Here is a 69,008-nt window from a genome sequence, read left to right as displayed (position 1 = left end):
GAGGTTTGTTTTGTTCTTCTCTCTGTCTCTCTCTCTGTCTCTCTCTCCCTTCCATCTCTCTTTTTCTTTACCTCTCTCTACCTCTACCCGTCCCCTCTCTCTCTACCTCTCTCCCTTTCTCCCCCCTCTCTCTCTCTCCATCTTCCCCCTCTCCCTCTACCCGTCCCCTCTCTCTCTCTCTCTCTGATCACAGAGTTCTTTCAGAGGAACGTACAGGTGTCTGTGGCCTAGCTGTGGCAAGGTGCTCACGTCTTCAGTTGGGATGAAGAGACATGTCCGTGTGCTGCACCTGGGGTGAGATCCCCTCTCAACCATGTGGTTTAGAGAAACACATGCATGTAGCCCAATTATATTGTTAACTTACTCTGTCTCCCTCTCTTTGTCTCTCCCTTCCAAATTAACACGCATACACCCTGGCACACACACACACACCACACCCCGGCACACACACACCACACCCTGGCACACACACACACCACACCCCGGCACACACACACCACACCCTGGCACACACACACACCACACACCGGCACACACACACACCACACCCCACCCCGGCACACACACACACACACCACACCCCACCCCGGCACACACCTACAGCAGTGGATCGGAGCAGTCCCCAAGAGAGGAGGACTTCTACTACACAAAGATCTCCTGCGAAGCTCCTGCAGACCCCTCTCCCGTCTCCCCTCTTCCCCCAGACCCCTCTCCCATCTCCCCTCTTCCCCCAGACTCCTCTCCCGTCTCCCCTCTTCCCCCAGCCCCCCTCCCGGTTTCGTCCCCTCATGTCCCCTGGGCGTCCTTTGGCTCCCCTCTAAGCCCTGATCCAGATTCCGGTCTCCAGATCTCCTCCTCAGGGTCAGGGAGCTCCAGGCCCAGCTCAGGCCCAGAGTCAGCCCCAGGCCAACACAGACCTCTCAGCCAGTCTGCCCCCAGCTCCTCCTGGCAGATACAGACAGATCATCTCTATCAGGTAGGTGACCCTGGTCTGGCCCTGGTCTCTTTTTCATTTCATATATATTCCACTCAGTAACAATCGCCACTGTTTTCTAGGGCGTACTGGGTCTGCCCTGACCTGCAGAGGGTCAGTGCTTTGGATGTTGAGATCATTTGCAGTTCATGATTGTTTATTCATTTTTATGGTTTTAGGCTGGTTTTTCTGTTTCGTATTTCAACCAACTTGTCTTGTATGGCAAGGCAGTGATGTTGCATTGTTGAATTGTTTTACGCGTTGTGTTTAGAAACAACAGCTAGCCGTCTTGAAAAGAGTTTGTCTAGAATTGCAGTAAAATAAATGTATGGGAGTTTGAGAGATGTCTGGTCTGTTGTTGTCTTCCTGTCCTCCAGGCGTCTACTCCCCTCCAGGTAACCATGACCTCCTGCAGCCCCGCCCCCTGTTGTTGGACCCCTCCCACCGTCTCTAACCAGCACAGCCATCACAACGCCCAGGTATGTCTGCTCTCCTCTTCTCTTCCTGGTTAGGCTCAACCTCAGCCGTTCCTTCCCAGGTCTCTCCAGAACGACATTATCTTGTGATATCTGGCTGACGTCTATGTCCTGGTTAACGTCAGAGCATCAGTAGGATAACAGGCGGATGTGATATTAATAGTGACTCTTTAATGATTTCTTATTACAAGACATGCCTTGCTTTTCTCTTCCCCCTCTGCTCCTTCTCTCCTGCCCCCTACAGGTGGTGACGGGTCGCTGCAGGTCTGTGAGTGTGGGAGAGCAGTGGCTTCAACAGAACAGCGTCACCAACAGGCTAACCACCTTGAGAGCAGCATCCCCGTCACTCACTCACTGCTCCTTCAGGTTAGAATTACTAATGACTACCTTTCTTCTCTCTCTCCTCCCCGTCACTCACTCACTGCTCCTTCAGGTTAGAATTACTAATGACTACCTTTCTTCTCTCTCTCCTCCCCGTCACTCACTCACTGCTCCTTCAGGTTAGAATTACTAATGACTACCTTTCTTCTCTCTCTCCTCCCCGTCACTCACTCACTGCTCCTTCAGGTTAGAATTACTAATGACTACCTTTCTTCTCTCTCTCCTCCCCGTCACTCACTCACTGCTCCTTCAGGTTAGAATTACTAATGACTACCTTTCTTCTCTCTCTCCTCCCCGTCACTCACTCACTGCTCCTTCAGGTTAGAATTACTAATGACTACCTTTCTTCTCTCTCTCCTCCCCGTCACTCACTCACTGCTCCTTCAGGTTAGAATTACTAATGACTACCTTTCTTCTCTCTCTCCTCCCCGTCACTCACTCACTGCTCCTTCAGGTTACAATTACTAATGACTACCTTTCTTCTCTCTCTCCTCCCCGTCACTCACTCACTGCTCCTTCAGGTTAGAATTACTAATGACTACCTTTCCTCTCTCCTCTCCCCTCTGTCTCAACTATCTCTCCTCTCCCCTCTGTCTCAACGATCTCTCCTCTCCCCTGTGTCTCAACTATCTCTCCTCTCCCCTCTGTCTCAACTATCTCTCCTCTCCATTCTGCCTCAGCTATCTCTCCATTCTGTCTCAACTATCTCTCCTCTCCATTCTGCCTCAACTATCTCTCCTCTCCATTCTGTCTCAACTATCTCTCCTCTCCATTCTGCCTCAACTATCTCTCCTCTCCATTCTGCCTCAACTATATCTCCTCTCCCCTCTGTCTCAACTATCTCTCCTCTCCATTCTGCCTCAGCTATCTCTCCATTCTGTCTCAACTATCTCTCCTCTCCATTCTGCCTCAACTATCTCTCCATTCTGCCTCAACTATCTCTCCATTCTGTCTCAACTATATCTCCTCTCCATTCTGTCTCAACTATCTCTCCTCTCCATTCTGTCTCAACTATCTCTTCTCTCCCCTTATGTCTCAACTTGCTCTCCTCTCCCCTCTGTCTCAACTATCTCTCCACTCCATTCTGTCTCAACTATCTCTCCTCTCCATTATGCCTCAACTATCTCTCCATTCTCTCTCAACTATCTCTCTTTTCTGTCTCAACTATCTCTCCTCTCCATTCTGTCTCAACTATCTCTCCATTCTCTCTCAACTCTCTCCTCTCCATTCTGTCTCAACTATTTCTCATTTCCCCTCTGTCTCAACTATCTCTCCTCGCCATTCTGTCTCACCTTTCTCTCTATTCTGTCTCAACTATCTCTCCATTCTCTCTCAACTATCTCTCCTCTCCATTCTGTCTCAACGATCTCTCCTCTCCATTCTGTCTCAACTATCTCTCATTTCCCCTTTGTCTCAACTATCTCTTCTTTCCCCTCCATCTCAACTATCTCTCCTCTCCATTATGTCTCAACTATCTCTTCTTTCCCCTCCATTATGTCTCAACTATCTCTCTGCTCCATTCCTGATAGCTCCTCTATCTTTCTCTTCTATCTTTGTCTCTGCACAGACTCCACACCTCTTCCAATGGGACGAGAGGGCATGATTAGATGGCTAGATAAGAAACATGATGGAGAATGTGTAACTTATTCTCTCTAGCACAGCGTTTTCTCTATATTAGGTATACTGTTAGTCTGCCACTCGTCCCCATATTGGTTTTTTGTCTATCATCCCTGTAGGAAGGGACGAGGGGTGGCTAAAACATTTATTGTGTATCATCTCTGTAGGAAGGGGCGAGGGGAGGCTAAAATGTTTCTTGTCTATCATCCCTGTAGGAAGGGACGAGGGGTGGCTAAAACATTTATTGTGTATCATCTCTGTAGGAAGGGGCGAGGGGAGGCTAAAATGTTTCTTGTCTATCATCCCTGTAGGAAGGGACGAGGGGTGGCTAAAACATTTATTGTGTATCATCCCTGTAGGAAGGGGCGAGGGGAGGCTAAAACATTTATTGTGTATCATCTCTGTAGGAAGGGGCGAGGGGAGGCTAAAACATTTATTGTGTATCATCCCTGTAGGAAGGGGCGAGGGGTGGCTAAAACATTTATTGTGTATCATCCCTGTAGGAAGGGGCGAGGGGAGGCTAAAACATTTATTGTGTATCATCCCTGTAGGAAGGGACGAGGGGAGGCTAAAAAGTGTCGTAAGGTGTACGGAGTGGAGCGCAAGGACCAATGGTGCACGGCCTGCCGCTGGAAGAAAGCGTGCCAGCGCTTCCCAGACTAAACGAGTGTGTGAACGAAGGATGATGAACGAAAGAGACTCTAAAAAGAGAGGTCAGGATCAGGGCCTGTAAGCCATCAAGAACAGCAACTTCCTTTTTTTCTACCTTGTTTATTTTCCCCTCAAGGAATAAAGTGATTTCAGTTTTTTTATACGTTGACCTGAGAAGTAAGTCAGTGTGCGATGCTGGTGCTAGTAGCTAGTGGGTTAGACTGTGTTATGTGGTAGGCCAACAATGCTCTTCCGTCCCAGACCTGTTTGTGCTGTGTAGCATGGCAACAACCATAGGAATTAGCTATACACAGGGATGGAACTTTTTGGGCACTGGCTTGTTGCCCTGGGTAACATTTGGGTCCAAAGTATGCGCCATGCAATATTTCTAAGAACAAACTTTGACTGGCCTGGTGTGATCTGAACAGTACTAGTGGGCTAGCTTCATATCCTACTAGCCTGGTCTGAACAGTACTAGTGGGCTAGCTTCATATCCTACTAGCCTGGTCTGAACAGTACTGGTGGGCTAGCTTCATATCCTACTAGCCTGGTCTGAACAGTACTAGTGGGCTAGCTTCATATCCTACTAGCCTGGTCTGAACAGTACTGGTGGGCTAGCTTCATATCCTACTAGCCTGGTCTGAACAGTACTAGTGGGCTAGCTTCATATCCTACTAGCCTGGTCTGAACAGTACTAGTGGGCTAGCTTCATATCCTACTAGCCTGGTCTGAACAGTACTAGTGGGCTAGCTTCATATCCTACTAGCCTGGTCTGAACAGTACTAGTGGGCTAGCTTCATATCCTACTAGCCTGGTCTGTACAGTACTAGTGGGCTAGCTTCATATCCTACTAGCCTGGTCTGAACAGTACTAGTGGGCTAGCTTCATATCCTACTAGCCTGGTCTGAACAGTACTAGTGGGCTAGCTTCATATCCTACTAGCCTGGTCTGAACAGTACTAGTGGGCTAGCTTCATATCCTACTAGCCTGGTCTGTACAGTGCTAGTGGGCTAGCTTCATATCCTACTAGCCTGGTCTGAACAGTACTAGTGGGCTAGCTTCATATCCTACTAGCCTGGTCTGAACAGTACTAGTGGGCTAGCTTCATATCCTACTAGCCTGGTCTGTACAGTGCTAGTGGGCTAGCTTCATATCCTACTAGCCTGGTCTGAACAGTACTAGTGGGCTAGCTTCATATCCTACTAGCCTGGTCTGAACAGTACTAGTGGGCTAGCTTCATATCCTACTAGCCTGGTCTGAACAGTACTAGTGGGCTAGCTTCATATCCTACTAGCCTGGTCTGAACAGTACTAGTGGGCTAGCTTCATATCCTACTAGCCTGGTCTGAACAGTACTAGTGGGCTAGCTTCATATCCTACTAGCCTGGTCTGTACAGTACTAGTGGGCTAGCTTCATATCCTACTAGCCTGGTCTGAACAGTACTAGTGGGCTAGCTTCATATCCTACTAGCCTGGTCTGTACAGTACTAGTGGGCTAGCTTCATATCCTACTAGCCTGGTACAGGATTCTTCTTCTTCTATACAGCAAACAGATCTGTCCCCAGGCTCCTTCCACTGAGACCATTTCTCCTCACCTTCCACTGAAAGCATTTCTCCTTCCACTGAGAGCATCTCTCCTTCCACCTTCCACTGAGAGCATTTCTCCTTCCACCTTCCACTGGGAGCATTTTTCCTTCCACCTTCCACTGGGAGCATTTCTCCTTCCACCTTCCACTGAGAGCATTTCTCCTTCCACCTTCCACTGAGAGCATCTCTCCTTCCACCTTCCACTGAGAGCATTTCTCCTTCCACCTTCCACTGAGAGCATCTCCTCACCTTCCACTGAGAGCATCTCTCCTTCCACCTTCCACTGAGAGCATCTCTCCTTCCACCTTCCACTGAGAGCATCTCTCCTTCCACCTTCCACTGAGAGCATTTCTCCTTCCACCTTCCACTGAGAGCATTTCTCCTTCCACCTTCCACTGAGAGCATTTCTCCTTCCACCTTCCACTGAGAGCATCTCTCCTTCCACCTTCCACTGAGAGCATTTCTCCTTCCACCTTCCACTGAGAGCATTTCTCCTTCCACCTTCCACTGAGAGCATCTCCTCACCTTCCACTGAGAGCATCTCTCCTTCCACCTTCCACTGAGAGCATTTCTCCTCACCTTCCACTGAGAGCATTTCTCCTTCCACCTTCCACTGAGAGCATTTCTCCTCACCTTCCACTGAGAGCATCTCTCCTTCCACCTTCCACTGAGAGCATTTCTCCTTCCACCTTCCACTGAGAGCATCTCCTCACCTTCCACTGAGAGCATCTCTCCTTCCACCTTCCACTGAGAGCATTTCTCCTCACCTTCCACTGAGAGCATTTCTCCTTCCACTGAGAGCATTTCTCCTTCCACCTTCCACTGAGAGCATTTCTCCTTCCACCTTCCACTGAGAGCATTTCTCCTTCCACTGAGAGCATCTCTCCTTCCACCTTCCACTGAGAGCATTTCTCCTTCCACCTTCCACTGGGAGCATTTTTCCTTCCACCTTCCACTGGGAGCATTTCTCCTTCCACCTTCCACTGAGAGCATTTCTCCTTCCACCTTCCACTGAGAGCATCTCTCCTTCCACCTTCCACTGAGAGCATTTCTCCTTCCACCTTCCACTGAGAGCATCTCCTCACCTTCCACTGAGAGCATCTCTCCTTCCACCTTCCACTGAGAGCATCTCTCCTTCCACCTTCCACTGAGAGCATCTCTCCTTCCACCTTCCACTGAGAGCATTTCTCCTTCCACCTTCCACTGAGAGCATTTCTCCTTCCACCTTCCACTGAGAGCATTTCTCCTTCCACCTTCCACTGAGAGCATCTCTCCTTCCACCTTCCACTGAGAGCATTTCTCCTTCCACCTTCCACTGAGAGCATTTCTCCTTCCACCTTCCACTGAGAGCATCTCTCCTTCCACCTTCCACTGAGAGCATTTCTCCTCACCTTCCACTGAGAGCATTTCTCCTTCCACCTTCCACTGAGAGCATTTCTCCTCACCTTCCACTGAGAGCATCTCTCCTTCCACCTTCCACTGAGAGCATTTCTCCTTCCACCTTCCACTGAGAGCATCTCCTCACCTTCCACTGAGAGCATCTCTCCTTCCACCTTCCACTGAGAGCATTTCTCCTCACCTTCCACTGAGAGCATTTCTCCTTCCACTGAGAGCATTTCTCCTTCCACCTTCCACTGAGAGCATTTCTCCTTCCACCTTCCACTGAGAGCATTTCTCCTTCCACTGAGAGCATTTCTCCTTCCACCTTCCACTGAGAGCATTTCTCCTCACCTTCCACTGAGAGCATTTCTCCTCACCTTCCACTGAGAGCATCTCTCCTTCCACCTTCCACTGTATGTTTTTTCTCTTCTTCAACATTTCATTCTTCCCTGTGGTCTCTACGGTGGTAATGGAAACCTGTTACTTCTATATGGTGTGCTATCTATGAGTTCTTCCTTTGGACTATTTTGTGTTTGTGTCTCTTTTTTAAATGATTGTCTTTCTGATCCGCCTGAGAGGTAGGCAGAGGTTTATGTTATGTTTTGGCACATTTTATTGAAATGTATTTTACAAGGATAATGATAAATAAGCTACATTTGGTTTGACTCGTTGTGGTTTGAATCGAGTCAGTTCCTTCCATAACAGTATTTTACTTTTCCCCGTCTTGGTAAGCATTGTTATGGTCCTGTCTGTATAAGCTTCTGCACAGGATTGGGGTCAATTTGAATTGGGCAGTCAATTCAGGAATTAAACTTTGCGTTTGTTCTCAATGATTTCTCAATAAATGGAAGAGGAGAAGCTAATTATTTCAAAAGCTTGTCAAGTTTAGAATTTTTATTCAAATCACTTCCTGTATTGATTGACTTCAATTGGAATTGAACCCAATCCTACTATTGGACCACTACCAAGGGATAAGGCAATTAGACAACTGAATTTGTATTAGCCTTCTAATGAAACAACAAAAACGTGTTGTCTTACACTATTAACACATTCAAATAAAGTACCACCAAAAATAACCACTGAGAATATTGGGCACCGACAATTTTCTGTAACGACAATCCACAAGAGAAATAACAAACTAATTTATTATATTTTTCTCTATACAGGTTTCATGAAGACTTTTAAACAATAATACACATTAGAAATGTACACTGTATTCACAAAATTCTTAGTGTATGAACGAGAGACATGTACTCACAAACACATGCACACACACACACTCTCTCTTTAACGTACCCCAGTACAGTACTGGATAAATACTGCCTAAAGGTATGCGTGGCAAAACAATATCACCCTCTAACAGGTGAAATTCTAACCTATAACCATAACATAGTGTTGTGTTATTGAGTATTTTCAGACAAACTGTGTTTCATACAATAACAAGAAGATAACATGCACATATCCCTCGTCTTGCCTTTTTTTGGGGGTCAAAATCAGATAGGTGGTAAATTCAGTTTGATATGTATCCTAGAAGACAAATACAGGACATGATCTACTCTACCAACACCAGTGTTAACCTGCTGTCTGGGATGCTGATCTACTCTACCAACACCAGGGGGCAGTGTTACCCTACTGTCTGGGATGCTGATTCTACTCTAGCAACACCAGGGGGCAGTGTTACCCTACTGTCTGGGATGCTGATCTACTCTACCAACACCAGGGGGCAGTGTTACCCTACTGTCTGGGATGCTGATCTACTCTACCAACACCAGGGGGCAGTGTTACCCTACTGTCTGGGATGCTGATTCTACTCTACCAACACCAGGGGGCAGTGTTACCCTGCTGTCTGGGATGCTGATCTACTCTACCAACACCAGGGGGCAGTGTTACCCTACTGTCTGGGATGCTGATTCTACCAACACCAGGGGGCAGTGTTACCCTACTGTCTGGGATGCTGATCTACTCTACCAACACCAGGGGGCAGTGTTACCCTACTGTCTGGGATGCTGATTCTACTCTACCAACACCAGGGGGCAGTGTTACCCTACTGTCTGGGATGCTGATCTACTCTACCAACACCAGGGGGCAGTGTTACCCTACTGTCTGGGATGCTGATTCTACTCTACCAACACCAGGGGGCAGTGTTACCCTACTGTCTGGGATGCTGATTCTACCAACACCAGGGGGCAGTGTTACCCTACTGTCTGGGATGCTGATCTACTCTACCAACACCAGGGGGCAGTGTTACCCTACTGTCTGGGATGCTGATCTACTCTACCAACACCAGGGGGCAGTGTTACCCTGCTGTCTGGGATGCTGATCTACTCTACCAACACCAGGGGGCAGTGTTACCCTACTGTCTGGGATGCTGATTCTACTCTACCAACACCAGGGGGCAGTGTTACCCTACTGTCTGGGATGCTGATCTACTCTACCAACACCAGGGGGCAGTGTTACCCTACTGTCTGGGATGCTGATCTACTCTACCAACACCAGGGGGCAGTGTTACCCTACTGTCTGGGATGCTGATCTACTCTACCAACACCAGGGGGCAGTGTTACCCTACTGTCTGGGATGCTGATTCTACTCTACCAACACCAGGGGGCAGTGTTACCCTACTGTCTGGGATGCTGATTCTACTCTACCAACACCAGGGGGCAGTGTTACCCTACTGTCTGGGATGCTGATTCTACCAACACCAGGGGGCAGTGTTACCCTACTGTCTGGGATGCTGATCTACTCTACCAACACCAGGGGGCAGTGTTACCCTACTGTCTGGGATGCTGATCTACTCTACCAACACCAGGGGGCAGTGTTACCCTGCTGTCTGGGATGCTGATCTACTCTACCAACACCAGGGGGCAGTGTTACCCTACTGTCTGGGATGCTGATCTACTCTCCAACACAAGGGGGCAGTGTTACCCTACTGTCTGGGATGCTGATTCTACTCTACCAACACCAGGGGGCAGTGTTACCCTACTGTCTGGGATGCTGATCTACTCTACCAACACCAGGGGGCAGTGTTACCCTACTGTCTGGGATGCTGATCTACTCTACCAACACCAGGGGGCAGTGTTACCCTACTGTCTGGGATGCTGATCTACTCTACCAACACCAGGGGGCAGTGTTACCCTACTGTCTGGTAGCTGATCCACTCTGCGGTTCCCACTAAATGGCCAAGCTGCAAAATCTAAATTGACTATATAGTAAACATTTCTGAAAACTAAAATTAGGTTTAAAATCAGATTTTAAGAAGAGAAATTGTAGAATAGGCAGGGCTTCCAACTTTGCAATTTGGCCAGATAGTGACGACTGTTCTCTGCCCAGTAACATACAGTATATTCTCGGAATAGAGAAGATGCAGACCACCAGTTCTTTAATGACCCAGAGACCGTGAACAGTGCAAATAACAAATGCAACCCTTCACTCGCTCAAGCTTTAAATAAAATAAAAAATGAAAGTGCATACATACATCATAAACATCCATCCAGTCATCATCCTAACATGGGTGGTATTATATCCAGGATCTAGTATCATGTCGTGTAGATTTTAAGATACTGAAACAATATTACATTGCACTTTTATTTTTCATTAACTGGGGCAGTAGGGTGGGAGAAACATGGATGGTTGGAAGGAAACATTCCTTCTCTTCACAACACCGGATGGGTTTCAGAATGATGATATCATTAATCTTCTTCGTTAGGCTGATGAGGTATGAGGGAGTTTACGGTCCCTGTGGACATAGTTGGTAACTATATGAATAGAACACCAAAATAATAGCAGACAAATGATATACTATAGTCATTATTATTTCTATGGAGGTACTTGGGAGGGTGGAGTCACGGGAGAAGAGAAGACCCAGAGGGTGTGGAGGGAAGGGAAGGTTACAGCCGGCTGGGTAGCCTCCTGAATCCTTGGGCTGGGTTATTGAACCTACCAACACCGCGGCCAGGGATGCTGCTGCTGGTCATCCCCAGGTACTGCCGGAGGAGCTGGCTCACCCTCTTCTGCTTGTTCCACTTCCTGGCCGACTTCCTGATCCCGATGAAACCTCCTAGGCGTTTCTGCATTGGCCGCCCCACCGGCTCGCCAATCAACTTCCTATAACCGTGGTGACCTTTCAGGAAGCCCCCGAAACGCTTGGTCAGCTGGACCGCGGCCTCCTCCTCGTCTCCTCCCTCCCCCTGACTGCTCCTTCTCCTGTCCACTTCCTCCTCCTTCTCTTCCTCCCTGTTTTCCAGAGCCAGGGAGTCTTCCTCCTCGGTCGAGCCCAGCGGGGAGGAGTCGTACTGGGCATCATGTTGCTCCAAGGCCCTGTCTTCCTGGTCTTCTCTGTCCTGCTGGTAGTGCTCCATGGCTGCAGAGTAGAGGAGTTGTCCATCAGACTCCAGGTGTACAGGGCCCAGGTTCAGCTCCTCTGCTGCTCTCTTAGACACAGCGCCGCCATCTGGTGGGAGGAGGTAGTGTGGTAGGATGGCTCGCTGACACAGCTCCCAGGTGAGGGCAGGGGAGACGTGACCCTCACACTCCAACAGACACACCTGTGGACAGACAGAGAAGGACAGGGAGAGATGTTAGTAGAGTCTAGACTATATGTCCTCTGAGTCAAGTAGCCCTGTACGTTTGTATGGGTAAAAGGGAGTAATTTGAGACTCATGCACAAACCTGACAGGCCCATGATAGCTGTAATTGTCAGTTTTGATGAAGTAAACAGTAAATCCTGTTAACTAATCCCCTTCAGATTGGAGATGAATTAAAGATAGTTGTATGAAAGGCGGGTCACATCAAAAGAGAATGGGTAGCTATTGACGGAAATGAATTATCCGTATCAAATGGAATGGGATCACCGGGGGATTCTCCTCACATCCGATCTTTGCAGCAATTTGTGTGTGTGTGTGTGTGTGTGTGTGTGTGCGTGCGTGCGTGTGAGTGTGTGTGTGTGTGTGTGTGAGTGCATACCATGTAATGACCTCATGATCTCTCAGTGAGTGGTGGGGAAACTATGTAACAATAAAACAACAAAACCAGGAACTTTCCATCTAGAAGTTTCTGATACAATGTGTCAATCATCCATCTCTGTCTGCATCCCCCTCATAAACAGCTAATACAGAGCACCACAGAGCTCCATCCTATCTGCACCAGCCAATTAGCTGCTATATTACCACAGAGCTCAATCCCCAGCTGCACCAGCCAATTAGCTGCTATATTACCACAGAGCTCCATCCTCAGCTGCACCAGCCAATTAGCTGCTATATTACCACAGAGCTCAATCCCCAGCTGCACCAGCCAATTAGCTGCTATATTACCACAGAGCTCCATCCTCAGCTGCACCAGCCAATTAGCTGCTATATTACCACAGAGCTCAATCCCCAGCTGCACCAGCCAATTAGCTGCTATATTACCACAGAGCTCCATCCTCAGCTGCACCAGCCAATTAGCTGCTATATTACCACAGAGCTCAATCCCCAGCTGCACCAGCCAATTAGCTGCTATATTACCACAGAGCTCCATCCCCAGCTGCACCAGCCAATTAGCTGCTATATTACCACAGAGCTCCATCCTCAGCTGCACCAGCCAATTAGCTGCTATATTACCACAGAGCTCTATCCCCAGCTGCACCAGCCAATTAGCTGCTATATTACCACAGAGCTCCATCCTCAGCTGCACCAGCCAATTAGCTGCTATATTACCACAGAGCTCAATCCCCAGCTGCACCAGCCAATTAGCTGCTATATTACCACAGAGCTCCATCCTCAGCTGCACCAGCCAATTAGCTGCTATATTACCACAGAGCTCCATCCCCAGCTGCACCAGCCAATTAGCTGCTATATTACCACAGAGCTCCATCCTCAGCTGCACCAGCCAATTAGCTGCTATATTACCACAGAGCTCTATCCCCAGCTGCACCAGCCAATTAGCTGCTATATTACCACAGAGTTCCATCCTCAGCTGCACCAGCCAATTAGCTGCTATATTACCACTGAGCTCCATCCCCAGCTGCACCAGCCAATTAGCTGCTATATTACCACTGAGCTCCATCCCCAGCTGCACCAGCCAATTAGCTGCTATATTACCACTGAGATCCATCCTCAGCTGCACCAGCCAATTAGCTGCTATATTACCACAGAGCTCCATCCCCAGCTGCACCAGCCAATTAGCTGCTATATTACCACAGAGCTCCATCCCCAGCTGCACCAGCCAATTAGCTGCTATATTACCACAGAGCTCCATCCTCAGCTGCACCAGCCAATTAGCTGCTATATTACCACAGAGCTCCATCCCCAGCTGCACCAGCCCACAGAATCATTACCAGCACTGCTATGTCTCAGAACTACTTGGGTTCAAAGAGTATTTGAAATCATGTCAAATACTTGAGCTGGGCTTGATTAAGCTTGACTGGCTTAATGGAACCTATAGAATAGTCCCAGCACTGAAAAACTCATCGCCCCATCTGGCACTCCAGGCAAGCTAGAGCAAACACTGAAAAACTCATCGCCCCATCTGGCACTCCAGGCAAGCTAGAGCAAACACTGAAAATATTTCCAATAGTTGTTTAAACCCAGGTGTGCTGTTTTCTTCGTTAACCTGCCTCAGTCAGAAGCATTATTGGAATGATTATCTACATTAGCACTGCTACCGCTACATCCCATGAGTCACCCTAATGGCAGAATACTCCATTACTGTTTTAACTTGTAAATGCTGTGTCGTAAAACTTTTTGGGAGAAAGTGTTTTTCAAATAAACAATGATGATCACACTACAACTATCATCCATACAACCATCATCCATACAACCATCATCCACACAACCATCATCTATCATCCACACAACCATCATCTATCATCCACACATCCATCATCCACACAACCATCATCCACACATCCATCATCCACACAACCATCATCCACACAACCATCATCCACACAACCATCATCCATACATCCATCATCCATACAACCATACAACCATCATCCACCATCCACGCAACCATACATCCATCATCCACACAACCATACATCCATCATCCATACAACCATACAACCATCATCCATACAACCATCATCCATACAACCATACAACCATACAACCATCATCCATACAACCATCATCCATCATCCATACAACCATACAACCATACAACCATCATCCATACAACCATCATCCATACAACCATACAACCATCATCCACACAACCATCATCCATCATTCATACAACCATCATCCCCATTCTGCATGCAGGACATACACACACACACACATAGTCACTCACCAGTGTGTTGAATGTTTGCTGCTGGGTCTGGGGGTTGGGTAGGGGTAGTAGGAGGCCACAGGCCAGGCAGTCACCCTGGCAGTCACTCCATCCTGGGGAACACAGACGCACCACCACCAGCAGCAGGCTCCACAGGGACCACTTCATGACTCACTACTGAGGGAGGGAGGGAGGGACGGATGGGCAATAGGGACGGGAGGAGGGTGGAGGCCCGAGTGTGTAGGGTATATGGTGTAGGGCACAGCCTGTTGAGAAGACACAGAGGTGAGGAAAGAGGGAGGTTAGTCGCTCATTTCAAAAATGTTAATTTAAAAGGGGTGAGCAGGGGCACAACAACAATAACAATAACAACAACAACAGCATAATACAACTGAGAAAGTTAAAATGGTCAGGTGTGTCCACTTTCCAGATAGGATAGATAGACCTCGAGGGCCTGTTCTGTAAAGTCGATGAAGAAAGAGTTCTCAATCGGCCGACAGCAATGCAGGACTAGCTTGTTTCATACACAGTGCAATACGTTCATTAAAGAGTCACAAAGGGAAGTTCATTATCAGCCTCAGTAATTGTACTATGCATTAGCTGCCTCGTGGTTTTAATAGGGAGGAAATGAATGAGAGCGAGGAAACAAGAAAAAAGGAGAGTGGGGGAACGCGAAGAATGAACGCGCTGCGCTCGCTCACGATCCGACCAACCAACAAAGTTTTGCGCCTCTGACTCACATTGCCACCATACTCCTGTATTAGACACCAACATAAGGCCCTGGTACTTTACTCCTGTATTAGACACCAACATAAGGCCCTGGTACTTTACTCCTGTATTAGACACCAACATAAGGCCCTGGTACTTTACTCCTGTATTAGACACCAACATAAGGCCCTGGTACTTTACTCCTGTATTAGTCACCAACATAAGGCCCTGGTACTTCACTCCTGTATTAGACACCAACATAAGGCCCTGGTACTTTACTCCTGTATTAGTCACCAACATAAGGCCCTGGTACTTTACTCCTGTATTAGTCACCAACATAAGGCCCTGGTACTTTACTCCTGTATTAGACACCAACATAAGGCCCTGGTACTTTACTCCTGTATTAGTCACCAACATAAGGCCCTGGTACTTTACTCCTGTATTAGACACCAACATAAGGCCCTGGTACTTTACTCCTGTATTAGTCACCAACATAAGGCCCTGGTACTTCACTCCTGTATTAGACACCAACATAAGGCCCTGGTACTTCACTCCTGTATTAGTCACCAACATAAGGCCCTGGTACTTTACTCCTGTATTAGTCACCAACATAAGGCCCTGGTACTTTACTCCTGTATTAGTCACCAACATAAGGCCCTGGTACTTTACTCCTGTATTAGACACCAACATATGGCCCTGGTACTTTACTCCTGTATTAGACACCAACATAAGGTCCTGGTACTTTACTCCTGTATTAGACACCAACATAAGGCCCTGGTACTTTACTCCTGTATTAGACACCAACATAAGGCCCTGGTACTTTACTCCTGTATTAGTCACCAACATAAGGCCCTGGTACTTTACTCCTGTATTAGACACCAACATAAGGCCCTGGTACTTTACTCCTGTATTAGTCACCAACTGGCACCCTATTCCCATGGGGCTCTGGTCCAACGTAGTGCACTATATAGGGACTAGGGTACCATTTGGTGCCATTATATGATCATGAGGATAATAAGGCATTATGATGTCATATATATGGTGTCACATATGTCTTTCCAGCGTTCATAAAGACGTGCAGAGTGAATATTGAAAGGGCTATTCTATGTCAGACTAGGTAAGGCGATTTTCGAGGAGAAAATGATTTAAAATGATTAAAATTCTCTCTCATACCTATTAAATCTCACACATCATTAATGTTTCTTGATACGTTTTGAGAAGTGACTTGATGGAGAGTTTTTTTTAATGATCTTCTGTTTGATAATAACTGTTTCATGTGTTTGTTTGAAATGACGGGGATATAAAGAGCAGGCAGTGTTTCGGAGGCCAAGACAGGGGAGAGGACAGTTCTTCAAGAAATGGCTACACTCTTAGAAAAAAAGGTAAGAACCTAAAATGGTTCTTCCACTGTTCCCATATAGGAGAACCCTTTGAAGAACCCTTTTTTGGTTCCAGGTAGAACCCTTTTGGGTTCCATTTAGAAACCTTTCCACAGAGGGTTCTACATGGAACCCAAAAGGGTTCTTCTACCTGACACCAAAAATGGTTCTACCCGGAACTAAAAATGGTTCTCCTATGGTGAGCAGCCAAAGAACCCTTTTTTCTCAGAGTGTAAATTCCAATGTCTATACTAACTAGTAGAGGTGAAGTTGTAGTGCCTCAGAACAAATTATTTATATATACATTAGATGACTGACAGGGGGCGCTGTTTAGAAGCCATCACACCTCCCTCCCCCACCACTTATTCACGTCAACATTTCTTTTTTGTCACGTTTATTCTATTACAGACACCTTAATACATACTTTTACATTATATTATGTGAGCTAAACATAACATTTTTAATAAAGAAATATATAAAAACATTTTCCTTAAAATTAAAGTATAATTCTTTTTAAGTTCTAATGTTACTGTACCCAATACATTACAACAACAAAAATACTTAAATACTTGTAATTTTGTCCTTGAAATGTTTAAAGGATTTATATACATCATTGCTCAGAGCACTTTTGTTCTATTATTCAGCTCACTTGGCTTGGATTTACAACAAGGTGTGCCAACATCACTTTTATGAATGGGCTTCAATATATTTGACAATATAAACTATGTAGAAGAGCTCCCCTGAGTGAGCGCGATAGTCTGTCAGAGTGTCTGTTAGCAGTCATCCTGGAGGAGGAAATGTGAAATGACTGATCTATATCTGAGCCAGAGAGAATGTGCTAATCCTCCCAGGGTAGGACTACCTGATTATACCAGCCGCTGTTAAACAGCAGTGCACTCCTGTCTCCAGACCTGGGCTCAAATATTATTTGAAATCATTTCAAATACTTTAGCTGGGAGTGATTAAGGATTTCTGGTGCAATAAACCAATATAAATGTCTCAAAACTGCAAACACTGCCCTCTTGGAACTCCACGCACACTAAAGCAAACTCTCAAGGTATCTGAAAGATTTCAAATAGCGTTTGAAACCAGGTCTGCAACAGCCCTGTACATATCCTAATCCTGCAGTATGGATCCACACACCTATGGTATCACACAGGAGCAGGTGGAATCACTGTCAAACAGCAGCGGCTGGGGATACGGGATAGGTATAGTATGTACAGGATGTACAGGGATTAATGTCAAGGTGAAGGAAGACATGAGATTGTGCAGGTACTGATTATAACCCAGTTGTCAAAATGGATTAAAAGGTGAAGATAACCTTTTTTTTTTGCCCACTGATAAGTCTCTCCGGATAAAAGCTTCTGTCAAATGAATAAAATGTAAATAGATGATGTAAATGTAATGCCTGGAGGGAGAGAGCTAAACCGACATCTGTATAGAGAAATAACTATGGGAGGAGTGTTCAGTTCAGGGACACTTGTTCAGGTCCCACTGGGCAAAAAAAACTGCTTCAATCAACGTTGTTTCCACGTCATTTCAACAAAACAAAAAAAATGCAATGTGATGATGTTGAATCAATGTGGAATACTGATTGGATTTACAAAAAAAGTCAACAAAGTAAAGATTTTGTTGTTGTTGATTTGGATTTCACGTTGAATTCACGTTAGTTGACAACTCAACCAAATGTAAATCAAAACTAGACGTTGAACTGACATCTGTGCCCAGTGTGGTGTTGCCTTTAGAGGTAGTTTCATCATGAGTACCTCGGATGTTGAATTAGCACTGTATCCAGGTCTGTTGAATTAATTAGCACTGTATCCAGGTCTGTTGAATTAATTAGCACTGTGTCCAGGTCTGTTGAATTAATTAGCACTGTATCCAGGTCTGTTGAATTAATTAGCACTGTATCCAGGTCTGTTGAATTAATTAGCACTGTATCCAGGTCTGTTGAATTAATTAGCACTGTATCCAGGTCTGTTGAATTAATTAGCACTGTGTCCAGGTCTGTTGGATTAATTAGCACTGTGTCCAGGTCTGTTGAATTAATTAGCACTGTGTCCAGGTCTGTTGAATTAATTAGCACTGTATCCAGGTCTGTTGAATTAATTAGCACTGTGTCCAGGTCTGTTGAATTAATTAGCACTGTGTCCAGGTCTGTTGAATTAATTAGCACTGTGTCCAGGTCTGTTGAATTAATTAGCACTGTGTCCAGGTCTGTTGAATTAATTAGCACTGTGTCCAGGTCTGTTGAATTAATTAGCACTGTATCCAGGTCTGTTGAATTAATTAGCACTGTGTCTAGGTCTGTTGAATTAATTAGCACTGTGTCCAGGTCTGTTGAATTAATTAGCACTGTGTCCAGGTCTGTTGAATTAATTAGCACTGTGTCCAGGTCTGTTGAATTAATTAGCACTGTGTCCAGGTCTGTTGAATTAATTAGCACTGTGTCCAGGTCTGTTGAATTAATTAGCACTGTATCCAGGTCTGTTGAATTAATTAGCACTGTGTCCAGGTCTGTTGAATTAATTAGCACTGTGTCCAGGTCTGTTGAATTAATTAGCACTGTGTCCAGGTCTGTTGAATTAATTAGCACTGTGTCTAGGTCTGTTGAATTAATTAGCACTGTGTCCAGGTCTGTTGAATTAATTAGCAGTGTCTAGGTCTGTTGAATTAATTAGCACTGTGTCCAGGTCTGTTGAATTAATTAGCACTGTGTCCAGGTCTGTTGAAATAATTAGCACTGTGTCCAGGTCTGTTGAATTAATTAGCACTGTGTCTAGGTCTGTTGAATTAAAGGCCTACTAGCTTGGCCATGACTGAGAGCTTAGAGCTAGTTACCTTCATAAACCATGCTGTTTGAACTAGCTACTTTAATAAACCATCCTGTTAGAGCTTGCTACCTTAATAAACCATCCTGTTTGAGCTAGCTACTTTAATAAACCATCCTGTTAGAGCTAGCTACCTTAATAAACCATCCTGTTGGAGCTGGCTACCTTTATAAACCATCTTGTTAGAACTAGCTACCTTAATAAACCATCCTGTTGGAGCTGGCTGCCTTAATAAACCATCCTGTTAGAGCTAGCTACCTTAATAAACCATCCTGTTGGAGCTGGCTACCTTAATAAACCATCCTGTTGGAGCTGGCTACCTTAATAAACCATCCTGATAGAGCTGGCTACCTTAATAAACCATCCTGTTAGAGCTAGCTACCTTAATAAACCATCCAGTTGGAGCTAGCTACCTTAATAAACCATCCTGTTGGAGCTAGGTACCTTAATAAACCATCCTGTTGCAGCTAGCTACCTTAATAAACCATCCTGTTGGAGCTGGCTACCTTAATTAGCCATCCTGTTAGAGCTAGCTACCTTAATAAACCATCCTGTTAGAGCTGGCTACCTTAATAAACCATCCTGTTAGAGCTTGCTACCTTAATAAACCATCCTGTTTGAGCTAGCTACCTTAATAAACCATCCGGTTAGAGCTAGCTACCTTAATAAACCATCCTGTTTGAGCTAGCTACCTTAATAAACCATCCTGTTAGAGCTTGCTACCTTAATAAACCATCCTGTTTGAGCTAGCTACCTTAATAAACCATCCTGTTAGAGCTAGCTACCTTAATAAACCATCCCGTTAGAGCTAGCTACCTTAATAAACTATCCTGTTAGAGCTAGCTACCTTAATAAACCATCCTGTTGGAGCTGGCTACCTTTATAAACCATCTTGTTAGAACTAGCTACCTTAATAAACCATCCTGTTGGAGCTGGCTGCCTTAATAAACCATCCTGTTAGAGCTAGCTACCTTAATAAACCATCCTGTTGGAGCTGGCTACCTTAATAAACCATCCTGTTGGAGCTGGCTACCTTAATAAACCATCCTGATAGAGCTGGCTACCTTAATAAACCATCCTGTTAGAGCTAGCTACCTTAATAAACCATCCAGTTGGAGCTAGCTACCTTAATAAACCATCCTGTTGGAGCTAGGTACCTTAATAAACCATCCTGTTGCAGCTAGCTACCTTAATAAACCATCCTGTTGGAGCTGGCTACCTTAATTAGCCATCCTGTTAGAGCTAGCTACCTTAATAAACCATCCTGTTAGAGCTGGCTACCTTAATAAACCATCCTGTTAGAGCTAGCTACCTTAATAAACCATCCAGTTGGAGCTAGCTACCTTAATAAACCATCCTGTTGGAGCTAGGTACCTTAATAAACCATCCTGTTGGAGCTAGCTACCTTAATAAACCATCCTGTTGGAGCTGGCTACCTTAATTAGCCATCCTGTTAGAGCTAGCTACCTTAATAAACCATCCTGTTAGAGCTGGCTACCTTAATAAACCATCCTGTTAGAGCTTGCTACCTTAATAAACCATCCTGTTTGAGCTAGCTACCTTAATAAACCATCCGGTTAGAGCTAGCTACCTTAATAAACCATCCTGTTTGAGCTAGCTACCTTAATAAACCATCCTGTTAGAGCTTGCTACCTTAATAAACCATCCTGTTTGAGCTAGCTACCTTAATAAACCATCCTGTTAGAGCTAGCTACCTTAATAAACCATCCCGTTAGAGCTAGCTACCTTAATAAACTATCCTGTTAGAGCTAGCTACCTTAATAAACCATCCTGTTGGAGCTGGCTACCTTTATAAACCATCTTGTTAGAACTAGCTACCTTAATAAACCATCCTGTTGGAGCTGGCTGCCTTAATAAACCATCCTGTTAGAGCTAGCTACCTTAATAAACCATCCTGTTGGAGCTGGCTACCTTAATAAACCATCCTGTTGGAGCTGGCTACCTTAATAAACCATCCTGATAGAGCTGGCTACCTTAATAAACCATCCTGTTAGAGCTAGCTACCTTAATAAACCATCCAGTTGGAGCTAGCTACCTTAATAAACCATCCTGTTGGAGCTAGGTACCTTAATAAACCATCCTGTTGCAGCTAGCTACCTTAATAAACCATCCTGTTGGAGCTGGCTACCTTAATTAGCCATCCTGTTAGAGCTAGCTACCTTAATAAACCATCCTGTTAGAGCTGGCTACCTTAATAAACCATCCTGTTAGAGCTAGCTACCTTAATAAACCATCCAGTTGGAGCTAGCTACCTTAATAAACCATCCTGTTGGAGCTAGGTACCTTAATAAACCATCCTGTTGGAGCTAGCTACCTTAATAAACCATCCTGTTGGAGCTGGCTACCTTAATTAGCCATCCTGTTAGAGCTAGCTACCTTAATAAACCATCCTGTTAGAGCTGGCTACCTTAATAAACCATCCTGTTAGAGCTAGCTACCTTAATTAGCCATCCTGTTAGAGCTGGCTACCTTAATAAACCATCCTGGTGGAGCTAGCTACCTTAATAAACCATCTTGTTAGAGCTAGCTACCTTAATAAACCATCCTGGTGGAGCTAGCTACCTTAATAAACCATCCTGTTAGAGCTGGCTACCTTAATAAACCATCCTGTTGGAGCTGGCTACCTTAATAAACCATCCTGTTGGAGCTAGCTACCTTAATAAACCATCCTGTTAGAGCTGTCTACCTTAATAAACCATCCTGTTAGAGCTAGCTACCTTAATAAACCATCCTGTTAGAGCTAGCTACCTTAATAAACCATCCTGTTAGAGATAGCTACCTTAATAAACCATCCTGTTAGAGATAGCTACCTTAATAAACCATCCTGTTGGAGCTGGCTACCTTAATTAACCATTCTGTTGGAGCTAGCTACCTTAATAAACCATCCTTTTGGAGCTAGCTACCTTAACAAACCATCCTGTTAGAGCTAGCTACCTTAATAAACCATCCTGTTAGAGCTAGATACCTTAATAAACCATCCTGTTAGAGCTAGCTACCTTAATAAACCATCCTGTTAGAGCTAGCTACCTTAATAAACTATCCTGTTGGAGCTGGCTACCTTAATGAACCATCCTGTTAGAGCTAGATACCTTAATAAACCATCCTGTTAGAGCTAGCTACCTTAATAAACCATCCTGTTGGAGCTAGCTACCTTAATAAACCATCCTGTTGGAGCTGGCTACCTTAATAAACCATCCTGTTAGAGCTAGCTACCTTAATAAACCATCCTGTTGAAGCTAGCTACCTTAATAAACCATCCTGTTAGAGCTGGCTACCTTAATAAACCATCCTGTTGGAGCTGGCTACCTTAAGAAACCATCCTGTTGGAGCTAGCTACCTTAATAAACCATCCTGTTAGAGCTGTCTACCTTAATAAACCATCCTGTTAGAGCTAGCTACCTTAATAAACCATCCTGTTAGAGCTAGCTACCTTAACAAACCATCCCGTTAAAGCTAGCTACCTTAATAAACCATCCTGTTGGAGCTGGCTACCTTAATAAACCATCCTGTTAGAGCTAGCTACCTTAATAAACCATCTTGTTAGAGCTAGCTACCTTAATAAACCATCCTGTTAGAGCTAGCTACCTTAATAAACCACCCTGTTAGAGCTGGCTACCTTAATAAACCATCCTGTTTGAGATAGCTACATTAATAAACCATCCTGTTAGAGCTAGCTACCTTAATTAGCCATCCTGTTAGAGCTGGCTACCTTAATAAACCATCCTGTTAGAGCTAGCTACCTTAATAAACCATCTTGTTAGAGCTAGCTACCTTAATAAACCATCCTGGTGGAGCTAGCTACCTTAATAAACCATCCTGGTGGAGCTAGCTACCTTAATAAACCATCCTGTTGGAGCTAGCTACCTTAATAAACCATCCTGTTAGAGCTAGCTACCTTAATAAACCATCCTGGTGGAGCTAGCTACCTTAATAAACCATCCTGGTGGAGCTAGCTACCTTAATAAACCATCCTGTTGGAGCTAGCTACCTTAATAAACCATCCTGGTGGAGCTAGCTACCTTAATAAACCATCCTGTTAGAGCTAGCTACCTTAATAAACCATCCTGTTGGAGCTAGCTACCTTAATAAACCATCCTGGTGGAGCTAGCTACCTTAATAAACCATCCTGTTAGAGCTAGCTACCTTAATAAACCATCCTGGTGGAGCTAGCTACCTTAATAAACCATCCTGGTGGAGCTAGCTACCTTAATAAACCATCCTGTTGGAGCTAGCTACCTTAATAAACCATCCTGTTAGAGCTAGCTACCTTAATAAACCATCCTGGTGGAGCTAGCTACCTTAATAAACCATCCTGTTGGAGCTAGCTACCTTAATAAACCATCCTGGTGGAGCTAGCTACCTTAATAAACCATCCTGGTGGAGCTAGCTACCTTAATAAACCATCCTGTTGGAGCTAGCTACCTTAATAAACCATCCTGTTGGAGCTGGCTACCTTAATTAGCCATCCTGTTAGAGCTAGCTACCTTAATAAACCATCCTGTTAGAGCTGGCTACCTTAATAAACCATCCTGTTAGAGCTAGCTACCTTAATAAACCATCCAGTTGGAGCTAGCTACCTTAATAAACCATCCTGTTGGAGCTAGGTACCTTAATAAACCATCCTGTTGGAGCTAGCTACCTTAATAAACCATCCTGTTGGAGCTGGCTACCTTAATTAGCCATCCTGTTAGAGCTAGCTACCTTAATAAACCATCCTGTTAGAGCTGGCTACCTTAATAAACCATCCTGTTAGAGCTAGCTACCTTAATTAGCCATCCTGTTAGAGCTAGCTACCTTAATAAACCATCCTGTTGGAGCTAGCTACCTTAATAAACCATCCTGGTGGAGCTAGCTACCTTAATAAACCATCCTGTTAGAGCTAGCTACCTTAATAAACCATCCTGGTGGAGCTAGCTGCCTTAATAAACCATCCTGTTGGAGCTAGCTACCTTAATAAACCATCCTGTTAGAGCTAGCTACCTTAATAAACCATCCTGGTGGAGCTAGCTACCTTAATAAACCATCCTGTTGGAGCTAGCTACCTTAATAAACCATCCTGGTGGAGCTAGCTACCTTAATAAACCATCCTGGTGGAGCTAGCTACCTTAATAAACCATCCTGTTAGAGCTAGCTACCTTAATAAACCATCCTGTTAGGGCTAGCTACCTTAATAAACCATCCTGTTAGGGCTAGCTACCTTAATAAACCATCCTGGTGGAGCTAGCTACCTTAATAAACCATCATGTTGGAGCTAGCTACCTTAATAAACCATCCTGGTGGAGCTAGCTACCTTAATAAACCATCCTGGTGGAGCTAGCTACCTTAATAAACCATCCTGTTGGAGCTAGCTACCTTAATAAACCATCCTGGTAGAGCTAGCTACCTTAATAAACCATCCTGGTGGAGCTAGCTACCTTAATAAACCATCCTGTTAGAGCTAGCTACCTTAATAAACCATCCTGGTGGAGCTAGCTACCTTAATAAACCATCCTGTTAGAGCTAGCTACCTTAATAACCATCCTGGTGGAGCTAGCTACCTTAATAAACCCCCTTCTGAAGCACGTAGGCCTATAGGCATAAAACCACATGATGTAGTGCACACTTGTACACTTAAAATACATAAAGGTACATGGTCCAGTGGGCCTTATACACTACAAACACTTCTCATAGATTAGAACATAGTGAATTCAATTATCTTCCTGTTAGTAATTTATGATGATAAATCCGGTAATAACATTGCAAGTAGTAACTAATTAAAGATACCATGTACCTGATGTTATGGCTTACGGTTGGAAATCAATTCTGCACGCTGACATCATTGATTGGACAAATTACACCCTCAAGACATCAAAGGGGTTCCTCGTGAAAGCATGAGTAAGTTGAACGATTACTAAGTAGCAGAAAGGCTGGGTGTTGTGACTCTAGATGAGATTTTATTCGTCTGTTAATTCATTGGTGAGCCAGTGGAACAGGTGAACAGGTGGACAGTTGCTATGATGCTATGGGAATGGAACATACTCAGCGCAGTGGTAACGACGACGGTGCCATGGGCCAGGGGACACAGCAAGGTGATAACAACGTAATGAAACATGGGGAAAAGCAACGAGTAATGGAAATACAAGTGTTATTCAAGGTGGAAGGTTTATACTGTAAAGCAGGTCCTGGGGACACACAACGTTTTCCACATTGTAGTTTGATGCTCCAGTGTTACACTCACATGGTTCCACTGATCAGAGGTTTGATGATGAGTTGATTAGTGGAATCAGGTGTGTAGTGCTAGACCCCTTTGGGTCTTCCAGGACCAGGTTTAAGAAATGCTGGTATAAAGTATATCAGCAAAGATAGAAAATCTAGTGTGAATGAAAGGCACAGAACCTTCTGAAACAATATAGAGCAAAGTATATGAGGATGATTGGCTAAACAATGTAATAAGCATTCTGTCCAATGATATTACCCTTAGACATAATTAAGGATAAAACCCATTGACTACACAACCAGCGTGTCAATTTCTCTTAGATATTTTTCTTACACCCCCTCCCAAAATATAAATATTATCTTATCCTATGCACACACACACAGACACACACACACACACACGGAAATCAAACTAATCTCTCTCGTACCTGTATTTGTGGCTTTTAAATCTTTAGTCTCTTGTGGATGCAGAGTGGCAGTAGTAGTAAGGTGTTGTCCTTAGGCTTCGAAGAGTTTCTCTGAACCATCTGTCTGCATGCTCCCCTCTCTGGCTTCTTATAGTGACACACCCGTTCCCCTAGCACATACCCCACCCCTCCCCCTTCCCCTCACCTCACCATTCACGTAGCCGAGGGGAGGGAGAGAGTGACGTGGGGTATACCCTGTTACGCACACAATGGAGATACCATACATTAATTCTGTGATCAACACTGATATACTATATGAGGCTTGGCCTATATCAGTTCTATCTCTAGTCCTCTAAGAACAAACAAACAAATTGAATATCCACCATCTACGCTAAACTGCACAATCAAACCAATATCAAACCACTATCAAACCCACTATCAAACCCACAATCAAACCACTATCAAACCCACAATCAAACCACTATCAAATCACTATCAAACCCACTATCAAACCCACAATCAAACCACTATCAAACCCACAATCAAACCACTATCAAATCACTATCAAACCACTATCAAATCACTATCAAACCCACTATCAAACCCACAATCAAACCCACTATCAAACCCACAATCAAACCACTATCAAACCCACAATCAAACCCCTATCAAACCACTATCAAACCCACTATCAAATCCACTATCAAATCACTATCAAACCCACATCAAACCACTATCAAACCCACAATCAAACCACAATCAAACCACTATCAAACCACTATCAAACCCACTATCAAACCACTATCAAACCACTATCAAACCCACAATCAAACCACTATCAAACCCACTATCAAACCCACTATCAAACCACTATCAAACCACTATCAAACCACAATCAAACCCACTATCAAACCACTATCAAACCACTATCAAACCACTATCAAACCACTATAAACCCACTATCAAACCACTATCAAACCACTATCAAAACACTATAAACCCACTATCAAACCACTATCAAACCACTATCAAACCACTATAAAACCACTATCAAACCACTATCAAACCCACTATCAAAACACTATCAAACCACTATCAAATCACTATCAAACCCACTATCAAACCCACTATCAAATCACTATCAAACCACTATCAAACCACTATCAAACCCACAATCTAAGGTCAAACTAATCCACATCGATTCTAAAGATGCAAGTTAGAAACATAATCCCAAAACAATCGATCAGTGATCAATAAATGTGTTCCTGACGGGCTCCTAATGCAAAAAAAAAAGATCTGTGATACTTTCCTAGACAAAGACCCAGAAAACCTCTAGATTCATTCACACTGGGATGAAAAAACAAGTCCCCTGGGCATGGAGACCTCAGAGGACTCTGGTGCAACACTTGATGAAATCATATTCTGTGGAGACTGGTCCGAAAGAGCTGTGAAGGGTATAGTTTCTGTGAGGTCTGATACTGAAGGAGGAGTTGTGTCCCCTGTCTACCAGCATGGCAAACACACACACTCACACACACACACACACACACACACACACACACACACACACACACACACACACACACACACACACACACACACACACACACACACACACACACACACATTCATCACAACTGATGCTCCCAGAATCTTATTTACTATAGGTAATACTGCAAACACACACACACCTGTTCTAGCTCTGGGACAGCTGAGGTAAGCGCTAGAATAGTGGAAACACTAGTTCAGGAGACCACTGATATTGCTGCTATCTCTGCATTTAACATTTACATTTAATGCTCTGCTATCTCTAGCTGCAGGAAGTAGGGTGCTGATGATGCTGCAGCACCCCCTGAAAAATCATAATGTAAAAAAAAATATATATATATATATATTTTGCTAAACATATTTCTTCACAAAAGTAGTTCACTTGGCCTTTACTAGTCCTGTATTAGCAGACCGATATAACCGCCTGTAGCATGGGCAAAGCATTTTTTTCAGAACCCCCTCTGCTAGCTTTGCTATTAGTACCTCTACTCTTTGCTATCAGTATCTCTACTCTCTCCTATCTCTGCTATCAGTATCTCTACTCTTTGCTATCAGTATCTCTACTCTCTGCTATCAGTATCTCTACTCTCTGCTATCAGTATATCTACTCTCTGCTATCAGTATCTCTAATATCAGTATATCTACTCTATACTATCAATATCTCTACTATCAGTATATCTACTCTATACTATCAATATCTCTACTATCAGTATATCTTCTCTCTGCTATCAGTATCTCTGCTCTCTGCTTTCTCTGCTATCAGTATCTCTACTCTCTGCTATCAGTATATCTACTCTCTGCTATCAGTATATCTACTCTCTGCTATCAATATATCTACTCTCTGCTATCAGTATCTCTAATATCTGCTATCAGTGCTATCTCTGCTATCACTATATCTACTCTCTGCTAACAGTAGCTCTACACTGCTATCAGTATCTCTACTCTCTGGTATCAGTATATCTACTCTCTGCTATCAGTATCTCTACTATCAGTATATCTACTCTCTGCTATCAGTATCTCTACACTCTGCTATCAGTATATCTACTCTCTGGTATCAGTATCTCTACTATCTGCTAACAGTATCCCTACTCTGTTATCAGTATCTCTACTCTCTACTTTCAGTGCTATCTCTGCTATTAGAATCTCTAATCTATGCTATCAGTGCTATCTCTGCTATCAGTATCTCTACACTCTGCTATCAGTGCTATCTCTGTTATCAGTATCTCTACTCTCTGCTATCAGTATATCAGTATCTCTAAATACTGCTGAACCTGTCCTGAACAGCTATGAAAGGCAGCCATGCTGAACCTGTCCCATTGGGTGCATCACTAACCTGCCTGGTTTATAGCACTCTAAAGCATAATCTGTCAGACCAACTAGTCATAACTAATACTGCATGGACCCTTCATTCATTTAGTCTGAAAATAATACATGTTTAGCCAAGTTAATTAGAAAACACCATTGCAAAAACACTGGCCACCAAAGCTATTTGGGTGCCCTAAGCGAGAGAGAAAAATTTACATTTTAAAATACATTTCCTGCAATTCTACACATTTTGCCACAGGGAGTAGAGAAGTTTAGCAATTTTATAACACATTTCATGCAATTTCACTCATTTTGCCATATGGTAGAGAGAACAAATGTGCAATTTCACAGCTAATTTCCTGCAATTCTACCGATTTTGCCATGGGGTGGAGATTTTGCCACTGGGGCCATGCTCTCCCCCATCCAGGACATCTACTTGAAACGATGCCTGAGAATGTCCCGCAGCGTCATCAAGGACCCCACAGACCCCAGCCATGAGCTCTTCACTCCCTTACCGTCAGACAGACGGTATCGGAGCACGAGGTCTGATATCAACAGGCTCGGAGACAGTTTTATCTACAAGCCATCAGACTGCTGAAAACTTTAAATGGACTCTCCACACCTTAGCACACATGCACTGACTCACACACACACCCACACCCACACAGACATACACCCACACAGAAATACACAAACCCACACAGACATACACAGACATACACAAACCCACACAGACATACACAGACATACACAGACCCACGCAGACATATACAGACATACACCCCGTCAAGGAAAAAAAAAATCTGCAACATTTTCAGCTGGTCCTTGTAATGCTTCATCTGCCCCCCTGCAGACCGCCGGCCACGATGTAGCTGGTCCCCCCTACAGACCGCCGGCCACGATGTAGCTGGTCCCCCCTACAGACCGCCGGCCAAGATGTAGCTGGTCCCCCCTGCAGACCGCCGGCCAAAATGTAGCTGGTCCCCCCTGCAGACCGCCGGCCAAGATGCAGCTGGTCCCCCCTGCAGACCGCCGGCCAAGATGTAGCTGGTCCCCCCTGCAGACCGCCGGCCAAAATGTAGCTGGTCCCCCCTGCAGACCGCCGGCCAAGATGTAGCTGGTCCCCCCTGCAGACCGCCGGCCAAGTTGTAGCTGGTCCCCCCTACAGACCGCCGGCCAAGATGTAGCTGGTCCCCCCTGCAGACCGCCGGCCAAGATGTAGCTGCTCCCCCCTGCAGACCGCCGGCCAAGATGTAGCTGGTCCCCCCTGCAGACCGGCGGCCAAGATGTAGCTGGTCCCCCCTGCAGACCGCCGGCCAAGATGTAGCTGGTCATTCAGGATCTTTCGTGGATAGCACTCCTGAGACATTCTAATGACATGCCCAAACCAGCGCAGTTGGTCCTGGGTGGCCATGCCCAAACCAGCGCAGTTGGTCCTGGGTGGCTATGGCCTCCATACTCTAACAGTTGGTCCTGGGTGGCCATGGCCTCCATACTCTAACAGTTGGTGTTGGGTGACCATGGCCTCCATACTCTAACAGTTGGTGTTGGGTGACCATGGCCTCCATACTCTAACAGTTGGTGTTGGGTGACCATGGCCTCCATACTCTAACAGTTGGTCCTGGGTGACCATGGCCTCCATACTCTAACAGTTGGTGTTGGGTGGCCATGGCCTCCATACTCTAACAGTTGGTGTTGGGTGACCATGGCCTCCATACTCTTACAGTTGGTGTTGGGTGGCCATGGCCTCCATACTCTAACAGTTGGTGCTGGGTGACCATGGCCTCCATACTCTAACAGTTGGTGCTGGGTGGCCATGGCCTCCATACTCTAACAGTTGGTGTTGGGTGGCCATGGCCTCCATACCCTAACAGTTGGTGTTGGGTGACCATGGCCTCCATACTCTTACAGTTGGTGTTGGGTGGCCATGGCCTCCATACTCTTACAGTTGGTCCTGGATGGCCATGGCCTCAATACTCTAACAGTTGGTGTTGGGTGACCATGGCCTCCATACTCTTACAGTTGATGTTGGGTGACCATGGCCTCCATACTCTAACAGTTGGTGTTGGGTGACCATGGCCTCCATACTCTAACAGTTGGTGTTGGGTGGCCATGGCCTCCATACCCTTACAGTTGGTGTTGGGTGACCATGGCCTCCATACTCTAACAGTTGGTGTTGGGTGACCATGGCCTCTATACTCTAACAGTTGGTGTTGGGTGACCATGGCCTCCATACTCTTACAGTTGGTGTTGGGTGGCCATAGCCTCCATACTCTAACAGTTGGTGCTGGGTGGCCATGGCCTCCATACTCTAACAGTTGGTGTTGGGTGACCATGGCCTCCATACTCTAACAGTTGGTCCTGGGTGGCTTTGGCCTCCATACTCTAACAGTTGGTGTTGGGTGACCATGGACTCCATACTCTAACAGTTGGTGTTGGGTGACCATGGCCTCCATACTCTTACAGTTGGTGTTGGGTGACCATGGCCTCCATACTCTTACAGTTGGTGCTGGGTGACCATGGCCTCCATACTCTAACAGTTGGTGTTGGGGGACCATGGCCTCCATACTCTTACAGTTGGTGTTGGTGTTCTTGAGGAAACGGGTAGCTGATAACACCTCTTGGAAGGTTGGCGAATGGTTGACATTTTGAATTGGTGGATGGAAAGGCACTTCTTCCAAAATGGAGTGAGCTGTAGGAGAGCGCTGATTGAGTAGTGCTTCAAAGTGGTCAGCCCACCTCATCAAGATCTGGTTTTGGTGGTCAGCCCACCTCATCAGGATCTGGTTTTGGTCCTTCAATATAGCATGACCATCAGCTGTATTCAGGGGGGTGATGGAGCGACTTCTAGGGCAATAGATCGCTTTAGTTGAGTTTTTGTCAGCATAAATCTGGATTTCATGTGCCTTATTCGCACACCATTGGTTCTGTAGAGCACGCAAGGCTGTTTGCACTTTCATGTGCCTTATTCGCCCACCATTGGTTCTGTAGAGCACGCAAGGCTGTTTGCACTTTCATGTGCCTTATTCGCCCACCATTGGTTCTGTAGAGCACGCAAGGCTGTTTGCACTTTCATGTGCCTTATTCGCCCACCATTGGTTCTGTAGAGCACGCAAGGCTGTTTGCAGTTCCTTACGTGATGCGCACCATTGCTGGCAGAGGGTAACAGACGTGGGGCTGTTGAGAGTAGCCCTGTGCGCTTTGTGCATATTGTCCAGTAAGGTTGTGATGGTGTTAGAGTTCTCATCGAACCAGTCCTTATCTTTCCTACCTCTGTAGTCAACGGAGTGGGCCGCTGCCTGATAGAGCACTGAGCTAATAGATGCCCACTTCTGGTCTGTGGGGTCCTCTGCACTCAGAAGAGGCTCAGTCTTCTGGTCTGTGGGGTCCTCTGTGCTCAGAAGAGGCTCAGTCTCCCTCAGCCTTTCAGCGAGAGAGCGACGGGACTCATCCCTAACTGCAGCTTTCTCAAGCCGGACACAGTGCAGATGCCTCTTGCTGGACTTCTGCAGGCGTTGGGGGGGACGTATTCTCACCTGGAGTTTAGCCAGTATCATACAATGAACTGTCCAGCATTCTGCACCCCTCATGGCACGTGTCAGCAGAACGTCATTAGCGTCAGAACGTCTCACTATGACATAGTAAATCAGGTGCCAGTGTTTGGAGCGTGGGGGCATCCATGATCTTTTATATTTGTTCTTCTGCTGGAACAAGGTGTTAGTGATGATGAGGTTGTGCTCGGCACATAGAGTCAGCAGTCTCATGCCGTTCTCATTGACCTGGCCAACAGCATTCCTACCCAGCACTCCACTCCATATCATGTTGTTATGTCCCACCCTAGCGTTGAAGTCACCCACATCTTGGCTATGGGGATACGGAGAGATATGAGTCTTTCATTTATGCCTACAGGTGTTTGGGTGAGGCTGGGTAAAAGGCTGTTCTTAGCTGCCAGTCCCACACCATGCTGATGTTGTCCACCCAGAAGGTAACCATTCCTGGATAAGGTGTAGCCTTCTCCCTCCTCTTTCAGGGACCCTTCATCCAGGAACCTGTTCTCACTCATGGCAGCAATGTAAATGTTGAAGAGCCTTAGTTCTGCAGCAATCATAGCTGTTCTCTGATGGTCTTTTGCTATTATTGTCAGTGTCCAAAAGAGTTTGGATGTTCTATGTCGCAATTTCAAGGGAATTTTTTATTTTTTTGCCTATCCAGGATGGAGTGAGTGGGCAATTTTTAAGCCAACTTTTCCAGGCCTCTCCCCAGCTGGGGTGAGCAGTGTGGTTCCTAAATAGGGCAGTTCAGTCATACAGGGGTCTGCCGAGAGCAGCTGCCACTCAAGTCCGAACTGCTGGCGACCATAATAGCCCTGTGCCGCTGGTGTGCAGGGGTCTGATTAAGGGCTTTCGGTGCATTCACTCCTGCCCCCATCACCAGATACCCCAATGCCACCAGACTTTAGTCTGGTTTCCGGTTGATGGCTTCACCTGAGGTCAGAAGTGGATACCTGCACAAAGGAAGTTATTTAAAGTGCCGCTGAGGGTGCGCAATCCCCAAGAGCACTACTTCACTGTAGGAAGATGAATTCCAGTGGCAAGGGAGAAACCCAGGATGACCAGTATCTTCCACAGCTGCAGGAGGCTGCTGGATTCCCCAGTCTGTCCACATCCGCCTACCGTGCGCCGCCAGCACACTGCTTTTCTCTCAGGGTGTTCTCCCCTACCCACAAGGCAGCGGGGCAGTGGTTGATGGCTGCCAGGACGTGTCCATACAGAGGTGGGCCTGTACAGACGCATCTCTGGGGCCCACTGCTGCTCCGACATCCCCTGCCGGTTAGCCTAGAGTTTCAAGACAACCAGTTAACGTGCGCCGCCGTGAGGAGGCCCGACAGGAGTCTTTGTCATGAAGAGGCTTTGTACCGGCAAGGGAAGACTTGTGCATGAAGCTGCTCCCCAATTCACCACAAGGGCTAGCCCGGCGGCAGCAAGCTGTAAGCGAGAGTATGCAAGCACGTGGTAAGCGGGCATGCAACTTTGCTCTACCTAGGCACTACTGCAGTAGACGCATCACATGCACCCTGCAGCTGCACACACACACACACACACACACACACACACACACACACACACATTCATCACAACTGCTGCTACCAGACTCTTATTTACTATAGCTAATATTGCACAATTTAAACACTTGCCCCTTAATCCCCCGCACTGACTAGTTTAGCATGTTGCTGCTAGCTTGCTACATTTTACACTTTGCTTCAAGTCAGCAGACCAGTTGTATCTAAGAGATATTGTCACATTTGTCTGACTACTGTAACACAAAAATGATTAATAAAAAATAAATTAAAAAACACTAACTCAAAGTTTTATTTTCAAGATTCTCACTTCAAACCTCTGCCATGTTTGCAAAAGCTGTGCATCTGTTAAACTCCGCCCATTTACCTTTTTAATAACCAATCAGATTTGTTCTAAACCAACCAGATTATTTCTACCCTAAGAACAAAGTTGACTACACTTTATGTCAATCTGCTTGTGGCAGGGGGCCCCTGAGCGATTGCTTATGTCGCTTATGCCTGGAGCCAGCCCTGAACCAAAGAATCGAGAAGAAATAACGTGTTGAGTAGGTTATTGAGAGTAGCTGGGTGGAAGTTTGAATGTGGATATGTCATTCATATTTTGTATGAAATACTTTCTGTGAATCATAGATGTACCAGCTCCCCACATATTTCCTTTTAAAAGCTCCTTGTTTGGTGCAGTAAAAGGCATGGAGAAACTCTTAACTGTGGACTAACCAAAGGTCAACATGGGTCAACCCAGGAGACAGATGTATTGACATGTCATTTTATTTCCTGTTCGCTAAGCTTTAAAAGATAAGGATAATGAGAGAAAAAGAAGACTGTGGACTTCAATAACAGCTCGGCTCCAGTCGAGAAACAAATAATGATTCATGAAAACTGTCTTCTATTAAATGGAGCATGAAACTGAAATGCTGTGGAGAATGTCTCTCTCTCTCTCTGAGAGGTGCTGACACACACATACGAACGCACAGACACACACAGAAACACAGACAAACACACACACATGCACACACACACACACGCGCATACACCCGCTTTAGAACTAAACGAGAGGCTTTGACCCCAATTAGAGATAATTACAAGAGCTACGTGATAATTAGCAACACAACAGCAACCTCACAGAAGCACCATTCAGTTACAAAACACATGGTGATTAAAGCACTAACTGTTGTTGGAGTCATTATGTAGTTTACAACCTCCCGTTTCCCATCTACCACACACACACCATATATTTAGAGGACTGAATGCTCTACAGAACTAGCTGAAGGAATTCCATTTTTGCCCACACCAGTGGTTCCTAAAAGTCATGACAATATATCTTAAGTATTTTGTATTGATATTAATAATACCCACTATTATTCCACTGTATGTGTATGCAGATGTCTGTGAGCTATAACTCTTATCAGTAAGCCTCTGGTCATAAATATAGTTCATTATATGTAGAAGATAGGTTTCACTGGTTTTTATCTATCAGGAGAGGCCCTCCATATTCCATAATCATATTTCACATACCAATGACAGATATCTTCTCCTCTAAATGCAGGGTCTGAGTCTCACACACCCAAACACACTCACAAGCGTGCGTGCACACACACACACACAAACACACACACACACACAGAGGCATGCAAGCACACACACACACACACACACACACACACTTCACAATGAGTCATGGTGCAGCTTGGTCTATACTATGAGATGACACTCACACTCAACATATTATCTGTAATCACACACACACACACACACACACACACACACACACACACACACACACACACACACACACACACACACACACACACACACACACACACACACACACACACTCTAAACCTATCAGCCAGTGATGTTGAAAAAACAATTGGTTGTGGTGCAGCATCTCTTCTTTTCAAACGTGTGCATTCTTTGTTTTCTTTTCAGCCAAATTGAATATTGATTCAATCAGAAAACCTACTGCAGCGCCCAAAAGCACCTCATTGATGTACCAGACTGACGTTTTTTCTTGAAGTGTGACATAATAAATACATTATTCTTAAAGCAAAACACTCTTCTACATTTTAGTCATTTAGCAGACGCTTTTATCCAGAGCGACTTACAGTAGTGAATGCATACATTTCATACATTTTTTATTTTCTGTGCTGGCCCCCTGTGGGAATCGAACCCACAACCCTGGCGTTGCAAACACCATGCTCTACCAACTGAGCTACAGGGAAGGCCTGTAGCTCAGTTGGTAGAAAATGCTGTTTTGTAAAGTACCCACTAAAAAATGTGGTTCACTACAATAAATACTCTGTCCCTGGTAGACCTATCGGGTCGGTTTCTCAGATGCAGAGTAGTCCTGAACTAAAATCAAATATTATATTGAGAACAACTTTTAGTCCTGCTCTGGACTAATCTGTGTCTGGGAATCCGACCCATTATGCTCTAGAGGCAATCTAATCCTGTAATTATTAATAACTGGAAACTGTATGACATATCACTGTTATTAATTTGTAAGTCGCTCTGGATAAGAGCGTCTGCTAAATGACTTAAATGTAAATTAATCACTGAGATTACCATCTGGAGACTGGACTAGAGTAATGCTTTAGGCTGTCCCGGGGTCAATGCTAACAGTGGAGAACAGTTGGACACAAAAATAATGCAGTTTACAATATTTTCTATTTTTAAATTGCTAATTTAAAACTAGAATTCTTAGTCTCTACGTCAATCATTTATAAATTCATGATATATTCTATTGTATGATATTTATGCAATAGAATATTGTATAAATGCTTCATGAGTTTAGTTCATCTCATGTACCCCAGCAGATCGAACCCAAAAGCTTGTTTTACTCCAATTTTTTTTATAAACAATGTAAATGTAAACAAACACTACGTTAGCCTCAAAACATGGTTAAATCTATCATTTTGATATAATGGATGGTCAGTCTTTGCATCCATAGCCCTGTCTATGAATTTGAGAGTGGTTACATTTCTCAAGGCCCATATCCCTCAGCTTTTTTCAAAACAGATGCAGGGAGTCCACTTCGTAATTGTTACAATGAAGGACTCTAGCCTTAACTGTGTCAGCATCAAAACAAAAGGCACACGATTGAAGTATGAGAATATAAAGACAACAACATTTATCCGCAGCTGACATCTGGTTTTGATAACACTGTGAACAACACCTTTGTCTTAATTTTTGTCAGCTCACAATATGTGTATTTTTCAATACATCACGGTATTAGTTTGAAATACTTATGACAAATGTGTATGTTTAATTATCTAACAAATTCCACGCCAGTGATAGGAGCACATTGTGTATCCTAATTCTACATACAACATGTTCACCAGGGCTGTAATGATTAGTAATTTACGTTTTGCAACGGAAACGAGAGTTTCTACTGGACTAATTCAGGTAGGTCCCTCGCCGTTTCGGTTGGTTCCTAGTGAATACACCCAATGTTACAGAAAATGGTAGGAACGTTTCTTCTCGGTTGCGTGTTTCATTTCGGACAATAATACAGCGTAAGGCCGGAAACATTAGACAGCGGAAAAGAAGCAAACTACACATTTTCAAAGTAGGCTATTTCTGAGATAACTAGCTAGCAGTCATGTCGAGCACAAATATATTTCAGACACAGTTATCCCAAATTATGGGGTTATTAGTTGAATCAACAGTTAGCGAGATGGAGCGACTTCTCGACGTGTGCGCTGCTGTTTTGGAGAATAAAGACGATCGTTTCCTGAAGAGTGAAATGGAGCGTCACAAAGTGAGTGAGAAGTGCATCGTCAAACCAATAATCTGTGATCAAACCGTAGAGATGGATAGAGGACTCTTGTTTTTTATATATATATATATATATATATATATATATGTGCCATACTAAGGGTCTGTGACTGCATGGGTAGCGCCATTGAGGCTATAACCCATAGGAAACCCCACGCAGTTGACTACTTTAAAATGTCAGAAGCATGGTGGAATCGTTCAATTTCGCTGCCCATGCTAAATTGTCCTGTTGGCTACTAGAGGCCTCTGTCATTCTCTATGGATTACATTTTTTGACATTTTAGCTAGCTAACGTTAGCCTATAACAGTGTTCCCTAACCTTGTTCCTGGAGCATTACCGTCCTGTGGGTTTTCGCTCCAAACCCTAATCTACCGCACCGGGTTCTCATGTGAATTACAACTGGGGTTGAAACGAAAACCTACATGAGGGTAGTAGCTCTCCAGGAACAGAGTAGGATAGACCTGGTCTGGAAGATATTTCTTCAGATGTTCTATAAAACGAGGCAGGCAGTGAGTGTGTATTTTGAATGATCAGTGACGGTATCAGTAATTCAGTCCAATTGTTGTTGTTATTAATCTTTCAGATAAAGTTTGCGTCATTCATGGAAGTGTTGAGTAAAAGCTCGATGGAGAAAATATCATTACTAATGACTGTGGACGAGATGGAGGTGAGAGCGGTGGAGAAGACTGGTGGAGAAGGCACAAGCGGTGGTGAAGCAGTACATTTGCTTAACCCAGAAGTAAAATCACGTGTAATTATAATCAGTCCAGGAGATATTAGAGAAGCAGTTGCGACTCAAAAAGGAGCCGTAAAGGGTGAGTCATTTTGTGGTTGTTTTTACATTGATTGATAATTTATGGTTGTGGATGTTCCCATAAGAGAGAGTTAAAGGACAGCAACATTGTATCTGTCCCATTTAGTCTGTGATAGCATGGGAAGCGCATAGAGAATGACAGAGATATCGCTTTGCCTTCAGAAAGTATTCACACTCATTGACCTTATCCACATTTTATTGTTACAGCCTGAATTTAAATATGCTCTATGAAGGAACCGCTCCACCATTTGCTGTTTGCTAAAATTAGAATAGTTTGCTTTATTTCAGTTTGTGACAAAACAAGCAAGTATAGTGTAAAGAATCATTGTACCACTAAAATATTGTATTTACCGAAAGTAGGAAGCAAAAACTGAACTTAAAGTAAGCATATAACTAGTGCGCATAGAACATATTTACCGATCTTAGACTTGCTTTAAATGTGTGTTGGTATCACGTTTCATGAACCGAAATAAAAGATCCCAGACATTTTCCATACGCACAAAAAGCTTATTTTTCTCAAATGTTGTAAACAAATTAGTTTACATCCCTGTTAGTGAGCATTTCTCTTTTGCCAAGATAATCCATCCACCTGACAGTTGTGGCATATCAAGAAGCTGATTAAACAGCATGATCATTACACAGGTGCATGTTGTGCTGAGGACAATAAAAGGCCACTCCAAAATGTGCAGTTTTGTCACACAACACAATGCCACAGATGTCTCAAGTTTTGAGGGAGCATGCAATTGGCATGCTGACTGCAGGAATGTCCACCAGAGCTATTGCCAGGGAATTGAATGTTAATTTCTCTACCATAAGCCACCTCCAATGTCATTTTAGAGAATTTGGCAGTACGACCAACCGGCCTCACAACCGCAGACCACGTTTATGGCGTCATGTGGGTGAGTGGTTTGCTGATGTCAACCTTGTGAACAGAGTGCCCCATGGTGGCGGTGGGGTTATGGTATGGGCAGGCATAAGCTACGGACCGCTAACACTTGTATTTTATTGATGGCAATTTGAATGCACAGAGAGACAGTGACGAGATCCTGAGGCCCATTGTCGTGCCATTCATCTGCTGCCATCACCTCATGTTTCAGCATGATAATGCACAGCCCCATGTCGCAAGGATCTGTACACAATTCCTTCAAGCTGAACATGTCCCAGTTCTTCCATGGCCTGCATACTCAGACATGTCACCCATTGAGCGTGTTTGGGATGCTCTGGATCGACGTGCACGACAGTGTGTTTCAGTTCCCTCCAATATCCAGCAAATAATTATACCCTTCAATTGATTGGACTTGAAAAGGTACTATAAGGTCCCACAGTTGCAGTGGTGTAAAGTACTGAAGTAAAAATACTTTAAAGTACTACTTAAGAAATTTTTTATGGTATCTGTACTTTAATATTTATATTTGACAACTTTTACTTCACTACATTCATGCAGAAAAGAATGTACTTTTTACTCCTTACATTTTCCCTCACACCTAAAAGTATTTGTTACATTTGAATGCTTAGCAGGACAGAAAATGGTCCAATTCACACACTTATGGAGAGAACATCCCTGGTCTTTCCTACTGCCACTGATCTGATAGACTCACTAAACACAAATGCTTAATTTGTAAATGATGTCGGAGTGTTAGTGTACCACTGGCTATCCGCCAATAAAAAAATAAAAAAAATGAATTTTAAATGTATTTTTACTTTTGATACTTAAGTATATTTAAAACCAAATACTTTTAGACTTTTACTCATGTAGTTTTTTACTGGGTGACTTTTAACTTAATAGAAAATGAATCAAGTAAAAGTGATCTTTACTTTTGCGTACATTTACAATTGCATACTTTTCCCACCACTGCACAGTTGACTGCCTGTCAGAGCAGAAACCAAGCCATGAGGTCAAAGGAGTTCTGAGACAGGATTGTGTCGAGGCACAGATCTGGGAAAGGGTACCAAACAATGTATGCAGCATTAAAGGTCCCCAAGAACACAGTGCCCTCTGTCATTCTTAAATGGAAGACATTTGGAAACACCTAGACTCCTCCTAGACTTGGCCGTCTGGCCAAACGGAGCAATCGGGGGAGAAGGGCCTTGGTCAGGGAGGTGACCAAGAACACGATGGTCACTCTGACAGAGCTCCAGAGTTCCTCTGTGGAGATGGGAGAACCTTCCAGAAGGACAACCATTTCTGCAGCACTCCACCAATCAAGCCTTTGTGGTAGAGTGGCCAGATGGAAGCCATTCTTCAGTGAAAGGCACATGACAGCCCACTTGGAGTTTGCCAAAAGGCACCTAAAGGACTATCAGACAATGAGAAAAAGGTTCTCAGGTCTGATGAAACCAAGATTGAACTCTTTGGCCAGAATGCCTAGCGTCATGTATGGCAGAAACGAGGCACCGCTCATCACCTGGCCAATAGCATCCCTACGGTGATGCATGGTGGTGGCAGCATCATGCTGTGGGGATGTTTTTCAGAGGCAGGGACTGGGAGACTAGTCAGGATAGGGGGAAAGATGAACGGTGCAAAATACAGAGAGATCCTTGATGAAAACCTGCTCCAGAGCGCTTAGGACCTCAGACTGGGGCAAAGGTTCACCTTCCAACAGGACAACGACTCTAAGAACACAGCCAAGACAATGCAGGAGGGGCTTCGGAACAAGTCTCAATGTCCTTGAGTTGCCCAGCCAGAGCCCGGACTTGAACCCGATCCAACATCTCTGGAGAGACCTGAGAATAGCTGTGCAGCAACGCTCCCTATCCAGCCTGACAGCTTTCAAGGATCTACAGAGAAGAATGGGAGAAACTCCCCAAATATAAATCAAATCCTATAGGTGTGCCAAGCTTATATCGTCATAGCCAAAAAGACTCAAGGCTGTACTCGCTGCCAAAGGTGCTTCAACAAAGTACTGTGTAAAGGGTCTGAATACTTATGTGATTTATTTTTGTAGTAAATGTGCAAAAAATTCTAACCTTTAGTTATGCTTTGTCATTATGGGGTATTGATGAGGGGGAAAAACTATATGAATCCATTTTAGAATAAGGCTGTAACATAACAAAATGTGGAAAAAGTGAAGGGGTCTGAATACTTCCCGAATGCACTGTAATTGATAGTGTAAATAAGGAAGCCTGTACAGAATACAAATATTCCAAAACATGCATCCTGTTTGCAACAAGGCACTAAAGTAATACTGCAACAAATGTGTCAAAGTAAAGTAACCTTTTGTCTTGAATACAACGTGATATGTTTGGTGCAAATACAACACATTTTTCAAGCGTAGTGGTGGCTGCATTGTGTTTTTTTATGTATGCTTGTAATTGTTAAGGACTGGGGAGTTAAAAGAGAAAAAGGAATGGAATACAGCCCAACCCTAGTGTATACTGACACCTAGATTGTGTTGTTTAAACGGGTATAAAGCCAAGGTTGGCGATTTACTGGAACCTGCCGTTATGGAATGTTTGTTCACAAGTATAATTCATTGGCTGATCCCTCCTGATGACCCGAATGGAATCGTGATCCTTCCTTAACCATAGGAAGTCCCACCCAGTTGACTACTTAAAAATGGTGGAAGCCCTTAATGGCAATGTCCATGCCGAAACAGGTTTTATCCATCTAGAGTCCTCTATTTAACTCTATGGATGTTCCAAGTACAGTTTCCTCTTCCTGTGTAACATCAATTATATTACAACATTGTGTTCATATTTTTGTTGTTGCTACAGTTAAATAATTTGTGACCGACCGGCTTGATTCGGTCTTATGTAGCAAAATTTGAAATTGTGTATTTTTTTAATTTCTTTTTTACATTGGATAAAAGTAGACACTCAGAGCTAGAAATTAGTATATCATACACTACAGTTGAGGAACAATGGGAAAGTAATCCTGCTTTGAAAGTTGATAAACTTGTAATCTCACTTTTGAGAAAATGGCCCTTGAATGTTTTAGTAAACCTACTGGAGAGCTCTTCTTAGTCTACACCCTTTCAGCATTGTTCACACCCTCTTAAGCTTTAGCCCCACCCATCTCTTTAAGGATTCACATGTGAGGCCATGTACTAAACAACCAAAGATTTCAAGACTAAAGGCTGTCTATTGACAGTTGTAGCAGTGACCATAATGAACGTTCTATTGTTGTTCGAAATCAAACTTGTTGTAATGAAAAAGTATAAACACAAAAACTACAGGCTGCATGACATTACCTGCCTGGTGATCCAAAATAGCATAACTAGTGTATTTTAACACAAATAAACCACCCATTTAAAAAATGAATTCAGTATATGTCAATCTATCAAACCAACCAGGCAACTAAAAAGCAACATTCTAAACAATGTTTTGGTTAGTTTATAGCTCGTTAGTTAGGTGGCTAGCCAGTTCATAAATAATGACCATATCATATAGCTGACAGTCTTCACTTCTTTAGCTCATGTGTCTTCATTATTACAGGAAAATAAACTCACAACAAGATTATTATTTACCTGTTAATTAATGGTGAGCCAATTACAGAAAATAGCTTACGGTTGTGAGTGTGGCGAAATAAAAGCAAGGCATTCTACTGGAGAATTTTAGAACTTGGACACAGGCCAATGAGACAAACGTTATAGCCTCATTTGACTTTGGTGCAGATCATTTTCTACACATTACCGTCTTTGGTGAACACCTATATCAAATACAAGTTTATTTGCCACATGTACAGTATACAGAAGTTGTAGTGAAATGGTTACTTGCATAGTGGAGTCTTTTGTTTAGACATGTAGCTAGCTAGCGAGCTAAACAATGAACCACAATCCCAACTCATGATGTTACTACCCTGCATGAATCTGCAGGTAGCTAACCAATTAAGTTCAATGTTAGCTAGCTAGCTAACATTAGGCTATAACTAGCTATGCAAATGGCTCTGAGATACAAATAATATTACTACACGATCATACATGTAACGTTAGCTAGCTAACATTACGCTAGCTAGCTAGCTAACATTACGCTTTTACTTGAAATGAAAACAACTTTCTGGCAAAGATTAAACATAATATCTGAAAATGTAGCTAGCTAGACTATCTTACCCATATACATGGATGGACGCTTCTCCCTCTGTCACGGTGTTTGAAGATGTATAAAACACCTGTCTCTGGATTACAACAGCATTCTATGTGTTCTCTTTTCGACTCCGTCTGCATATTTGCAATCAAACGCCAGAATTTTATCCATCTCCTTAGCTATCATACTCCTAATTCCACTGATTTCAAAACTCGGTCCTCCAGAAAGTGGAGAGCAACACTTTTTTTTTTTTTTTTTGTAGTTGTACTACTATGCCTAGTTTCCTGAAACCAGTTACATCTCCGATTTTCTTCTGCACAGCAACAACCACAATGACCTTCTCTGTTTACAGATGAGGGATCTTCTGAGTCTGATAGTCAGGAGGAGGACCATGGCCTTGCCCCCATGCCCTCACCTTCATCAGACGAGGAGTGGCTCCCTGAGGTTGATCCCAGCCAGGATGAGGACTTTGACCCTCAGGCGCCATCTGCATCCAGGTTGAAGATACCCAGGTTAACCCTAATAATTCCATTTGGTAGCTTTTGAAAATAAACAGATTCAGCGCTGTTGCTAACTAGCATAGCTCACATTTTTTTTGTTTTTAAGAATTCTTCCTCATTTATGCAAAGAGTTATGGGATATTAGAATCCTTTTGTCTTAACCTTTTTTTTTCTCTTCAACCTAGATCTGCATCGGACCCAGACAAGCAAGAAGCAAGTAGGGATGGAGAAGACCAAGATGTCCAATGTGGGGATTCTGCAGATGCCGCCCACCAGGGGCCCCTCATCTGTTCCCACTGTGGAAAATGTTTCAAGGAGAAATGGTATCTGACGAGACACCTTCAGTCCCATACAAAATCCTACAGATGCTCTCATTGTGGGAAAGGTTTTAATCTGGCTAAACAGCTAGCGAAACATTCCATTAAACACCAAGAGAACACCTTCAGTTGTACCGATTGCGACGCAGTGTTTCGCCAGAAATGTACTTTGCAGTCACACAAGAAACGTCACAAAATGGAGAAAACGGTCACATGCGCAGTTTGTGAAAAAAAGTTTCTAGGGGAAAGGCACAAGTGCATTGTAAAACGTAGGACATTCAGCTGCTCTTCCTGCCCAAAGGTCTTAAAGACCAGAGAAGGATTGTCTTATCACCAGGGAACACACTCCGGGGAGAGAAAGTATTGCTGTGAGACGTGCGGCAAAACGTTCTTCACCGCTGTGTCCTTAAAAACCCATATGATGACTCATAAAGAGAAGGATCATAGCTGTACTGTATGTGGCCAACCATTCAACAATGGACACGCTCTCAGAAAGCACATGGTAGCCAGCCACCCTGGAGAAACGCCAGAGAAACGCTTCGTCTGCGACGTGTGTGGCAAATGTTTCGCCAAAAGAGACCATCTGTATAAACACATGAGGAGACACAAGGAAGAAAAACCATTTTCTTGTGACGTTTGTGGCAAAAAGTTTCATTCTTCGGGTAATTGCAAAAGACACGAGATAACGCACACAGGTGAGAAACTATATCACTGTGACCTTTGTGGGAAAAGTTTTACCCAGTCCGGAACCCTAACCATACATAAACTAAACACCCACACAGACGGTGAAGAAAAGCCTTCATTCAAGTGTGAGATTTGTGGGGAAGTTTTTCCAAGACGTTATACCCTAAAGAATCATATGGTCACTCACACAGGGAAGAAACCATGTCAATGTAGCGTTTGTGGGAAAGGTTTCTTTAGCAATCCTACTCTTAAAGCTCACATGCTCATTCACACAGGGGAGAAACCGTTTGAGTGTGATCAATGTGGGAAAAGGTTCACCCAGTCAAGTCATCTAAAATATCACGAGCGGCATGTGCACACTGGTGTCAAACCGTTCGTGTGCGACATCTGTGGGAAGGCCTATGCAAATAGACAGAATCTGAAACTCCACAAGTGCAGTGCTTCTGCTAAACGGTAGTCTGTGCAGTGCTTCTGCTAAACGGTAGTCTGTGCAGTGCTTCTGCTAAACGGTAGTAATCTAGCGTCACAACTAGATAATTGTCACCCTGTCAATGAGCAGTATATTTTTGAATGAACCCATTCCATGCTCCTCCACGTGAAGGGGAAAATACAAAAGAAAACTAACCAGGTTTCCATCCAACCGTTTAATGCGATTTAAAGTGCATGTGGGCTAAAAAAAAATGATGTAATTATTAAATTTGCCGACAGAACAAAATACGCTCGACAACGTCAGATCTTTTTGTGTCTGTAAAAATATTTATGCGGGAAATTGCGGTGGATATGCCTCTTATGCGCAAATATAGATTTTTTTTTTTTTTTTACATTTTTTTTTTTTTTATCGGAGTAAACTTGGAGTCACGTGATATGTTGTGTGCTCCTCCCACTATGACTGGGTAAATCCACGCAGTTTATTAGACTACAGATGAAATAAGTTCTGAACTTCACAGGGTGGTAAAAGAGCACAGTGATGAGCTTGATGCTCCTTTCCAATAAATATTGAGAGTCTTATTCTGGTGACATGATGATCGATGTTTGACTGCCGTTTTGAGCAATAAAAATGATCTCACACTTTTTTTGTCCATAATAATCTCATGTAGGTAGTTTACCCGCACTGTATCTGCGAGCTGGTGGCTAGAGCGCACATGCCAAGACCAGAGTGGACACATTCACTATAGAACGCAAAAAGTTGTGACAACCGTCAGCAGAGTTGAAAAGAAGATGGAATCCCATTTAACTTTGTTTTTTTAATTTATTATTTTATTCCGTAACGTTACATTGGAATTTAACTGCAAAAGTTATTATGTGCACTGTGTCATCACGCACATCCTTTATCCTCAACAAGTCAATTTATGGAAACTCATCCCAGGTGGGAAAATATGATTTGTTTTTATTTCAGATTTTAGAATAGTTGCAATTAAAATCTGTCTCCAATTGGATGGAAACCTTGCTATTTTAAGGGAAATAATCTGTGTAAAAAAATGGATCTGCTTTGAGTGTTTTTTGTTATGACTGGACTCGAGTCTGTGTCCTAGCACCAGACAGACCGTGCGGTGGCTAGCTCCATCACAATGTCCTTGTGAATGTATTGATCCTGCTGCTTCTAATTGGAGACCTTCATATTGTTTGGAGTCTGTTATTGATTGTCTACTCATTATCAATCAATAGACGAGCTCATTTTCCAATGTCATCCCGTCACCAGGTCTTTATGAATTTTTTTTTACCTTATTTGACCTTTTGCTTTGATATCTAGATAAGATCAATGTTTCTCTGCTTTTTTATTTTTTTGTTGTTGGCACTCAAATGGCAGAGAAATCAAGTGACAGAATTTGTGATTTTTACCCCCAGCATAGTTGCTTCGGCTTTAAATGCAAATATTCTGTATTTAAAAAAAAATACAAATAAACAAATTAGCCTCTGTGTATTTGTCCTTGTCTGTCTCTTCTCCAAACCACTCTGTATTAAGATCACCATCAGTATGTCTGAGCACAATGGGAGTCTATGGGATCTCTGGCAGCATATTATTTTACATTTTAGTCATTTAGCAGACTCTTATCCAGGGTGACATAGTGCATTCATCTTAATAATGTAGGTGGGACAAACACATCTCAGTCATAAACCATGTTTCCATCCACAGTTATGTGAGTACAGTCTTATGTAAAATCACAACAGATGATGGAAACAGGAAGCTTTGGTACAATTTTATGAATGCTGACGGATAAGTTGTCCATTTTGACATGGTGGGATCTTTTTGTAACCAGGTTGTCATCTAACCTTTTTATGCGAGTAAAGTAAGTCAGATAAGCATGTCACGACCAATGATTTACAATGACTTCAGAAAGAATTCATACCCCTTATTCCACACATTGTTACAGTCTGAATTCAAAATGTATTTAAATTAGTATAATTCTCATCCATCTACACACAATTCCCCATAATGACAAAGTGAAAAATGTTTTTTGAGATTTTTGCAAATGTATAGAAAATGAAATACAGAAATACACTATATATACAAAAGTATGTGGATTTGGCTATTTCAGCCAGGTGTATAGAATCAAGGAGCACACCACCATGCAATCTCCATAGACAAACATTGGCAGTAGAATGGCCTGTACTGAAGAGCTCCGTGACTTTCAACGTGCCCACTGTCATAGGATGCCACCTTTCCAACAAGTCAGTTGGTCAAATATCTACCCTGCTAGAGCTGCCCCCAGTCAACTGTAAGTGCTGTTATTGTGAAGTGGAAATGTCTAGAAACTGCAACAGCTCAGCTGCGTAGTGGTAGGCCACACAAGTTCACAGAACTAATATCAGTTCCATTGTAGAGTTTTCCCTGAAATGAGATGTTGGCCGACCACGGCGAAGGGCTGCGTCCTATGACCAGCCATTAGCCGTAGTATATTGGCCATATACCACACCACCTCGTGGCCTTTTCATTGCTTAATTATAGCCGTCAAAACAAGTTAAATCAACATCCATTGATCGAAAATGATCTGGGGAAGTTTAATAAGGGCACTTTTTTTTTCTCTTGAGACATACAGTGCATTCAGAAAGTATTCAAACCCGTTTGACTTTTTCTCACATTGTGTTACGTTACGTAATGTTTCATCTTGCTCATGCGCACCATCTAGTGCTCGTTCGACTTTTGAATCGGATTTTGGATTTGACACCATATTAAAAAATATATAATTTTATTGGTCGCATACACAATTGGCAGATGGTATTGCGGGTGTAGCGAAATGCTTGTGTTCCGAGCTCCAACAGTGCAGTAGTATCTAACAATTCACAACAATACACAAATCTAAAAGTAAAAGAATGGAATTAAGAAATACATAAATATAAACATTATTAAAGTGGCCAGTGATTCCATGTCTATGTACAGTTGAAGTCGGAAGTTTACATACACCTTAGCCAAATACATTTAAACTCAGTTTTTCACAATTCCTGACATTTAATCCTAGTAAAAATTCCCTGTTTTAGGTCAGTTATGATCACCACTTTATTTTAAGAATGTGAAATGTCAGAATAATAGTTGAGAGAATGATTTATTTCAGCTTTTATTTCTTTCATCACATTCCCAGTGGGTCAGAAGTTTACATACACGCAATTAGTATTTGGTAGCATTGCCTTTAAATTGTTTAACTTGGGTCAAACGTTTTGGGTAGCCTTCCACAATAAGTTGGGTGAATTTTGGCCCATTCCTCCTGACAGAGCTGGTATAACTGAGTCAGGTTTGTAGGCCTCCTTGCTCTCACACGCTTTTTCAGTACTGCCTACACATTTTCTATAGGATTGAGGTCAGGGCTTTTTGATGGCCACTCCAATACCTTGACTTTGTTGTCCTTAAGCCATTTTTCCACAACTTTGGAAGTATGGGAAAAAAAGTACGGGGGAAAAAAAATGTATGAAATGTATGCATTCACTACTGTAAGTCGCTCTGGATAAGAGCGTCTGCTAAATGACTAAAATGTAAAATGTAAATGCTTGGGGTCATTGTCCATTTGGAAGACCCATTTGCGACCAAGCTTTAACTTCCTGACTGATGTCTTGATATGTTGCTTCAATATACCCACACAATTTCCCTTCCTCATGATGCCATCTATTTTGTGAAGTGCACCAGTCCCTCTTGCAGAAAAGCACCCCCACAACATGATGCTGCCACCCCCGTGCTTCACGGTTGGGATGGTGTTCTTCGGCTTGCAAGCCTCCCCCTTTTTCCTCCAAACATAACGATGGTCATTATGCCAAAAAGTTCTATATTTGTTTCATCAGACTAGAGGACATTTCTCCAAAAAGTACGATCTTTGTCCCCATGTGCAGTTGCAAACCGTAGTCTGGCTTTTTTATGGCGGTTTTAGAGCAGTGGCTTCTTCCTTGCTGAGCGGCCTTTCAGGCAGGGGCGAAAATCTGATATCAACTTTGGAGGGGACAATTACATTACATTTCTTCAAGAGCAATTCCTGAGGGGGACACCAAAAGTAGTGCTGTAACACATAGCCTACATTGTAATATGGTAAATGTATATTGAGGAACCAAAGAAATAAGGTGTTTGCCGTACTCCTAACTACCGGTACCCAAAACTACACAACTAATCACAACAGCAATACCATTGCCTTTAACAAATCTTAGTTCAGTCACCAGTTTAAGTTGAGAGTGGGGGTATCCATGGCATTTTCCAATTATGTTCCTATTTTACAAGTCAAAAAAATTGAGAACCTTTCATAATGTTGCCAAACAAAGACTCAACAAACTTACCTGAGACTCCCTGTCTCTGCCAGTCTGTCCCTGCATATCTGTCCCAAACTCTGCTGTCTGTGTGCCATCTGTTGCCTGCTCTGCCTAATGACGACATTGTGAAACATTTCCATTAGAATTTCATTTCTTTCTTATGAACATTTTATCAACTAGTCTTTGAGATATTAGGCTACTAGGGTTCTTACTTTGCGTTTTGGTGTACTGAAAAATACTCTGATGTCCGTCTTTTATTTTTCTGCCATTTTTCTACCTGGCTGGCTGGCTGGCTACACACACACACAGTGTGTAGGTTATTTACAGTAGAAGATGGGCTTCTATCATCTCATCTTTTATCATTCTATTTGGGCTTCGATCTAAAAGGTAGCTAGCAAATGTGAAATGGATTAAAATGACAAGAGTTGACAGCTGTATGAGTTCACCATTTACACAACATACGCTGCAACCTTTTGTAATTTTAATAGGTTGTTTCATATTGGCTGGCTTCCAACAATAGCTGAATTTGCAAAGCTAGCGAGCACCAATTCCGTTTCAGTGGTGTTTGCTATAATCTTTGCTACCCGGGTTAAATAAAGGTGAAATAAAATAAATAAATAAAAGTTCCCTTGCGACAATTTAGCTTTTGCAACGAGACCATTAAATATATTTAAGACAATGGTAGAAGAGAGTGTAGTTCTGTTCAGTTTGGACTTCAGTTTATCGCTAACCTTATCGCAGGGACTTTGAAGCACTAACTTACATCATCTGCATGCTGATCTTGGAATAAATTGACGATAGCAAAGATTCCATCTTTGACGAGGCCACATAAATGGAATAGGTACTAGCTAGCTTAATAGTTAATATTTGCGCGCTAGCTCTGCATATTCAGCTAGTGTGTGTGCGCGATTGACTGGATTAACCTCACGTCAGTTACGTTCATTGAGTGCCTTTCAGACAGTAGATATGACCCCTCTGTTACCTTGCCAACTAAGGAACTGGCAGTGGATCAAAACATTGTGAGGCAAAGGGTGGTGGGGTCGCAATCTTTTGAAACTTAAAAATGCGCTATTAAGTGTCTATAATCAGCACAATTGCTTTCATTGCGTATTATTAATATTATTTAAATTACATAGTTATGTTTCAGTGATATATTGGGGGTGACAAATCATATTTTTCCAAGGATGGGGGGGGGTCGTGTCCCCCCCGGGATTTCCGCCCCTGCTTTCAGGTTATGTCGATATAGGACTCGTTTTACTGTGGATATAGATACTTTTGTACCTTTTTCCATCAGCATCTTCACAAGGTCCTTTGCTGTTGTTCTGGGATTGATTTGCACTTTTCGCACCAAAGTACGTTCATCTCTAGGAGACAGAACACGCCTCCTTCCTGAGCGGTATGATGGCTGCGTGGTCCCATGGTGTTTATACTTGCGTACTATTGTTTGTACAGATGAACGTGGTACCTTCAGGCATTTGGAAATTGCTCCCAAGGATGAACCAGACTTGTGGAAGTCTACACATTTTTTCTGAGGTCTTGGCTGATTTCTTTAGATTTTCCCATGATGTCAAGCAAAGAGGCACTGAGTTTGAAGATAGGCCTTGAAATACATCCACAGGTACACCTCCAATTGACTCAAATGATGTCAATTAGCCTATCAGAAGCTTCTAAAAACCATGACATCATTTTCTGGAATTTTCCAAGCTGTTTAAAGGCACAGACAACTTAGTGTATGTAAACTTCTGACCCACTGGAATTGTGATACAGTGAATTATAAGTGAAATAATCTGTCTGTAAACAATTGTTGGAAAAATGACTTGTGTCATGCACAAAGTAGATGTCCTAACCGACTTGCCAAAACTGTAGTTTGTTAACAAGAAATTTGTGGAGTGGTTGAAAAACGAGTTTTAATGACTCCAACCAAAGTGTATGTAAACTTCCGACTTCAACTGTACATTCAACTGTCTAAGGTGCAGTGTTGAGTAACCGGGTCGTAGCCGGCTAGTTATGGCTATTTAACAGCCCGATGGCCTTAAGATAGAATTTGTTTTTCAGTCTCTCTGTCCCAGCTTTGATGCACCTGTACTGACCTCGCCTTCTGGATGATAGCGGGGTGAACAGGCAGTGGCTCGGGTAGTTGATGTCCTTGATGATCTTTTTGGCCTTCCTCTGACATCGGGTGCTGTATGTTTCCCGGAGGGCAGGCAGTGTGCACCTTCTGGAGAGCCCTGCGGTTGCGGGAGGTGCAGTTGCCATACCAGGAGGTAATACAGCCCGACAGGATGCTCTCAATTGTGCATCTGTAAAAGTTTGAGGGTTTAAAGGGCCAAGCCGAATTTCTTCAGCATCCTGAGGTTGAAGAGGTGCTGTTGCACCGGATTCATCACACTGTCTGTGTCAGTGGACCATGTCAGGGATGTGTACGCCGAGTAACATGAAGCTTTTCACCTTCTCCACTGCGGTCCCATGGATGTGGATAGGGGTGTGGTCCCTCTGCTGTCTGAAGTTCACAATCAGCTCCTTTGTTTTGTTGACGTTGAGGGAGAGGTTATTTTCCTGGCACCAGTCTGCCAGGGCCCTCACCTCCCTGTAAGCTGGTAATCAAGCCTACTCCTATTGTCTGCAAACTTCATGATTGAGTTGGAGGAGTGCGTGGCCATGCAGTCATGGGTGAACGGGGAGTACAGGAGGGGGCTGAGCACGCACCCTTGTAGGGCCCCTGTGTTGCGCATCTGCGTAGTGGTGTTGTGTCCTACCTTCACCACCTGGGTGCGGCCCGTCAGGAAGTCCAGGACCCAGTTGCACAGGGCGGGGTTCAGACCCAGGGCCCCGAGTTTAATGATGAGCTTGGAGGGTACTATGGTGTTGAAGGCTGAGCTATAGTCAAATGAACAGCATTCTTACATAGGTATTCTTCTTGTCCAGATGGAATAGGGGAGTGTGCAGTGTGATGGCGATTTCATCTTCAATGGATGGGGTGGTATGCAAATGAAAGTAGGTCTAGGGTGTCAGGTAATGTGTGTGATGATGTAGTGAGCTCTAGCTAACAGATGGAAGATACAGTGCTGGTGTAGACTACTACTACATCATGAGATTATGGATAAAAGAGACAGATGATTTTTATTAGTCAAACGGCAGCAAAGCATCGATCATCATGTCACCAGAATAAGACCCTTGATATTCCATTGGAAAGGAGTCTTTGATTCATTTTTTAGGTATTTGAGTTGTTAAACATGAATACTTAAAATACATTTCGTCAATCTGACATGATTTCTAATGATTATTTCTCAATTCAATAGTGTTTGAATAACAAGTAAATATGTAATAATCATTTCAAGTAAAAAATAACCTGTTTCCATTAGGTGTAGCCTAACTACTGTCCAATATTGAATTAAGTATATATTATTTGCACTTTTACCACTCTGAAGTTATTTCATCTCTTGCCTAATAAACTGCATGGTTTCCTGAGTCATAGTGGGAGGACCACAAGCCATATCCTCGCATGACTCCAAGTGTGTGTTCGTAAATTCACTCTGGCTATCTACTCTGATTTCAGAGCACTCGTCTGAGTGTGCCAGACTGCAGAATAACTGATGAATTTACAAACGCTCAACACCTGTTGAATATGGCCGGTGTCAGTAAACTTTAGCAAAAAAGCCACCACCATTTATTGCATAATTAATTTTATTGACACAAAAAGATCCCACCAGGTAGGGTGTGTTCCTAAATTAAATCTGGAGTGCCAGAGTGCCATCTGGCCGTAAATTCAGCATGGTCAGATTGTCCATTCATAAATCCAGAGTGTTTTGCATTTGGAGCCTTCAGAGGGCACACTGGATGCTCTGGCTGAGGAGTAGGGTTGATCCGAGCATTCTGACCTCACAACTGCAGTCAAGCACCAAGGCTAACGGGCTAACTTGCTAGCTACTTCCAGACACAAATGAGATAACACCTCACTCTGACCATTTTACTTGCCCTAGCAGAGCTGGTTAGGCTGTTTTCATGTTATCCAGAGCGTTGGTGACTAAATGTGATGCTTGCAACAATTTAATTGCGCTTTTTTGCCGATGTTTACTGACACCAGCCATATTCAACTGGTGTTTGTAAATTAATTAGCAATTCTGCGCTCTGGCACACTCAGACGAGCGTGGCTATCTACTGCGATTTCAGAGAAGTGAATAAATTATCTGTCGGCATATATAAAATTGTACCGAAACGACCTGTTTCCATCACAGATGTTGTGATAATTTTTTTGTATTACAGTATGACTTTACTCGCATAAAAACTGGATGGAAACGTGTCTACTGACCGTCAATGAACCAAGTAGACTACCCAGCTGCTATTGATTGCATTGGTGTCTATGGGAGACACCTAGTTAAGTAGACCGCAATTGACACGTTTTTCTCAACAGCAAACTGCCTGAGTGAACTTTCTTCATTTATCCACCATTTTGATTAAATTATATGAAACGTTCCGACATTGGACATTTCGAATTATATCAAACATGCATCTTCGTTGATTGGCCAATGATACAAGTAAACGTTGTTACGTACGGTTCTGTAGCCTATCACAGCGCACGTTTGTCTAAGAGCGGGACGTTCCAAAAGGAGACGAAAGTTCTGCAAATCCATCTTTGTTTTCATTTGACTCGACGATGTTGTTGTCCGTTTCAGATTAATCTGTTAGTCAAGTTATTAACAGATACACATAGCTATAATTAACTTTTAGTGAACAAAAATATCAACTCTATGGGTAAGTGTAATTTACGTAATGTAGCTCAGTTAAAAATGTCTCGATACGTTTAGCAAGCTAACCAGTTAGCCAACCGTAACTCAAACGAGAAGAACGCTCAGTTGTTACCAAGGCAAGCGATTTAAATATGCAATTCTGGTCAATTATTTTTGAAATGTGAGAGTCAGTTGAAAGAACATTACTACTGTTAAGGTCTTCTCAACTAGCTAGGTACCCACATTTTACTATAGTCAGTAAAGTCGACAATTTAGCTAACGTTATCTCGTTAGCTAACTACTTTAGCTACTGTTAATGCCTGTTAGCAAACATGTTGACAAATTAGTTAACGTTAGATAATTCTCGCGGGCTTCTAGGTAGCTAACATTTGCCCATTTAAAACAGATGGGAAATGTTAGTAAACATGAGTATATAACGTTACATTTTCATATTGCCATCTAAAGGCATTATAGTGCAGCCACTCTAGCATTAGTGGTGGAACATTGTTTCATAAAGAAAGTAACGTTATGCGTATTTTCCCTGTTGTTTTTCACCAAATCGACTTTAAATCGAGTTAAAGAGGAAGTCGACGCATTTGCAGCTGAATATAAGTTTTATTTATGAACGGTCCACGTGGGATCCGTTTGTTAAACCAGTTGAACTCCATCTACCGGCCTATGGGCTATTCACTAAATCCTCTGTCTAAACTCAAATGCGCCTTGTACTCGATATAGTTTTGGAAACATTTGAAACTTAACATTCATATACGCGAGAAATAATGTTTCAAATACATAATATACAGTTAATGTTCACAGTTTAGTAAAGTTGCACCTGCCTGTATTTAAGAACACTGCCTAACTGAGACTACACTCCTCAGAGATCCTTTCTCTAAGAGAATTTATGCTTGATCCGAACATGTGGTCAAAGGTGCAGTATGGATGGTGTGATGCAATTGCGAAGTCTCTGGAGGCATGTAGAGGCCAAATTGAGTCCTTACCCACATCCTTGTGTGCCTCTTAAATTTTGGAACAATGCAGACGGCTCCACATTGACATGCTTGGTTGATGGTAGGTGAAGGTGGGAGGTCCTGTATAAATACAAACTTACTTCCTTGACAAAAGCTCTGCTCTGCCCGGAGAAGCGCAAGAAGTATGAATGCCCTGACTTCTGCAGAGGCCATATCACTGTAAATGCTGCATGGCCAATGCAGACATCGGAATGATCGTGCAGCGCCTTAGGGTTAGTGCTATCCGGAATCCTTGGGACATCGTAACCTTAACTCCTACCGTAACCTTAGCCATAACCCTTACCTAGCCTAAACTGTTTTACATTTCAACTTCAATGGGGTGACATCAGAGTTGGGATGTCCCAAGGATACCGTTTAGACTTTCCCCTCTTAGTGACTCTGGGAAGATCTCAATTGTAAACTCCTCGCGTCCTCTTTTCTCGTCTCCTTCTCAAAATCCATTGGAGGAGAAGGTCACAGGGGAGGGACCTCTGGCCTTCTCATCCAATGGATATTGACAAAGAGGAATCAAGGAAATGCAATTGAGATTCTGGCCAATTGAGCATAATTGGGGACAAAGTTTCGTATCATGTTTTGAAAATTCTGTCGGGTGCAACCAGGATGCGACTTTGCTAAACTATGTACATTTAACTGTGTCTTTTTGTATTTGAAAGATTCTTTTCACTGTTAACTTCCGGATGTTTGTAAAAACAAATTGCAAGTGAGGGCTATTAACGTTTCTAATTGTAGTGGGATTGTAGTTCACATGGTCCCAGCTGCCCTCCATACAATCAGCTGATAACCCAAAAGGGTGTATGCTGGAAGAACCTTTGGCTTTTCGAGAGCTACTTGTTGCTAAGTTTATTTGCTCAAACTGGAAAGACTGAGATCATATCATGTCTCATCAATTTCATGATAGCTACAACTAGCTCACAATATTTTTGTTATTTTGCAGACATGGTAAACTCAAACACTGACTTCAAACCAAGAATCTAATAACAATCCAAGTTCCTGTTTATATAGTGAGTCAGAAGATGGAGGAGTTGTACACCCTTGAGAGGGAGGTCGGGCGAGGCAGCTACGGGGTGGTCTTCGAAGGCCACATGGCTAAAACAGGCGAGCGGGTTGCCATAAAACGCCTGCCTTGTAGTAGCCCAGAGTGCATCGAGCTTTACCTCCAGGAGCTGTGGGCCATGAGGGCCACGGCCAAGAACCACCCCAACGTCATCGCCCTCCATGGCTGCCTGCTGCAGACTGGACCCAAGACCCTGCAGCCCCTCAGGCCAGGCAGGCTGCCTCTGGACCTGGTGGAGAGCGCCCTAAAAGGGAGCGTGGTGGGGATAGAGCAGAACCAGGAGGAGAAAAGGACTAAGTCAGACTCCTCCCGGTCTAAAACTAAGAACAGAACTAACTCAGGTGGTCTCTTTAAGAGCAGATTGAGAACTAACTCAGAGTCAGACTTCTTCATGTCCAAATCCCAGGAAACAACTAACTCTGACTTATCCATGTCCAAAACGCCTGTGAGGAAAATGTCTGGCCTCTCCAGGCCCAGAAAGAGACCTGCCCCCACCAGAGAGAAGGAGAACTGTGGTCCCAGGCGCTGCTTGGCCCTGTGGCTGGTGATGGAGTACTGTGATGGGGGAGACCTGAACCACTACCTGTTGTCCAGACCTCCAGACAGCCAGAGGAACCACAGCGTGGTCCAGCAGCTAAGCTCCGCCATAGCCTTCCTCCACCGCCTCCGCATTGTACACAGAGACCTGAAGCCAGACAACGTGCTTGTCTCGCTCACGCCTAATGGGCCTCTCATCAAGGTAGGTGCGCCAACATTGAAAGGGAAGTGAAAGGGGTGTGTGCGTGCTAAGAAGGTGAACACATCAGTGTAACCACGGTCCCAACTGAACACTTCAGTGTAACCAGATCAAATGTAATTTGTCACATGCGTCGAATACAACAGTACAACAGACCTTACCGTGCTTACTTACAAGGCCTTAACCAACAATGCAGTTAAAGAAACATACGTAAGAAAATATTTACTTCATTTTATTTTTTAACTTTAGTTTATTTAGTAACACAAAATTACATAACAATGAGGATATAAACCGGGGGTACCGGTACCGAGTCAATGTGTGGGGGTACAGGTTAGTTGAGGTAATTTCTACATGTAGGTAGAGGTAAAGTGACTATGCATAGATAATAAACAGCGAGTAGCAGCAGGGGTAAATGCAGAGGATGGGAGTTGCCAATGTAATTAGTCCTGTGGCCATTTGATTAATTGTTCAGCAGTCTTATAGCTTATGGGTAGAAGCTGTTAAGGAGCCCTTTGGACCTAGACTTGGCGCTCTGGTACTGCTTTCCGTGCGGTAGCAGAGATCACAGTCTATGATTTGGGTGACTGGAGTCCTTGACAATTTTTTAGGCGTTCCTCTGACACCGCCTAGTATATAGATCCTGGATGGCAGGAAGCTTTGCCCCAGTGATGTACTGGGCCGTACGCATTACCCTCTGTAGCACCTTACGGTCGGATGCCGAGCAGTTTGCAATACCAGGCGGTGATGCAACCAGTCAGGATGCTCTCGATGGTGCAGCTGTAGAACTTTTTGAGGATCTGGGGACCCATGTCAAATCTTTTCAGTCTCCTGAGGGGGAAAAGGTGTTGTCGTGCGCTCTTCACGACTGTCTTGGTGTGTTTGGACCATGATAGTTTGTTGGTGATGTGGACACCAAGGAACTTGAAGCACTCAACACACTCTACTACAGCCACGTCAATGTTAATGGGGGCCTGTTTGGCCCTCCTTTTCCTGTAGTCCACGATCATCTCCTTTGTCTTGCTGACATTGAGGGAGAGGTTCTTATCCTGGCACCACACTGCCAGGTCTCTGACCACCTCCCTATTGGCTGTCTCATCGTTGTTGGTGATCAGGCCTACCACTGTTGTCGTCAGCAAACTTAATGATGGTGTTGGAGTTGTGCCTGGCCACGCAGTCGTGGGTGAACAGGGAATACAGGAGACGACTAAGCACGCATCCCTGAGGAGCTCCTGAGTTGAGGATCAGCATGGCGGATGTGTTGTTGCCTACTCTTACCACCTGAGGGCGGCCCGTCAGGAAGTCCAGCATCCAGTTGAAGAGGGAGGTGTTTAGTCCCAGTGTCCTTAGCTTAGTGATGAGCTTTGTGGGCACTATGGTGTTCAACGCTGAGCTGTTGTCAATGAATAGCATTCTGACCTAGGTGTTTATTTTTTTCCAGGTGGGAAAGGGCAGTGTGGAGTGCGATAGAGATTGTGTCATCTGGATCTGTTGCCGGTATGCGAATTAGTGGGTCTAGGGTTTCTGGGATGATGGTGTTGATGTGAGCCATGACCAGCCTTTCAAAGCACTTCATGGCTACCGACGTGAGTGCTACGGGGCGGTACCTTCGCATTCTTGGGCACAGGGACTATGGTGGTCTGCTTGAAACATGTAGGTATTAGACTCGGTCAGGGAGACGTTGACAATATCAGTTAAGACACTTGCCAGTTGTTCTGCACATGCTTTGAGTACACGTCCTGGTAATCCATCTGGCCCCGCGGCTTTGTGAATGTTGACCTGTTTAAAGGTCTTGCTCACATCGGCTACGGAGAGGGTAATCACACCGTCATCCGGAACAGCTGGTGCTCTCATGCATGCTTCAGTGTTGCTTGCCTCGACGTGGGCATAAAAGGCATTTTAGCTCACGTCACAGGGCAGCTCCCGGCTGGGTTTCCCATTGTAGTCCGTAATAGTTTGCAAGCCCTGCCACATCCGACGAGCATCAGAGCCGGTGTTGTAGGATTCAATCTTAGTCTTGTTTTGACTCTTTGCCTGTTTGGTAGTTCATCTACCAAACAGGTATGAATCCCGGAACAGCTATGAATCCCGGAACATATTCCAGTCTGTGCTAGCAAAACAGTCCTGTAGCATAGCATCCGCATCATCAGACCAGTTCCGTATTGAGCAAGTCACTGGTACGTCCTGCTTTAGTTTTTGCTTGTAAGCAGAAATCAGGAGGATGGAATTATGGTCAGATTGTTCAAATGGTGGGAGGGCTTTGTACGTGTCTCTGTGTGGAGTAAATGTGGTCGAGTTTTTTCCCCCCCACCTCTGGTTGCACACGTGACATGCTGGTAAATATGAGGTACAACAGATTTAAGTTTGCCTGCATTAAAGTCCCCGGCCACTAGGAGCGTCACTTCTGGATGAGCATTTTCTTGTTTGCTTATGGCCTTATACAGCTGGTTGAGTGTGGTCTTAGTGCCAGCATTGGTTTGTGGTGGTAAATAGACTGCTCTGAATAATATAGATGAGAACTCTCTTGGTAGATACACTACCTCAGGCGAGCAGTACCTCAAGACTTCTTTAATATTAGACATTGCGCACTCTGTCCTGCCGATGCACGGAACCCAGCCAGCTCTATATTATCCGTATCTTAATTCAGCCACGACTCGGTGAAACATAAGATATTGCCGTTGTTAATGTCCCGTTGGTAGGATAGTCTCGACCATAGATCATCCAGTTTATTCTCCAGTGATTGCACGTTGGCCAATAGAACCAATGGGAGTGGTGATTTACTCACACTCCTACGAATCCTCACAAGGCACCCCGACCTTCTCCCTTTGTATCTCCACCTTTTCTTCACGCGAATGACGGGCTATTTGGGCCTTGTCTCCGGAAAGCAGTATATCCTTTGCGTCGGACTTATTAAAGGAAAAAATCTTTGTCCAGTTTGAGGTGAGTAATCGTTGTTCTGATATCCAGAAGCACTTTTCGGTCATAAGAGACGGTAGCAGCAACATTTATGTACAAAATAAGTTAGAAACAATGCAGTAAAACAAAATAATAGTTGGTTAGGAGCCCGTAAAACGGCAGCCATCCCCTCCGGCGCCATTATAACATGGTTGTACTGAACACCGGTGCAACCATGGTCCCAACTTAAAAGTACATAGACAAACTGTAAGAAAAGTTCTACTAAAAGGGTGAACGGTTCATTAGCTAGTATTTTTTTGTTTGTTTGTTTAATTAACAGCCAAACACAGACAGTTCATTTAAATCCTCAGCTTGATACTGTAATAATATTCACTGTCTTCACTGTCTTCAATCTTCCATTCCACACTACCTTCCTTTAGGTGGCTGACTTTGGCCTGAGTAAGATGAGCGTTGAGGGGAGCCAGGGGATGGAAGGAGACACCAGACAGCACTTCTCCTCTACATGTGGCTCTGACTTCTACATGGCTCCAGAGGTGTGGGGTGGCCTCAGCTACACGGCCCAGGCAGACATCTTCTCCCTGGGGGTGATGTTCTGGGCCGTCCTGGAGAGACTCACCTTCTTGGAGGAGGGCTCCACACAGGAACAACTGGGTGAGTTGGAGGGAGGGCTCCACACAGGAACAACTGGGTGAGTTGGAGGGAGGGCTCCACACAGGAACAACTGGGTGAGTTGGAGGGAGGGCTCCACACAGGAACAACTGGGTGAGTTGGAGGGAGGGCTCCACACAGGAACAACTGGGTGAGTTGGAGGGAGGGCTCCACACAGGAACAACTGGGTGAGTTGGAGGGAGGGCTCCACACAGGAACAACTGGGTGAGTTGGAGGGAGGGCTCCACACAGGAACAACTGGGTGAGTTGGAGGGAGGGCTCCACACAGGAACAACTGGGTGAGTTGGAGGGAGGGCTCCACACAGGAACAACTGGGTGAGTTGGAGGGAGGGAGGGAGGGAGGGCTCCACACAGGAACAACTGGGTGAGTTGGAGGGAGGGAGGGAGGGAGGGCTCCACACAGGAACAACTGGGTGAGTTGGAGGGAGGGAGGGAGGGCTCCACACAGGAACAACTGGGTGAGTTGGAGGGAGGGAGGGAGGGCTCCACACAGGAACAACTGGGTGAGTTGGAGGGAGGGAGGGAGGGCTCCACACAGGAACAACTGGGTGAGTTGGAGGGAGGGAGGGAGGGCTCCACACAGGAACAACTGGGTGAGTTGGAGGGAGGGAGGGAGGGCTCCACACAGGAACAACTGGGTGAGTTGGAGGGAGGGAGGGAGGGCTCCACACAGGAACAACTGGGTGAGTTGGAGGGAGGGAGGGAGGGCTCCACACAGGAACAACTGGGTGAGTTGGAGGGAGGGAGGGAGGGAGGGCTCCACACAGGAACAACTGGGTGAGTTGGAGGGAGGGAGGGAGGGAGGGCTCCACACAGGAACAACTGGGTGAGTTGGAGGGAGGGAGGGAGGGAGGGCTCCACACAGGAACAACTGGGTGAGTTGGAGGGAGGGAGGGAGGGAGGGCTCCACACAGGAACAACTGGGTGAGTTGGAGGGAGGGAGGGAGGGAGGGCTCCACACAGGAACAACTGGGTGAGTTGGAGGGAGGGAGGGAGGGAGGGCTCCACACAGGAACAACTGGGTGAGTTGGAGGGAGGGAGGGAGGGCTCCACACAGGAACAACAGGGGGAAGGAGTGTGTGTTGTCTTGACCTGTGGCAGCCTATGGAAAACAAATGTATGTTGACTATCTGTGAAAAGATTCAGAGGGGTTAGTTATGCTGATCCTTGAATATGAGTGCTCCGGTTTAAATGTTGGCTCTTCAGAGTCGGAGGATGATGATGCAGTAGAATATAGACTGTCATATTTCATTCTCTAAAATGTCTGGTGTAAAACGAGCAGCTCTGTTGGAGGAAAACACTCTGCTACAGGTTTACAATAAAATACCTTCCTTCCCCACCTCCTTTAAAATACCTTCCTTCTCCACCTCCTTTAAAATACCTTCCTTCTCCACCTCCTTTAAAATACCTTCCTTCTCCACCTCCTTTAAAATACCTTCCTTCTCCACCTCCTTTAAAATACCTTCCTTCCCCACCTCCTTTAAAATACCTTCCTTCCCCACCTCCTTTAAAATACCTTCCTTCCCCACCTCTCTTTAAAATAACTTCCTTCCCCACCTCCTTTAAAATACCTTCCTTCTCCACCTCCTTTAAAATACCTTCCTTCTCCACCTCCTTTAAAATACCTTCCTTCTCCACCTCCTTTAAAATACCTTCCTTCTCCACCTCCTTTAAAATACCTTCCTTCTCCACCTCCTTTAAAATACCTTCCTTCCCCACCTCTCTTTAAAATACCTTCCTTCCCCACCTCCTTTAAAATACCTTCCTTCCCCACCTCCTTTAAAATACCTTCCTTCCCCACCTCCTTTAAAATACCTTCCTTCCCCACCTCCTTTAAAATACCTTCCTTCTCCACCTCCTTTAAAATACCTTACTTCTCCACCTCTCTTTAAAATGGCTACCTTACTTCTCCACCTCTCTTTAAAATGGCTACCTTACTTCTCCACCTCCGTTTCAAGTGGGTTATCAACCTGAATGAAAATGTCTTTGTTACCGAAGACAATACTGGATTTGAATATAAAACGGTAAACTGAGGCTTCATTATGTTGCCCATGGTTTGGTGGGTGAATGGATGGATGAGGTGAGTTGGGGAGGGAGGGAAATTTCCTAGGCCAGTAAAGTAGTGGCTCATTTCTCCTCTGCCTCCTTTTGTTGTCTTCCCAGAGCCCATGAATGGATGATTGTTCTACTCCAGTAATTATTACAATCGGTCATATTCTCCTGGTTGAAGGATCAAGATGAGGGCTTGTTGTTTTTTCTACATATAAATATTCTATTTTCACTGAAAATGCAATACTGATATCTGTCCTGTACCTGTGTGGTCCTACAGGTGTTTTTAAGGCGTCAGCATGTTTCAGTTCAGCTGGCGCCTAGCAGAACTCGGCTAACCGAACGTCTGTACCTACATATTCTCAAGACCTTTGCTTGAAAAATGAGAAATGCAGCAATAGTACTGTTTGTCCATTTTGAGATGCTGTAGCATCATGGTCTATCTAAAAATTGTCCGAATTAATCTGAGAACTCTAGAAATCTGTCCATTACTTTTGACATTTTTGTTGTGCAATTTTACATCAAACTCAGATGTTTGGGCGTGGACTTCGACTCCGAAGTTGCCTCCCGGGGGGGGGGAGGAAATGGTGTGCCTGAACATCCGGGGGGGAAAGACCCTCACCGAAGTCCAAAAGGAACAAAAAAACATCACAAAATATCATCAAAGTATATGCATAAACTCTAGCCATCTGTTTTGACTGGGAAACGTACAGACTCCTTAAAGGTGTTAGTACTGATATACTGTATTTTTCCTACAGGTGCGTATGTGTGTAAGGCCCGCTGGCTGATGCCCCTGGGCGAGGCGTTGTGTGAGAACCCAGACCTTCAGGTGTGTATCCCCATGAAGTCCCGCCGTGCCCCCTCTCTACCGCCCCCTCCTGGCCAGGCTGTCTGCACCCTGCTACTGGACATGCTGGCCTCAGACCCTGACGCCCGGCCCACCGCCGCCCAGCTGGAAGACAGGGTCCGCTCTGCCGTTGAGGAGGACGCACAGTGACGGTCTGCGTCCCAAAGGTTACCCTATTCCCTATATAGTGCACTACTTTTGACCAGGGCCCTTAGGGTTTCGTTTAAAAGTAGTGTATTATACTGGGATATTGGACCCTGGTCAAAATAAGTGCCCTAGATGGGGAATGGGATGCATAGCCGGTGACCGAGCTTCTATATCTAATATACTGAACAGTCAGTCTTATCTGCTAGCTGTGTGAAGGACCATGATGGCGTTAAACCCACAACGTTGGGTTGATGTTGCCACTTGTCAGTACCATGCTAACCACTGGTGCTTCTCTTCTTATCAATATATTCAGTTGTATGTGGTCCCTACAGAAATTGAACCCACAACCTTGGTGACCCAATGCTCTAGCCATCTTATGGTCAATTAGAAACTTGTGTTAACTTGCCAGCACCATGTAAGCGCCAAGTCACCAGGAACAACTACTGCTACATAGGAACCTATGGTTCTAAGATGTACCTAGCTTTAGCTTTAAAGATGCTTTTGGGAAACTGGGCCCTAGTCTGACTCTCTGAGGGAAGCTAACTGTTCTTTAGGCACATCAATAGACCTACTGGGTTAGGAGAGTGGTGTTTTTGTCTTCGATGCTACGAAACAGTACGTTACATGCTTTCACTGTTTGGTTCGCTAGACTATAGGCCTACGTTGTGGTCAGAAATGGTTTGCACCTAATATTTATTATTTCATTAATCATGTAATTTACTTGAATGATTGTAGCCATGCTTGAAGATACCACTTGATGCATATACGTGTATTAAACTGTAACATTTTATTTTAAGGGAATGTGATTTAATAAATACATATTTATGGAGTTTGAGTCTGTCAGTAGTGTCTTTAATCAATATGATGCTCAGTTATTTTTGCATATAACAGTACATTTGGGAAAGTATTCAGACCTTTGCTTTTCCCACATTTTGTTACGTTACAGCCTTATTCTAAAATGGATTCAATTGTTTTTTTTCCCCCTCATCAATCTACACACAATACCCCATAATGACAGAGCAGAAACAGGTTTTTAGAATTTGAAATATCACATTTCCATAAGTATTCAGCCCCTTTAGTCAGTACTTTGTTGAAGCACCTTTGGCAGTGATTTACAGCCTCGAGTCATCTTTGGTATGACACTACAAGCTTGGCACACCTGTATTTGGGGAGTTTCTCCCATTTCTTCTCTGCAGATCCTTTCAAGCTCTGTCAGGTTGGATGGGGAGTGTCGCTGCACAGCTATTTTCAGGTCTCGCCAGAGATGTTCGATTGGGTTCAAGTCCGGGCTCTGGCTGGGGCACTCAAGGACATTTAGAGACTTGTCCCGAAGCCACTCCTGCGTTGTCTTGGCTGTGTGCTTAGGGTCGTTGTCCTGTTGGGGCGAAGGTTCAACTTCCAGTCTGAGGTCCTGAGTGCTCTGGAGCAGGTTGTCCTTCTGGAAGGTTCTCCAATTGACAGAGCTCCAGCATTTCTCAGTGGAAGAGTGACCATCGGGATCTTGGTCACCTTCCTCTTCTCCCCCGATTGCTCAGTTTGGCCGGGCGGCCAGCTCTAGGAAGAGTCTTGGTGGTTCCAAAATTCTTCCATTTAAGAATGATGGAGGCCACTGTGTTATTGGGGACCTTCAATGCTGCAGAAATGTTTTGGTACCCTCCCCCAGATCTGTGCCTCAACACAATCCTTTCTCGGAGCTCTACGGACAATTCCTTCAACCTCATGGCTTGGTTTTTGCTCTGACATGCACTGTCAACTGTGGGACCTGATATAGACAGGTGTGTGCCTTTCCAAATCATGTCCAATCAATTGAATTTGGACTCCAAGTTGTAGAAACATCTCAAGGATGATCAATGGAAACAGGATGCACCGGAGCTCAATTTAGAGTCTCATAGCAAAGGGTCTGAATACTTATGTAAGTAAGGTATATCAGTTTAAAAAAAATGTGTAATACATTTTCAAAAATGTCTAAACCTGTTTTCACTTTTGTCATTATAGGGTATTGTGTGTAGATTGATGAGGAAAATAAATTAATTCATTTTTGAATATATCTGTAACGTAACAAAATGTGGAAAAGGTGAAGGGGTCTGAATACTTTCAGAATGCACTGTGTAGTATGTAGACACCCCTTCGAATTAGTGGATTCGGCTATTTCGGTCACACCTGTTTGACAGGTGCATAAAATCGAGCACTCAACCATGCAATCTCCATAGACAAACATTGGCAGTAGAATGGCCTTACTGAAGAGCTCAGTGACTTTCAATGTGGCACCGTCATAGGATGCCACCTTTCCAACAAGTCAGTAAGTTACATTTCTGCCCTGCTGGAGCTGCCCCGGTCAACTGTCAGTGCTGTTATTGTGAAGTGGAAATGTCTAGGAGCAGCAACGGCCACACAAGCTCACAGAATGGGACTGTCGAGTGCTGAAGCTTGTAAAAATTGCCTGTCCTCGGTTGCAACACTCACTACTGAGTTCCAAACTGCCTCTGGAAGCAACGTCAGCATAAGGACTTTGTCGGGAGCTTCATGAAATGGGTTCAATCTTTACTAATGACAAGCCACTGGCTTTGAGTAAAGCTGTTCAGTCGTGTGGTCAAGTGCCACAAAACGGTACTTAGGATAATTGCAATTGTCTCTGAACAGGGCAGCACGGCTGGGCCTTGGATGTACACAGAGAGCTAATATTAATAATATGCATGTCAATCTCTCCTGGCTCAAAGTGGAGGAGAGATTGACTTCATCACTACTTGTATTTATGAGAGGTATTGACATGTTGAATGCACCGAGCTGTCTGTCTAAACTACTGGCACACAGCTCAGACACCCATACATACCCCACTAGACATGCCACAAGAGGTCTCTTCACAGTCCCCAAGTCCAGAACAGACTATGGTAGGTGCACAGTACTAGAAGAGCCATGACTACATGGAACTCTATCCCACATCAAGTAACTGATGCAAACAGTAAAATTTGATATAAAAAAAAAACCTGAAAGAAATATACTTTATGGAACAGCAGAGACTGTGAAGCAACACAAACAGGCACATGCATACATACGCACTATACACATGGTGGTGTGAAATCTGTGAATGTATTGTAATGTTTTTAAAATTGTATAAACTGCCTTAATTTTGCTGGACCCCAGGAAGAGTATCTGGGTAGCTAATGGTGATCCATAATACATACAAATATTAACCCCTCCAGGCTATGCTTTAGTTTATATGATTCTGCCAATTACAGCAAGCCTGAGATTACTCATCTGGGGTCTCCTGAGGAACACAACCTCTGACAGGCTACTCTAGATTCTAGAACACATCATCGTAGGAAGTGCTGCCATGGTGATGGAGCCAGGTACTTTAACGTAAATGGCTTTTCAGAGACAAAGGGAGATCTTTTGATGTTGAAAAGTTAAAATATTGTATTATTTTCATAATACATAGTGCTTTCGGAAAAACTTTATAGTTAATATTTCTCTACTCTGTTTTTGACAGGAAACTCATGCAGTATAATTAGATTGTTTTTAATCTTATCAACACAGGGATTCTCTGATTATATCCATTTTGTGACTAGAGATGTTATCAGTCTCTGTGCTAACATTGGGGGGGAGGGGGGTTGTTGACGTTTACTGAATTCCCACGTTAAACAACAGTAATACTTTTCATACAAACATTTTCCCATTTGTTTCATGTTCCTAGCATTAATCCTTCCATTTACTGTGCAAGCTTTCGGATGGATAAGCTTTCAGATGGATAAGCGTTCGGATGGATAAGCTTTCAGATGGATAAGCTTTCAGATGGATAAGCTTTCGGATGGATAAGCTTTCAGATGGATAAGCTTTCGAAGCAGAGCTGAGTAGTAAAGGCAGTTGAATGAAGAAATGACGTGGTCTCCAAGTCACCAGTCACACATTCTGTGTTCCCGTGCTGTTTTTGTTAACAGTTCTATCATGATCCAAGCTGTGTAATGTTTCTAATCAGGTCCCAGATCTGTTTGTGCTATCATTCCACTCCTTGCCCCTCACGAGTGGCATGATGTCCACAAACAGACCGGTACCCAGGCTATAATATTTCTAAATATATTTATGGAAAATTATATACTGAACCAAATATAAATACAACATGTAAAGTGTTGTTCTCATGTTTCATGAGGTGAAATAAAAGATCCCAGAAATGTTCCATGCTCACAAAAAGCTTACTAATCTAAAATGTTGTGAACTAATGTGTTTACATCCCTGTTAGTGAGCATTTCTCCTTTACCAAGATAATCCATCCACCTGACCAGTGTGGCATATCAAGAAGCTGATTAAACAGCATGATCATCACACAGGTGCACCTTGTGCTGAGGACAATAAAACACCACTTTAAAATGTGCAGTTTTGTCACACACCCCAATGCCACAGATGTCTCAAGTTTTGAGGGAGCGTGCAATTGGCTTGCTGACTGCAGGAATGTCCACCAGAGCTATTGCCAGGGAATTGAATGTTCATTTCTCTACCATAAGCCGCCTCCAATGTCATTTTAGAGAATTTGGCAGTACGACCAACCTGCCTCACAACCGCAGACCACGTTTATGATGACATGTGGGTGAGTGGTTTGCTGATGTCAACCTTGTGAAAAGAGTCCCATGGTGGGGTTATGGTATGGGCAGGCATAAGCTACGGACAATGAACACAATTGCGTTTTATCAAAGGCAATTTGAATGCACAGAGAGACAGTGACGAGATCCTGAGGCCCATTGTCGTGCCATTCATCTGCTGCCATCACCTCATGTTTCAGCATGATAATGCACAGCCCCATGTCGCAAGGATCTGTACACAATTCCTTCAAGCTGAACATGTCCCAGTTCTTCCATGGCCTGCATACTCACCAGACATGTCACCCATTGAGCAAGTTTGGGATAGTCTGGATCAGCGTGTACAACACCGTCTTCCAGTTATCTAACAACTTCGCACAGCCATTGAAGAGTGGGACAACATGAGGCAACTGGTGGTCCCACCAGATTCTGACTGTTTTTCTGATCCACACCCCTACCTTTCTTTAAAGGTATCTGTGACCAACAGATGCATATCTGTATTCCCAGTCATGAAATCAATAGATTAGGGTCTAATGAATTTATTTCAATTGACTGATTATCTTATATGAACTGTAACTCAGTAAAATCTTTTAAATGATTGCATGTTGGGTTTTTATTTTGGTTCAGTACACTTGAGACTTGCTCCG

At 44.0% G+C, this 69,008-nt stretch overlaps 5 protein-coding genes across 9 annotated transcripts in view; 3 read left to right on the top strand and 2 right to left on the bottom strand.

Annotated features, from left to right (window-relative positions):
- The window catches only part of znf395b (zinc finger protein 395b), a 10,073-nt gene extending 5,814 nt beyond the window's left edge, over nucleotides 1-4,259 (top strand). For 2 of the 3 annotated variants that reach the window (XM_029698988.1, XM_029698907.1), the window contains exons 6-10: nucleotides 194-294; nucleotides 604-976; nucleotides 1,351-1,452; nucleotides 1,694-1,815; nucleotides 3,999-4,259. In XM_029698988.1, coding sequence (XP_029554848.1) covers nucleotides 194-294; nucleotides 604-976; nucleotides 1,351-1,452; nucleotides 1,694-1,815; nucleotides 3,999-4,110 — 810 coding nt within the window. In that variant the 3' untranslated portion in view covers nucleotides 4,111-4,259. The remainder of the gene's footprint in view (nucleotides 1-193; nucleotides 295-603; nucleotides 977-1,350; nucleotides 1,453-1,693; nucleotides 1,816-3,998) is intronic. The other variant, XM_029699073.1, reaches the window with a different exon arrangement.
- Nucleotides 4,260-5,608: 1,349 nt separating this feature from the next.
- Nucleotides 5,609-7,474, bottom strand: LOC115147368 (uncharacterized). Its single transcript, XM_029689584.1, has 7 exons — nucleotides 7,390-7,474; nucleotides 6,973-7,340; nucleotides 6,770-6,937; nucleotides 6,578-6,689; nucleotides 6,398-6,528; nucleotides 6,109-6,317; nucleotides 5,609-5,635 (listed from the first exon to the last, which is right to left on the bottom strand). The coding sequence occupies exons 1-7, from the start codon at nucleotides 7,455-7,457 to the stop codon at nucleotides 5,609-5,611; spliced, it is 1,083 nt and encodes a 360-aa protein (XP_029545444.1). The 5' UTR covers nucleotides 7,458-7,474.
- A 3,161-nt stretch (nucleotides 7,475-10,635) lies between these two features.
- pnocb (prepronociceptin b) lies at nucleotides 10,636-26,021 on the bottom strand. Its single transcript, XM_029699205.1, has 3 exons — nucleotides 25,875-26,021; nucleotides 14,334-14,578; nucleotides 10,636-11,605 (listed from the first exon to the last, which is right to left on the bottom strand). The coding sequence occupies exons 2-3, from the start codon at nucleotides 14,478-14,480 to the stop codon at nucleotides 10,949-10,951; spliced, it is 804 nt and encodes a 267-aa protein (XP_029555065.1). The 5' UTR covers nucleotides 14,481-14,578; nucleotides 25,875-26,021; the 3' UTR covers nucleotides 10,636-10,948.
- Nucleotides 26,022-37,287: 11,266 nt separating this feature from the next.
- Nucleotides 37,288-46,815, top strand: LOC115153326 (gastrula zinc finger protein XlCGF57.1). 2 transcript variants are annotated; one of them, XM_029698696.1, is made up of 4 exons: nucleotides 37,288-37,543; nucleotides 38,145-38,376; nucleotides 43,750-43,909; nucleotides 44,083-46,815. In XM_029698696.1, the coding sequence occupies exons 1-4, from the start codon at nucleotides 37,385-37,387 to the stop codon at nucleotides 45,353-45,355; spliced, it is 1,824 nt and encodes a 607-aa protein (XP_029554556.1). In that variant the 5' UTR covers nucleotides 37,288-37,384; the 3' UTR covers nucleotides 45,356-46,815. The 2 variants fall into 2 exon arrangements, with proteins under 2 accessions (XP_029554556.1, XP_029554646.1); XM_029698786.1 differs by lacking the exon at nucleotides 37,288-37,543 and adding an exon at nucleotides 37,876-38,070.
- Nucleotides 46,816-54,214: 7,399 nt separating this feature from the next.
- si:ch211-63o20.7 (Serine/threonine-protein kinase pdik1l-B-like) lies at nucleotides 54,215-64,624 on the top strand. 2 transcript variants are annotated; one of them, XM_029698481.1, is made up of 4 exons: nucleotides 54,215-54,375; nucleotides 56,381-57,171; nucleotides 60,501-60,732; nucleotides 63,558-64,624. In XM_029698481.1, exons 1-4 carry the CDS (start codon nucleotides 54,372-54,374, stop codon nucleotides 63,794-63,796), a joined length of 1,266 nt encoding a protein of 421 aa, XP_029554341.1. In that variant the 5' UTR covers nucleotides 54,215-54,371; the 3' UTR covers nucleotides 63,797-64,624. The 2 variants fall into 2 exon arrangements, with proteins under 2 accessions (XP_029554341.1, XP_029554426.1); XM_029698566.1 differs by having other exon boundaries at nucleotides 54,216-54,375; nucleotides 56,313-57,171.
- Nucleotides 64,625-69,008: the final 4,384 nt, after the last annotated feature.

Source organism: Salmo trutta, chromosome 1 (assembly GCF_901001165.1).
Source record: "Salmo trutta chromosome 1, fSalTru1.1, whole genome shotgun sequence".
NCBI lineage: Eukaryota > Metazoa > Chordata > Actinopteri > Salmoniformes > Salmonidae > Salmo > Salmo trutta.
This window is presented reverse-complemented; position numbering and strand designations above follow the sequence as displayed.

Bases quoted from the DNA above. Each gene is read 5' to 3' on its own strand.
- LOC115147368 (XM_029689584.1), bottom strand. From the start codon at position 7,457: ATGCTCTCAGTGGAAGGTGAGGAGAAATGCTCTCAGTGGAAGGTGAGG. The intron at 6,690-6,769 runs GTGAGGAGATGC...TCTCAGTGGAAG, and splicing joins AGAGATGCTCTCAGTGGAAG to GTGGAAGGAGAAATGCTCTC. The intron at 6,318-6,397 runs GTGAGGAGATGC...TCTCAGTGGAAG, and splicing joins AGAGATGCTCTCAGTGGAAG to GTGAGGAGAAATGCTCTCAG.
- pnocb (XM_029699205.1), bottom strand. From the start codon at position 14,480: ATGAAGTGGTCCCTGTGGAGCCTGCTGCTGGTGGTGGTGCGTCTGTGT. The intron at 11,606-14,333 runs GTGAGTGACTAT...GTCTGTCCACAG, and splicing joins AGCAAACATTCAACACACTG to GTGTGTCTGTTGGAGTGTGA.
- LOC115153326 (XM_029698696.1), top strand. From the start codon at position 37,385: ATGTCGAGCACAAATATATTTCAGACACAGTTATCCCAAATTATGGGG. The intron at 37,544-38,144 runs GTGAGTGAGAAG...TTAATCTTTCAG, and splicing joins GTGAAATGGAGCGTCACAAA to ATAAAGTTTGCGTCATTCAT. The intron at 38,377-43,749 runs GTGAGTCATTTT...CTCTGTTTACAG, and splicing joins TCAAAAAGGAGCCGTAAAGG to ATGAGGGATCTTCTGAGTCT.
- si:ch211-63o20.7 (XM_029698481.1), top strand. The intron at 57,172-60,500 runs GTAGGTGCGCCA...ACCTTCCTTTAG, and splicing joins CTAATGGGCCTCTCATCAAG to GTGGCTGACTTTGGCCTGAG. The intron at 60,733-63,557 runs GTGAGTTGGAGG...TTTTTCCTACAG, and splicing joins CTCCACACAGGAACAACTGG to GTGCGTATGTGTGTAAGGCC.